Source organism: Tenebrio molitor, chromosome 5, assembly GCF_963966145.1.
Source record: "Tenebrio molitor chromosome 5, icTenMoli1.1, whole genome shotgun sequence".
Lineage (NCBI taxonomy): Eukaryota > Metazoa > Arthropoda > Insecta > Coleoptera > Tenebrionidae > Tenebrio > Tenebrio molitor.
The window spans coordinates 19590187-19659333 of NC_091050.1; the positions used below are offsets into that span (position 1 = coordinate 19590187).

At 34.2% G+C, this 69147-nt stretch overlaps 4 protein-coding genes and 1 long non-coding RNA gene across 10 annotated transcripts; 2 read left to right on the plus strand and 3 right to left on the minus strand.

Moving 5' to 3' along the window:
- Positions 1-3580: 3580 nt before the first annotated feature.
- LOC138131344 (uncharacterized) lies at positions 3581-8349 on the minus strand. The gene is made up of 3 exons (XM_069048310.1): positions 7896-8349; positions 7771-7836; positions 3581-7673 (listed from the first exon to the last, which is right to left on the minus strand). The coding sequence occupies exon 3, from the start codon at positions 5829-5831 to the stop codon at positions 4269-4271; it is 1563 nt and encodes a 520-aa protein (XP_068904411.1). The 5' UTR covers positions 5832-7673; positions 7771-7836; positions 7896-8349; the 3' UTR covers positions 3581-4268.
- A 6951-nt stretch (positions 8350-15300) lies between these two features.
- On the minus strand, positions 15301-16023 carry LOC138132171 (uncharacterized). Its single transcript, XR_011160006.1, has 2 exons — positions 15600-16023; positions 15301-15539 (listed from the first exon to the last, which is right to left on the minus strand). It is a non-coding gene; the product is annotated as an uncharacterized lncRNA (long non-coding RNA).
- Positions 16024-24431: 8408 nt separating this feature from the next.
- On the minus strand, positions 24432-28019 carry LOC138130404 (uncharacterized protein PF3D7_1120000-like). The gene is made up of 2 exons (XM_069046848.1): positions 27044-28019; positions 24432-24571 (listed from the first exon to the last, which is right to left on the minus strand). Exons 1-2 carry the CDS (start codon positions 28017-28019, stop codon positions 24432-24434), a joined length of 1116 nt encoding a protein of 371 aa, XP_068902949.1.
- Positions 28020-31030: 3011 nt separating this feature from the next.
- Positions 31031-41156, plus strand: LOC138131879 (cytochrome P450 4V2-like). Of its 3 annotated transcripts, XM_069049144.1 has the most exons (8): positions 31031-39209; positions 39252-39452; positions 39633-39818; positions 39874-40232; positions 40289-40357; positions 40413-40584; positions 40636-40806; positions 40861-41155. In XM_069049144.1, exons 1-8 carry the CDS (start codon positions 39041-39043, stop codon positions 41025-41027), a joined length of 1494 nt encoding a protein of 497 aa, XP_068905245.1. In that variant the 5' UTR covers positions 31031-39040; the 3' UTR covers positions 41028-41155. The 3 variants fall into 3 exon arrangements, with proteins under 3 accessions (XP_068905245.1, XP_068905244.1, XP_068905246.1); XM_069049143.1 differs by having other exon boundaries at positions 31031-39452; positions 40861-41156; XM_069049145.1 differs by lacking the exon at positions 31031-39209 and having other exon boundaries at positions 39334-39818; positions 40861-41150.
- A 4534-nt stretch (positions 41157-45690) lies between these two features.
- On the plus strand, positions 45691-54388 carry LOC138131880 (cytochrome P450 4d2-like). Of its 4 annotated transcripts, XM_069049146.1 has the most exons (9): positions 45691-46023; positions 52207-52395; positions 52450-52650; positions 52821-53006; positions 53065-53426; positions 53487-53555; positions 53621-53792; positions 53849-54022; positions 54070-54388. In XM_069049146.1, exons 2-9 carry the CDS (start codon positions 52227-52229, stop codon positions 54234-54236), a joined length of 1500 nt encoding a protein of 499 aa, XP_068905247.1. In that variant the 5' UTR covers positions 45691-46023; positions 52207-52226; the 3' UTR covers positions 54237-54388. The 4 variants fall into 4 exon arrangements, 3 of the variants coding, with proteins under 3 accessions (XP_068905247.1, XP_068905249.1, XP_068905248.1); XR_011159933.1 differs by lacking the exon at positions 45691-46023 and having other exon boundaries at positions 51750-52395; positions 53621-53799; positions 54070-54211; XM_069049147.1 differs by lacking the exon at positions 45691-46023 and having other exon boundaries at positions 52221-52395; positions 52434-52650.
- The last annotated feature ends 14759 nt before the right edge of the window (positions 54389-69147 follow it).

Genomic DNA, 69147 nt, shown 5'->3' on the forward strand with positions numbered 1-69147 from the left:
CTGAAAAAAAAAAACATTATTTTTTAATTTCTTCTTTTTGTTTCTATGCATGAGCATGGTTGTTTACATTTTTATATTCAAGATAAAAATCTCTATAAAACTGAGTAAAAAAATTTAATAGTGCAATTTGACAAAAAAAGTTGACTATCATCTGTCAAAAACAGAACTCAAGAACAAATATTGGATCAATTCAAATTGTAGCCCATTTAAAACAATTTTGTTTGACACACATTTATTATTATAAAATCGTATGAAAAATAAGGAAGTTACAACACCAAAGGTTTTTCATAATACACCCGGTATATAAATAGATATCGTCTTTTAAAAATGAAAGTTTCTGTGGCTGGAAAAACCCTTAGTGCCTCCATGGCGGCAGCTTTAGAGACTATGGTGGATTGTAGCCACATACCATCTGAAGCATTAGAAACTGCATATTTTATTAAAGATGTAAACGATTTATTTGATAGCTTTAATTCGACGGGAATCAAAATTAATAAGTGTAATCCACGTTTAAGATGTGCCTTAACTTCAAATTCTACTCATTGGAACTTTTGGGAATAAATTAAATACAAAATTAGAAGTTGGAAATTTTATAGTGAAGAAACAGGGCTAACCAAAGAGGATATACCATTTAAGCATGGTTGGCTTAACAATATTGAAGCCGTAAAATATGTCTGGGAAATTTGTAAAAAAGCGGGTTTCAAATTTTTAAGAACACGAATGTTAAATCAAGACCCAATAGAAAATTTATTTGCTGTTATCAGACAATGTGGGGCTGGCAATATTAAACCAAATTGTTTTCAGTTTATTTTCTGTTTGAAAAAGACCGTCCTAAATAATTTAAGTTCAAACAAAAGTTACAACGAAAATTGCGAAAAGGATGAAGGTAGAATCTTGGACAATCTACGAGACTTTTTGTCACAAAATTTAATGTTACCATTACATAAAGGGTGTTTTTTTAAATTTAGCGTCGAAGTAGGCGTTGGAGAGTCGATTGAGAGCGCACCACTCGTGTAAAAACGTAAGATTTGAACAGCTGATCCGTGATCCATAACCTGTGTAGTGCGTTCACAATCGACAGTTCAATGCCTACTTCGACGCCAAATTAAAAAAAAAAAACACCCGTTACAACTGTTGCTGATAGTCAAAATGAACTGATGAATTTTCAAGTCCCTGTTTTTAATAGAAATAATGCTTTTACGGACAATTTTGATTATCACTATCAGTCATTGACTTATGTGTGTGGTTTTTTGATGAATAAATTAAAAACGAAATTTAATTGTGACTATTGCATAAAAAATTTATCAACTAAAAATTTAGATCAACGGCACATTTTTACGTTATAAGTATAAAGAATATGATAAAAAGTTATGACTAAATTATGCAACTGAAGATTTATGCTTTTGTGTGGCTGGAATTTTTGATGCAGTACAATTTTATATTAATAATTCCGGGACAGTTAATAAATTTACGAAAAAATTTGAAATAAATCCTCTAAAAAAAATTAACTTTAATTGGATAACATGTAACATCCACAATAATGACTTAAAAAATGAAATTTTAACAGTAACTATTAAACTAGTGATTTTTAAAACGTTACAGGATATTCAAAGAAAATTTGACAAAAAAAATAGGGAAAAAAGTATGAGAGACGGCTAAATATTTTTCAACATGTAACTGGTTCAATGTTATAAATACTTCGTGGTTCTATGTTTCGTCTTTCATTTCATTATTAAATAACTATTATAGTTCAATTATTTCGTCAAATTACATATTTAAAGGTTTAGCCTTTAAAACCTTAGACCCTTGGTGCAAAGAACCCATCGATTTTATTAATGCCATCGGAAACCGACTTATTGTGGAATCAGACGATTCAAAATCAAAGAACTTCCTTTTCGAGAGGATTTCCCTTGCCATTCAACCTGGAAACGCTGCAAGCATTCGGGGCACTTTTCCAGATTCCGCATTATTATCGGAAATTTTTGTATTGTAAAACAAAAATGTTATGTAGTACCTACTTATGTTATTAAAATTGTTATTATTTATTACAGTATTGTTAATGTTAAAATGTGGAATAAAATGTTTGGATAATAGTTTGCTTGCTTCTTTGTTTATTTTTACAAATAAAATCATAATATGAAAAATAACTAATAATAACACCTAGTGCGGCCCTACTTTAGCGCGTCGCTATATACGGGGTGATCAAGAAGGACTGTTTAAGTTGGTAACACTGGATCGTATTTTAAATCGTATAACAAGAGTAACTTCCGGTTGTTGGTGGCTTGTCGTTGTTAATGCTATACCTATATCAGATATTTGTCAAATAAACCAACAAAACATATCCAATTGCAGTGTTATAAATAACAGAATTAAAAAAATTTCTTAATTGTACTGCCAACTTAAACAGTCCTTCTTGATCACCCGGTAGTATCGCGCGTCGCTGAAATTTGAATAGATCTAGACAGTCTTACCACAGACCAATAACGAATTAAGACTGTTAAAGTCCATATAAAACTTAGGAGACGTGGACGATGCTAGCGCAACCCTAGCGTAGGGCCGAACTAAATAACCGTATTTAGTCGATGATGAATCGGCTATTTACGTTGACAGTGGGAAAGTTGATTTATTCAAAAAATCAAATTTGTTCGTTTAAAAAATCTTTATTAATCATTGTGAAAAATTTGCTAATCAATTTCGTTATGATAAAAATTATAAAATAATCCAAAACGACTTTCGTACTTGTCCCGAGCCTCTTCTACCTGCGATGTCGAAGTCTGATTAACTTGTTTGAATAGTTTTTGATCAAAAAGTTTGTATTCGGTAAGGAATACTTTCGAAAAAAAAGTTATTACAAAAAATGTTATTTTCAGAATTGAAAAAAGCTGGACAATGGTTTTAGATACTTCTGGAATACTTCCTTCAAAATTACAAAATTCACTCATTTGGCAAGACCACTTTTCAGAAAATTATTTTACAAGTTCTCAAAAAACTAGATTTTGTAGGTGTGCCGTGCGTGCCATTCCCATCAGTTTTTCGTTCCAAATTCACAGTGTCACAAAATAACAGTTCTTCCAGACAATTCGAAGATTTTAATGACTATGTAAATTACAGAAGTTGTGATTCCTGATCTTGAAGTTGTCCCAGAACGTGCACATTCATCAAAATTCTCAGGCAAAGTGTTATAGGTTATTCAACGTACCAAATTTGTGAACTCAATCTCAGAGAAAAGTTAATCTATTACATGGATCGTTATAAGCGAAAAACAATTTCAAAATTAAAAACTTTATAAGAGAACTAAAAATAGTGAAATAAAATGTTTGGATAATTGTTTGTCTTTGTTTTTTTTTTTAATAAATAAAACCATAATATGAAAAATAGGTAAATAAAAACAAAAAAATATGTCCGTATGCAACTAATTATACATTTGATTGCAATTATTGAGGAATATGCAACTTATTATACACCTAGTTCGGCCCTACGTTAGCGCGTCGCTGAAATTTGAATAGATCTAGACAGTCTTACTATGTTTAATTGTCTGTGAGTCTTACTATGTTTAATTGTCTGTGGGTTTCTTCACAGACCATCAACAGAATTAAGACTTTCAAAACCCGTATAAAACATGGGAGACACTGACAACACTAGCGCTGCTCTAGCGTTAGGCCTAAGGTACTAGATCAACACACTACGTATAGAGGTACCGCCATTCCATTCCTCGCGAGAGTGGATTATAAGATAAAGATATCAAATGCAAATTTCATAAGTGAAATAAGTAAGACAATAGTTTTGGGGATTTTTTTAATGAAATAATGGCAATACTACAATGTCAAAAATTTGTTAGGTTATGTCGCCCATTATTAATCAAAAATTTTTAACTGAAATGTTTTACTGGTTGCAGATATTTTTTTAATTAAAATTTACAAAACCACTAATAAAACCCAAACAAGTTACCAAATTTTTAATCGTTTAAAAATACAATATCAAAATATATTTTGAACTGCTCTTCTCATTCCCATACTTTTACTGTCACATTCTGACCACAATTAATATTTCTCAGAAGATTCGTAAAAGGGTAGTTTTGGTTAAAGGGAGTTTCGGGATTAGGGTTTAGTTGGGGAACAAATTCAGTTGCAAGATGATCTACAGCAACTAAAATCAAGGAAAACAGTTTAGGTATTGAAACAGTACATAATTATTGTTAATAAAATATATTAATAATGTAACTAAATAAATAAATTATATTATAACATAATTACATAAACATTTTTGTTTTATAATACAAAAATTTCCGATAATATTGCGGAATCTGGAAAAGTGCCCCGAATGCTTGCAGCGTTTCCACGTTGAATGGCAAGGGAAATCCTCTCGAAAAGGAATTTCTTTGATTTTGAATCGCCTGATTCCGCGATAAGTCGGTTTCCGATGACATTAATGAAATCGATGGCTTCTTTGCACCAAGGGCCTAAGGTTTCAAATGCTAAACCTTTAAACACGTAGTTTGACGAAATGATTGAACTATATTTGCTATGTTTGCGTTTGCAAGCCATTTCAGCGGCAAAACCTGAGACTTCAGATGATTTCAATACGTAACTGTCTGCAAGTGTATCTACAACAGTAACGTCCCAAACCAAAGGTTGACCTTTAATCCACGGTACTAAAGTCATCCCATCTGGGCGTTTTCCGTCATCCCGAGACAGTCCGTTTGGTTCTAAAGTTGAATTCACATGAATTGAAGTTAAAGACCGATTGATAATGGAATTAATTTCAGTGTGTCTTGAAAATCTACCACTGCTTTTGAAACAACTTAGACCGTGGGTGCCAATTTCGTCAACTTTCGCATTGCATTTGCAAATATGAGGTGTACAAAGATTACAACCCAATCTTAAACCAATACAAACTTGGAAGGAAGTGTTATCTAAAAGAGTACCAATATTAGGAGAAGGTATTGCATGTAACCAAGATCCTGATTCTCTGCATTGCAAAGCTTTAAAACGAGCCAAGTCTCTAGGTGAATTAAAGATTAAGTCATTGGCAATTATTCCTTTGATATTAATATTATCCCAATTCTTCTGAAATTGTGGAATTGTTGGTATTTCGTTCTCATTTGCTACACCCCAGGCTGCTAAAGCTTCATCATAATGGTGAATATTAAGCTCATTATCCTTTGAGTTTAGTAATAAAGAAACAAGCTTTTTAACCCCATTAATTGAAGATAGGAAAGCAGGGAGGCAAATATCGGAAATGCGACGAATTCCCAGACCACCAAATCTAATCGGTAAAGTGGACTGACGCCATTGTAAATCAGTTAAACGTAAATTAAGTATTCTCTCTAAACAAGACTTTAAAGAAGAATCAATTGAATTAACATAATTAGAAAATTTCCAAAATGGATTTGTTCTTAATAAAAAATTAAATTTTGGTATGAAAAGACAGTTTTTGATTAAAGTATAAGCCACGTGTCTGTTAAGGAGTTCAGCTTTGTTTAAAAGATTTTCAACTGTAATTATAGTTTTTTCGACGGTGTTTTTGAAACCTTGGTCAAAGATTGGAGAACCTAAAAGAGATAAACTTTCTCGGTCACAGATTTTAATGCCTGGTGCTAAATTTTGAAATTCCTTTATGACTTTTAAATCTGTGTCTCCAGAACAGCAAAAGATCTCGCATTTGTTAAAGTTTAATTCAAGGCCAATTTCCTGAGATAAATTTATAACTTTCTTAAAGTCGGATAAAACTACTTCTGGGTAATCAGCTAAGGTTCCATCATCTAAATACCATATATTCATTTGAGAATCCAAAGATAAAATAATTGGTTGAATGGCAAGACTAAAAATCATGGGACCGCAGGGATCTCCTTGCTGAGCTCCAACAGAAGAAGAAATTAAATGATTACCGAAAAATAAAGTTGAAGGATTTCTATAGCATTGATAAAGATAAGGGTACAGTGGGGTATGACATTGGACTTCTTTCAGAATACAATCTCGTTCGACTGAGTTAAAGGCATTTTTGAAATCTAATTTAAGAAGAACTTTGCCACGGTTTTGATCGTTATTAACAAAGGTTCGTGTGGTATGAATTGCTGCTTCGCGTCCTAGTTTAGTTGCAACTCCAAGTTGGTGTGGAGATAAATACGAATTTACAATATTTCGACTTTGAAAACAGGCTAGCTTTGAGGTCAATCTTCGCAAACAGTTTCCGATAGCGATCGGTCTAATTCCTCCATCTTTTTTGTTAAGGGCACATAAAGACGCACCATACAATAAATGTCAGATTTCTGAAGGAAGTTGCCCAGATAATAAAAAATTGCACAGTTTGGTTAAAGCTCTTAGTGCCTTCTGACCTGCTTCACCCGCTGACAAAGATATGATATCTTTCAAGTATTGTGGTCTCATGCCATCTAAACCTGGTGAAGAACCGACAGGAAATGAATTGATAGCTTCTCGAACGTTTTGCTCATTGACTATTAAACTAATGTCTCCTGGTTTGAAAGGGTCTGGGAAAAAAAGTTCGCGAGATGGTGAAGGATGTTTTTTTTTAAGTTCTTCAGCAACATCTTCGTTGAATGAAGCTAATGAGTCATCCGAGGACAATAATTTAACAGCTCCTCTGATATCAAAATCGGCTACTTTTGCTTCTACTTTCTTAGCTAATGATAAATTTGTACGTTTCTTAGAACCAGTTCGTATTTGAGGTACTTCAAAATTAGAAAGATTTTCTTTTATATGCTTATTCAACGACTTATCAAATTTCTCTGCTACATTGAAAGCTTTATACGAAAAAAGCAAAAGATTCTCAAAGGATGATAATGATTTGGTCGAAAGACAATTATTAATAATGGAACTTAATTTATCTGCAGCTAAATGTCTGCAAGCTTTTGGAATTCTTCTAATAGTTGGTAACTGAAGTTTCAAATTAATTAGCAATTTTGTTATTGAATCGGTTGAAGAAGAAGTAGAAAAAGTTGATAGATTATTATCGACATGATACTTATCTACGTGAATTTTCAATCTGTTGTTATCCTTAAATGATTTTCCAGGACATAGAGTACAACGTAATCGTTGAGATCCATCAGGTTGACTATCTTGTGATCCGGATTGTTTCTCATAGTCCATGGAAGTAGGTAGAGATTGATGGATTGTTTCATTTTTCCTTCTTGTTTTATCAATTTTTGAGGAAAATGATTCACACAAAAAAGATTGTCCCATTAGTCCATGGATTCTTGTTCTATGAATTTTAAGACCCTTTTCATTTTTAAAGTTCCTGTTGCACTCTTCACATTGAAAAACTAATTTATCTTCATAAATTGTATTTTGACATTTCTTGACATTTCCGAATTTTTCGTCAAGATTTATATTAACGTTCGAAGGACCTGCGTCGGTTAAATCTTTATCACTAATTTTCCAGTGGGTAGTTCGTAAACGAAATTTTGAGTCTTGAGGATATTTAAATTCAAAAAAACTATCATTTTCGTCAAGAGAAATATTAGATGATGTTGACATAGGCATGGCATACTTAATGTAATAATGTAATAAAAAAAGTTATAGGTATAGGTAGCTGTTTAAACTATCAGACACAAAAATACCTATGTTCATAGGTTACAGTAACAGATGAGGGAAAACTTCAGGTTTCAATCGCTGCAAATCTTCAGCTCAAAAGAAATCATCTTTACTAAAACGTTTCTGCAAATGAAAATAATATTAAGTATACTGTAGCCACTTACCTATATCACCTAACATAAGAAAAACTAAATCTTTACTTTATTATGTAGATACTTACACAGCAGATTTGTAGTCAGTCTCAATTTTTTTAGCCACTGTTCCCTCCGTACTCTGTTTTTGACTCCTAATATTAAATACTCGTAGCTTGTTACTGTATATAAGTATATGTAACGGGTGTCTTACCGTTTGGAACATAAAACAATTTAAATCCATTTCTTCTAGAACTTGAACAGCCGCTAACACAACACTTGTTACTGACCATGTTAAAGTATTAAAATTAACGCAAGTAACTGAACCAAGTTAAAAGATGTAACGAGCATAAAGAAATAAATGACAATACTTAAACACAAACGAAAACTGTAACGAAATAATAAGTTAGATGAATCGTGAACGAGGATTATTAAATATGCAGCAGAATAATGACACTAGTTTTTGTCAAATTACGTCAAATCATTTTTAGATTGTGTTTTTTTTATCCCCAGTTTGAGTAGATTGTGCGACAAGGACAGACATAAAAAATCACTGATGGCGGTACCTCTATACGTAGTGTGTTGATCTAGTTACCTTAGTTAGGCCAAACTAAATTACCGAATTTACTCGTTAATCCGATCGGGAATTTCCGTTTAAAAAAAGATTGATTTGAATATTAATTAATAATGTCATCAGTAATTTTGAATTTTCTAATTTCTGTCAAGGTTAAGTCAATAAATTTTATAAATTGTTCTACAAAATAAATTACTCCAAACCAGTATCTTGAGGTAATTTTTTGTTATCTTTTTATTTGGTAAGTTATCTTTTTCTTTTTGAAAAAGTACGAAATATGGTTTTTCAGATCGCAATTTTTATTTTATTTATTTGGATATTGGAAAAATTAGACATAAATGCTTTGTAAACAACAAGATCGGCGATTTTAAATTTTTAAAATTAGAAGAACAAAGGAAACGATGGATAGAAGCTTTAGGTAAATGTTGCACCACCCTTCAAAACAGATAATGCCTTTATTTGCGAGAAACATTTTAGCAACAATTTCTTTACTCAAAAAACAAAACTCCATAAATACGCCCTGCCGTCGATTTTTCTTCGTGAAGACAAACAAACTTCCATAAACAATGTTAGATCAGCTGAACAAATTGAAAATTCTACGATTACTGAAAATCCCACTGTAGAGAATCTAATCCTTCCTGTTATGCCCAAGGCCCAAAATAGACACCCAACAAAATCTTCTAGTGTGTTGCAAGTACATACTTGAATGCAAGAAAGTTAGTAGTCTTACTTCAAAGGGTAGAAACATTTGTTATATGGACCGATATCAGCGAAAAACAATTTCAAAATTAATAAATCTTTTGCACGATTCTAAAATTATCTCCAGCAATTTTAAAAGTTAACGTAAAATCAAATTATTGAACTAGATCTACCCTTCAATTCAGTTTCATTCGCCTTTTAAACTAGCCCACTCATGCCCAAAAAATCCCAATTCACACACAAACTCGTTTAATGAACTACTAATTTGTTGTATATGTTAGGAATTAGAATTTGTATTAAAATGTTCAATACTTAATTAGTCGTTTTTATTTTTTTTTAAATAAGTATCAATTTAAATTAAATTGAAAAAAATAGGCAACTAGGTATACAGAAACTAGTCAGATATGCAACTTGTTATACACTAGTTTGGCCTAACGCTCGGGCAGCGCCACTTGAGCGCGTCCCCGAAAATGTAATCCCACTTGACAGTCTTACTATAGTTTAATTGTCTGTGGGTTTCTTTATTATACAGAGATCTGCTAACACATTTACCGACTTTTCCTTAACGTTTTGTAGGAAAAAAAATAGATGGCGCAGAAACTCGATACCTCTGGGACTCAGCGAGTCAGTTATCTATTTTTGTTCTTTATCTATGATATCTAATGAATGACGATTGACGATTCAGACTATTACACTATAATTCTCTGGATTGCACGTGTTTTGTGTTATGGCGTTGCCGTCCACGTGATAAATAACTAAACAGAAATACGAACACTGAATAGTAAATACACACCAACTGTGAATATTCCTTTCCTATTCCGATAAAATTAATGGTAAGTACAATGGCGGACAAAAAGTTTCGTCCACAACCGTTATTATTCCACTTGTATGCTGTAAAGCACCCTTTAGGAAGCCATAACATAACCTCACTTCACATGTTGACATGTGTTGTCTACGTTCTTATGAATGACAGTAATAAATTTCAAATTTTAATTTACAAACGTCAATCATAATGAAAATATAGTAATTAACGTTATAAGTCCGGGAACTCATAGTTTACAGTATGAGTGAGACGTTTAAGGACGAGGCGACGAAGGAGCCGAGTCTTGAAACTCGAAACGAATACTGTAAAAAGAGTTCACGGACGAATGTCGTTATGTATTTTATTTCATCCTGCCTCAAATTTCGTTTGAAAGAAACATTGAAATTAATTTCAAAATAATTTAACAAATGCTCCAAATCTAGTCACATTTTTGGAACATGATTAGCAACGGCTGTTTGGCAATTGTTTATTTTGTTGAAATAATTTGGTGCGTCAAAATGACTTCTAAAGCAAATCCTCCAGAAATTGTAAGAAAATCTGCAGAAGCCTGTGCTGAATTTGTGAACTAACGTTTTTAGTCTGAGAAAGTAAGTGCATCATCTTCTTTGTGGCCGAAATAGTTAAATTGTTAATTTGTATTTAGATCTAGTTTTGAATAAAACATTTCTAAAACCTGAATAATTGTTATTGCGATTTGTACGATTGTTACTTTTGTGTTTCCAATAGCAACACTTAACCGGCGTCCGGCCGTTTTTTGCGTTTTCCCGGATTCAAACTGATGACGTAAAGTATTGAAATTTGACACAGGATGAAATAAAAGGTTAAACTACACGCAATTTTTGTGAAATGACAGAAAAAGTGTGGACGAAATAAGTTCATGCCATGGCAAAAATGTTACTGCTTCACTGGTTGAAGGATATATTTCAACAAATTTTACATTCGCTAGCTAGTCCTTGATCTACGTAGAAGTTAATGACTTTTATGTCGACAAACGACAAACTTTACCACCCCAGTACGATGTGATCAAAAATGACTGAATCTGTTAGTAACAATGCAATTTGGCAAATGACGAGGCGTCAGCCAAGTCAGTGGCGGCCCTGGGGTAGAGCGAGTGGAGCGGCCGCTCTAGGCGCCAAGTGGCACGGGGCGCCAAAATCCAATTTTTGAAAATGTTTTTATTTTATTATCAGAAATTGAATTATAATTCATTTGAAGTTGTCGACCAAAGGGCGCCGAAAGACAATCTCGCTCTTCCCTGATAAAGGGCTAGGGCCGCCGCTGAGCCAAGTGCTGCAAAACAGGCCGAACACCTGAAAAGTGACAGCGCACAAATGCTGAATAACGTTTTTGCAATAGAAGTTTCGTTAGTGTGCATTTTTTATAATCAATTTGTTAAAGTGTTGTCAGATTGGCAGAAAATCGAAACAGTGAATTTTATACTTAAATCACGTTTGGAACATTGACTTTTGATATTGTCACCGATTGTCACATTTGACAATTTAAATTTAAATTAAGCACGTGTCCTCAAACTCTTAAACATATGCAGCATGCAACATAACCTCAATAATAATCTAGGAGGAAACTGAGATAGAACTGGACTAAATGTCAATGATTTTTAATATACAGTTTGGTCTGACAATTCATTTTAAAAAAACGGACTTTATACAGGATGTTTCTGAAATAGGTGCATTAATTTTAACTGGTAATAGACCTCGTCAAAAGGAACAACTTTTCTATCTACTATTTTGCCGAAAAACGATGTTTAATTCCAAAAAAAAAATTGAAGAAATTTTTCACTAAAATAGCCCTACGCCACTAAATACTGCAATGGCTAATTGAGATCAGCGCTAATATGAAAAAAACATCCATTTTCATCCAGAAAACGTGTTTTAACGCCGAAATCGAAATTCAAATAAATCTACCCGTATAGTAAAAAATCCACTTCGTAAGAATCTGGTTGTTTCACGTTTTTAGGTAGCTTAGTTTTGGAGATATGAACGGGATTTAAGGCGTTCCTTTTAACATGTAATAGTATGCGTTGTTGTAAAGAGTTTTAGCCAAAATCACCTTAGTAAAATGTCTACGGCAATGAAGATACAAGTTAATTTTTTTGAAATTTTTGAAACCTGTCCTCAAATTTGCGCTGATTTATTAGAAATTAGAATTGACAAAAAAAAAAAAATCAAATAAGCTTGGACGTTAATCAAAAATACTGTCAGAGTTGTCATCTAATTAGTCGGAATGGCTTTATCATTACGAAAATTATGAGCTCACAGATATGTTGCTAATGTATGAGCAATGTTATCACATTATCAGAATGCAGCTACAGCGTCCAGAGAGTACGCAGAGCGATTTCCAGAAAGACACCATCCTAGGCCACGTCAGTTATTAATCTAGTACAGCGGGAAAATAGACAGGACCGGACTCAAAAATATACAATCAATACAAACATTTTACTAAGAAGATTTAGGCTAAAATTCTTAAGAATAATGTATAGTACCTCGTGTAACAAGGAACGCCTCAACTTCGAAAACACCCTATAGGTACCTATATAATTTGGGGAAGCTCTAAATGTCAAAAATGTGAGGAAAACATTGCCATTCGTAGAACCTTTATTATACAGGGTGTCCCAAAAATGGCGTACTAACGGTGCACTACGGTGTAGAAGAGACTACCGTAAACGTCAGAAAAATTCTATTGAACTTAATTGCTGATTTGACGGTCCTTGAAAGTGGCACTTAACAGGAAAATTATTTTGAAATATATGTATTAAATTGTCATGACAGCTCCCTCTAATCGTACATATTATCACAAAGTACAAGATTACTCACTACCAATATTTAATCCTGCACAATAGTGAATTTAGAAGCTTTGGAAATCGAAATTTTTTTTTTAAATCCACTACGGTAACATTGCAAGGTAATAATGTACGAGCACATCTTTGTTTACATTGTATTACCGTTAATAATAAAAATAATAATAATTTATTTTTTTGTCTGAAAAATTTTTTCCATATTTTTTTCGTGTACATTTAAACATCCTGGATACAGTAGTAAGTAGTTAGTACGCCATTTTTGGGACAGCCTGTATCTGAAGTGGCAAATCTGCAGCATTTTCATTCTGCACAGCTGGCTTGATCATTAACGAACCATTGTGTTGTCTCATTATGAAATTGTAATTTGGAAATTTAACGCGTGGCTAAAATATAGTTTATATCCAAAATATACCGGGTGTAGAATTGGTTTACGAGACATAGGATTTTACATGTAAAAATAAAGAGTTTCAATTATTGGCTCCCCTAATAATTTTACGGTAAAATAGTTAAAATGAAAGTTGGAGAGAATTAAAATTGCTGTCTAATTTTAGTCTTACTTTTTTTATAACATCTTGTGGTACTGAAAGAAAGGCAAGAAAAAAGTTGACACAAAACAGTAAAAAGTACTACTGAGCATGAAATTGTATTTATTTCTTTAAATGTTATTATGGAGGATCGTTTTTAAGCAACTTCCAAGCAACATTTGCTTCAGGTTTCTCAGACCGATCAATTCCTGCCACAGAAACAATTGGAAGAATTGTAGAGAAGTTTGAGAATTTACTGGAAGATACCTTTTCATTCATCCTGTAGTCCTGTACTTCATTTGAAGGGCAAATTAAAAGACAATTAAATAATAGAGAAACCATCCGACAAATACATAGTATTTTAAAAGTCAAATTTCATGGCTAGTGCTACTTTTTAGTATTTTTGTGTTAACTCCTTTCTTGCTTTTCTTTCAGTACCACAAGATGTTAGAAAAAAACAAAGAGTGGAATTAGATAGTATTTTTAATTCACTCTAACTTTCTCTCTAACTATTTTGGCATAAAATTATTAGGGGAGCCAATAATGAAACTCTTTATTTTTACATGTAAAATCCTATGTCTCGTAAACCAATTCTACACCCGGTATGCAGTTACGTCACGCCTGAATCAATAAGACGACATGCCGTTCGTCCGTATTTAACATTTGACAGCAAGGCATAATGAGTTGATTATGTTATCGCCATTGTCAAGAAATTATAGTATTTTGTAGTGTTGGGCATAATCAATATATTTTGATAATCGAATAAATCGAAATAATCGCTTTGAATAATCTAAATATCCATTCGACTTTCCAATTATGGATGATGCACATGCGCAGTTGTGTATTTATTTCGAATTTCGTTCCGATTGCAATAATAATAATAGTTTTGTTTTGGGGACACTTTTGTCATGATTTCCAAAGCTTTGGATAAATCGAATTACATTTTCGTCGTTTCTTCACATTTTAACGTTTGGTAGACATCTTACGCCGGGCCGAAGCCGACGCAGACGCACGTCAATAGTTCTATGTTACTCTAATCGTACGGTTTAGAATGAGATGCTAGAGCGACAATCTTAATAGCGAACGTAGCAGAAGCAAGGAACTTGTTTGACATGTGTTGAAAGGAGAGAAAGGAGCTACATGTACGTAGTTCGTGTTATAAACTGATACAACTGCATATAGTTTGGAAACAAACTATAGTCGACGTTTTCAGTTTTCATTTACCAATTCTTCATTGGTTTATCGCTCCGCCTTCGCGCAGATATTTCCAAGGTCAAAACCCATGAGAGATTGAAAGACCTCTACTGGTATAATGGCAATTTTGATATTACCAGGATACTAGAGCAATCAAATCTAAGTACACAACGTTGCCGGTGGATTTTCTGGGTAGAATGCAGTGTTGGTTATTTGGTTTTGACAAAGACTATACAGGCTGATTCACGTAGCCCGTTCATTAGAAACTTTCTGATTTCCCAAAATCATATTAATATGAATTTAGCTGTTAAATTCAATTTATTAAAGAATACAGAACCACATTATAGTTGTTATACACCAGAAAGTTGTTTGGAAAATGATAATTACAAATTATATTTTGATCGAACAGTTTTAACTGACATTCATATTAAACATAAGAGACCAGACATTATTTTTTTGTTCTAACACTAATATCTTAAACTGTTTTTATAGTGCATTTGAGCTCACTCGTTATGTTACCTATAAAATACGCTTTTCTTTATAAAACACGTCGTCAGTAGTAACGTTTTTTATGAAATTATAAAACACGCCGTCAATAGCAACTTATTTTATAATTATAAGATTGTAAATAGGCAGATGCACATTATTCAAGTAAAATTTTATTCATCATTTTTACAGTAATTATTTCAAAATGAAAAGCACAATTATTGGATTGAAAACTCAGGCCTGTACTTGAGCTAGAACTGCCACATTCCTCCCTATTGCTTAGCTTGGTGCTGTTGTTTATGTATCTGTCACAATAGTGTTAATGTTAATGTTAGTGTTAGCCAGAATGTTAATCTTCAGAACATTGGTGAAACGTTCAACCGTTCACAATAATGGTGATGGTGATGTTAATGTTAGAAACGATGTTAAGAGATCCAGAAAATGTCTGGTTCTTTAACATCTTCGTTAACATCTACCAACCACCATCGAGAATTTCACGCACGCGCAGGCACAGTGACAGTTCACACCACGTTGACAGCTGTAAGAGTAACATTCCGTTAACATTATTGTGAACACTGGACTACTAACATCACCATTGCCATCTCCACTAACATTATAACATTACCACTAACATTAACACTATTGTGACATACCCATAATAACATCTACTTCTTTAACTTCTGCTGTTTCAACCAATGCAAGCGTCCCACCACCGAAGACTTTTCTGGCAATCTTTACTTTCTCTTCAAAGGATTCTTGTCGTAATGTGAATTAACTTTTCAAATAAAGTTCTGCACACTTACCTTCATATCAAGAAAAACCAAAATGACATCTTCGGTTACCTCCTTGATGCCTTTTTTATTCTTCCAGCCTTTCGTACGAAATTCTTTTCCCTTATTCTTATTTCTTCTGGAAGGTTTTGGCACATTTCAACGATGAAAATTGTTTTTTTCAAAATTTGTTGATATTATTACCATAGTGCCCACGGCAATCTTCGCATTTTGTGTATTGTGACGCGCCTCGAATAATTTATGACATTTTAGAATAATTTCTGAATTTATTAAAATTTGTGATAAGATGTTAGTGTTAGAAAAAATGTTGAAGACAACACGTGTTTTACAGTTTAAAAATCTCGGTCTATTAAATCCTCGCTCACTGCGGTCGCTCTGATTTAAACTACGACCTCGATTTTTAAATCGTCTATAAAACACTAGTTATCTTAATAACTATAAATAAACAACAAAAGCAAGCATATCTTTTTTAGATATAGCTGTTCCAAATTCACTTAATATAACACAGACATATAACACAAAAATTAATAAATATTTAGAGCTCTCCGTTGCTATCAGAAATCTTTGGTGTTTAGAAAAAATTTCGATTTTACCACTTATAATTTCAGCAACAGGAATAGTACCGCAATCTCTTTTTAAAAATTTAAAAATTCTGGATTTAGGTAACACAATGGTTCCTTAACATTGACACAGAACATAATAAAACGCAACAAAGTCAAAATGTGGAGGCGAGACGCCGGTAATTATGTTGATAAGCACTGCACTATTACTTGATAGTAATATCCGTAATAGTGTATGTACTCCGGCAAAATTGCCGTGCCGCCGGGTGGTGGAGGGTTCAGATGAAAATTGTTAGTTGACTATAATCGAATACTCCAAGTTCAAATGAAATATTTTCAAAATGGCGGCACTTCCGGAAATTGACGCCATCTTTGTTTTTTTTTTAATAGAAAGGCCCCATTTTGACTTCACATTTCGATTCAAGGTTAAATTTTGAGTTTAGAACGTCTTTTTGTCAATACTTACTTTAGGAATTCAATTAAAAAACATCAATTATTTATTTCCGATGGTTCAAGAGTTATAAATTTTTTAATGAAGTCATGCTACCTCGCTTTTTTGCAAAAAAGATGACGTACATAGGTCAAAAACGATGACAAGTAAATGTTAACAGAACGACGTTCTAAACTCAAAATTTAATGTAGCATCCAAATGTGAAATCAAAATGAGACCTTTGCATTTAAAAAAACAAAGATGGCGTCGAATTCCTGCATTTCCGGACGTGTCGTGTTGACAATTTAATTCATACACTAAAAATTCCATAAGCAGCGTGTTTTTGTCACTATGACAGCGAAAAAAGTTTGCCCTAACTTTTCCAGCGACAAAACGGAACCTAAGTTTTCAAAGCGTCTGATTCTAATAGGTCTGCATCATCGTACTTTTCCGTATTCATTAAATTGTCTTACCGAATTACACTCAACCTTTTTTTTTGGGTCGAAGTAAACTTGACATTTATAATTCGAGTTTTGTTGCCTGCAGTTAAACTCAAAAAACTGGCAGAAAAATTCTCATTGGAATGTCAAGTTTACTTCGACAAAAAATCTGGTGTAATTATAAGTGACAATATAATTCATGTATCACGTGATCATGAATGATCCAATCAAAACGCGTAAAGTCCTTAGTTGCATGGCTATCACAGCGATAATAAAAAACAAAAAAAATATTATCTTGTTTACTTTCGTCGTTACGATTTTTGATTGAAATAAATTTGTCAGTTTGACAAATAAGTGAATAATTTTTTGTATTTCATTCACTATATTGTCTCATCGAATATAACACGTGGTATGATTAATCATCGATGATATTAAATTCGTGGAACTGAAGCAGGAAGCAGCTATTGAACATAATGTCAAAAAAAATATTTTATCGCTGTTTTGTACGGTTGACTTAAAAAAAAAACGGGAACTGTCAGAAAAAGTTCTGTCAGATTTTATTATATTTTTATAGTTTGAAACGGCCTTTTAGAATTTTGGTTAAAAAACTACACTTATGTGTCAGAAATACTACAGTCAAACATACACAAATTGGCAAATTAAATTTCCAATTCACATTAGGTCAAATTTCATTTCCCGTTTTTTTTTGAAGCCAACTGTAACGCATGAAAAACCATATCTTCGTTTTTTTTTGTTCATTGAAATCGGATAATAAATAAAAAAGTTATGGGTTGAGGCGTTTTTTTATCAAACAGCCTGTGTATCGTTAATAAACCTTGCACATTTGTTTTTATATATATTCAAGGTCAAATTTCAGAGACATCATACTTAAATTATGATTCAACTCGAAATACGTTCAAGCTGGCGTGTATCACGATGTATCACTTTCTACCTATTAGGGAATTTATCTGTTCTGTAGCTACTACCAACAATTTAAATTTATAATTAAAGCAGGCAGTGACTTTAAAACCGTTGACATCTTGATTTGGTTTGTCAAAGTGAGGATTCAAAATTCATAATTGAATGAATATCAGTTTCAAAGAAAAATTTCAAAATGTTATCTTGATCTTCTTTCGAAAAACTTTTGGCAGATGTTAAGATTTCCAATTGCACCCAAAGTATTCAGGTATGTTCCTAGGTGTATGCACCCATCCAGGTGCTTTCATATGCACCCGATTCATGGCGTGGCGCATCACTATTTTACCTGAAATGTTAACTGTCAAGTCTTAACCTGTCTTTCACGCTGTGTAAATTGGAGCGTGGAGTTCAAGTAACGACATACGATTTCAGATTCATGAATGACTCGATTACAAATTAATTTGATCATCCGATAGTGCAATAGATTAAGCAAATCAAAATTTACAAGTAGATAAGACAGGAACTTGTGTATTTTGCAAATATTTTGCAAGTATTTTGAGTAGTTTCTTGCATTGAAATGAAATTAAATTTTTCAGATCAAAATGCCAAATTTGGAATATAGCGAGAGTATCCCGAAATGTGGCCACGGAAAGATTCACAATTCCAAGAGATGTGCTTACGTGACCAAATCACGTTTCAACATGGTGAATAACGCGAAACGTCTCCACTTGTCACTCGAATCATCCAGATGCGAAACAAACGATTTGGAAAAGTACTACTGCAAGGACTGCAATTTTGAAACCGATCTTGTTGTAATCTTAAAGCAACATCTCAAAGAATATCATTCTGTGCAAGATCAACCAAAAAAAGACACTGTAGTGAAAAGCTACATTTGTCAAAAGTGCTCGTTTGAAACATATTCTGTTTTACTCTGGATCAAACACTTGGAAAGTTCATGTTTTGATATAGAAGATGCAATCCACTGGTATAACTGTGATAAATGCGAATTTAAAACGAAACGAAACCGCTACCTAAAACAACATAAGATAATTCATCTCTCAGCAGATGAGGTCCAGTGGTATAGTTGTGATGAATGCGAATACAAAACGAAATATAACAGCTACCTTAAACAACATAAGGCAATACATCTCCCACCAGATGCCATCCAGTGGTATAATTGTGATAAGTGCGAATTTAAAACGAAACAAAACCGCTACCTAACAGAGCATAAGAAAAATCATCTGTCAGCAGATGCTGTTAAATGGTACAGTTGTGATAAGTGCGAATTTAAAACGAAACAAAACCGCTACCTGAAACGGCATAAGAAAAATCATCTGTCAGCAGATGTCAAACACTGGTATAATTGTGATAAGTGCGAATTTAAAACGAAACAAAACCACTACCTAAAACAGCATAAGAAAAATCATCTGTCAGCAGATGTCAAACACTGGTATAATTGTGATAAGTGCGAATTTAAAACGAAACAAAACCACTACCTAAAACAGCATAAGAAAAATCATCTGTCAGCAGATGCTGTTCAGTGGTATAGCTGTGATAAGTGCGAATTTAAGACAAAACGAAATTCCCACATAAAACAACATAAGATAATTCATCTCGCAGCAGATGTCATACACTGGTATAATTGTGATAAATGCGAATTTAAAACGAAATGGATCGACTCGATAAGGCGACATAATAATAGAATTCATCTCTCAGTAGATGCTGTGATCGCTGGTATGCAGTATCGCTGTGATAAGTGCGAATTTAAGACGAATGCAAAGGACAACCTAACAAAACATCAGAAAATTCATCTCTCGCCAGATGCTGTCCAGTGGTATAGCTGTGATAAGTGCGAATTTAAGACGAAACGGAACGACCACTTAAAACAACATAAGTTAGTTCATCTCTCAGGAGATGCTGTTCAGTGGTATAGCTGTGATAAGTGCGAATATAAAGCGAAGACAACGAACAACCTAAAACACCATCAGATAACTCATCTGTCAGCAGATACTGTTCGCTGTGATAAGTGCGAATTTAAAACCAAAGCAAACAAGTATCTAAAAGTACATAAGAAAATTCATCTCTCAGCAGTTACGGCCAAGTGGTATAGCTGTGATAAATGCGAATACAAAGCGAAATGTAGGGGAAGCGTTAAAGAACATAAAATGATTAACCATCTCTCAACAGATGCCATCCAGTGGTATACCTGTGATGAGTGCGAATATAAGACGATACGGAGCTACAGCTTAAAACGACATAAGACAGTTGTTCATCCCTCAGCTGATGCTCTTCAATGGTACAGCTGTGGCAAGTGCGAATTTAAGACGAAACGGAAAGTCCACTTAAAACGACATAAATGTTTGGTTTGTCAAGAACCTAGAGGACTACCTAAAAGATCATTAAACAAAGACTCAAATAAGAACTGTTCGTAGTAGGTATTTCCAAACTATATAGATCGGTGTGTCAGGTGTGACGAATGTAATTTTCAAACAAAGTACAGAAGCAATTTAAATAGTAGGTACACAATATCCAACATGTTTCAATTGTGAATATGTATAAATGTCGAGGAAAAAAGATTAGGTATCTAAAACAATACGTGTTGTTCTATTTATTTTATTTTCTACCACCTTCGTAACTAACGATTCCAATTCTCGAAGCAAATATCTAAGAACATCCTTTGCTGAAAACAAACATGTTCTATTATGTGTACATTTCATGTTCCAATTAGGGCATTTTCAACCACAATGTCTCGGATTTTATGAAAGTTGTTCATCTCAGTGCATATGACGGTACACATGAAACGAAACTTTGAAATGCCAAAACTGTAGGTATCTATAGTGGAGTAACTTTAGATTTTTATTTCGGAACCGGAGCAAGAGCTCGGATTTGAACGCGATTTTTTTTATATGTTATAAATAATAGTTATCTATGTATTAAGGATGAACTGGAGTAACAATCTCAGCAAAAAGTTGCGGAATTGTAATGAGTTGCAAGTAAATTTTGTGTTTATTTTCTTGATATTTAGATAATTACTTACATGTGATTTTACAATCTTTTGACTAAGACTGTACGTAAAAGTAAACAGAAGCACACTGAATTTCAATTTTCATTGATTTCTGTTAAAGTTCTTAACGTAACTGTAGTAAAACGTGCGATATGAGTGTAATGTTGCATACCGACGTCAATTATATGCATTTTGTTCACTTTTATTGAAATTAAAACAGATACATAACCTCAAAAACCGTGTTTTTCCACATATAATTAGCGATTACAAGGAAAATCCTCGACCAACTTTTTTTGTAAATTCATTAGAAAATTCTACGATATCGATACTTTATTTGTGAAAAATTTAAGAAAAATTGGCCTTTTTGAAATATTATGTTATTTATCAATTTTTATGCGACCATTGCTCGATTTCTCATAAAAACGCGTGTAAAATATATATTAAAGTTATTAGTTATTACCTTTTAAAGTTTCGGGATATTTTACACGCGTTCTAATGAGAAATCGATCAATGCTCGTATATAAATTGATAAAATAGTAGTTTATTTAACGAGTTCGTGTGTAATTTGGGCTCGTGGACCTTTAAACTCTCGGTTCACTCGAGTTTTTAACTGGCCCACTCATGCCAAAAAAGCCCAAATTACACAAGAACGAGTTGAATACAACGTTTTTTTGTTCGACGAGCCCCCAAAGGCTCCAAATCGCTGAAAATCTTTAAAATTAGCTTGACGTTTCGTTTTGACAAGTTGTCAAATTTATCAAAATCCGTTCACACAGGAGAAAATTCTCAAATTCTGACAGTGTCGAACAAAAACACATATTTCAAAATGGCCAATTTTTCTTAAATTTTTCACACATAAAGTATCTATCGATATCGTAGAATTTTCTAATGAATTTACAAAAAAAGTTGGTCGAGGATTTTCCATGTAATCGCTAATTATATGTGGATAAACACGGTTTTTGAGGTTATGTAGCTGTTTTAATTTCAATAAAAAGTGAACAAAACGCATATGACTGACGTCGGTATGCAATATTACACTCATATCGCACGTTTTACTACAGTTACGTTAAGAACTTTAACAGAAATGCAATGATAATTGAATTCAGTGTGCTTCTGTTTACTTTTACGTACAGTCTTAGTCAAAAGATTGTAAAATCACATGTAAGTAATTATCTAAATATCAAGAAAATAAACACAAAATTTACTTGCAACTGATTACAATTCGTTTCCGAAAATTAAAAACTTTTTTTTCAAATATTGATTCCTCGTAATAAACGTTTCATAGCATTATAAGAATTCCGCAACTTTTTGCTGAGATTGTTACTCCAGTTCATCCTTAAGGGCGTAATGACGGCTTTTGTGGTCCGCGGCGTGACACGTTAAGGGCCACAAACGCTAATTATGCCCGTGGTACTCGTACATACAAAATTTTATGTCCGGTCGAAGTTTTGAATTTTATAATAATTTAGGTAGATTCAATTTTAAAAGAACGACACAAAAAACAAGACGGTGGAATAAGCCAGTTATTGTTATTACCGTAGTAACGGTATAAACAAGGGTAGCCATTGTTATTTTAGTGCGTGTTCAGTTTTTGTAGTGAAATATTTAATGGAAAAACTCTAGAAAAATGGAAATAACAGAGGTATTTTCTCTTGACGACGAAGAAGTGGTCGTTACAGAAGAAATAGTTCAAGCAGCCAAAATAGTTACCGAAAGTCTTCTTCCATCCAAATCGCGTATGAAAAAGAATACAGAAACTTTATGGACTGGTCGCAAACTAAGAAAATCACAGGCAAGTGTTCCGAAGATGTTCTACTTCTCCTTGCCTATTTTTTGGAAAAATCAGAAAAATATTCAGCAGCTTCTCAGTGGACAGCTTCTAGCGGGCGGTAAAAACTTTTACAGCCCTAGAGCTATAATATACTGAATTACGACCTAAAAACTAGTCCATAAGTAGGCAAAAATCGCCCAACCGGACATAAAATATATTAAAACCTTTATACACTGCGCCGCAAAATTAACGCATAATTTAGAAAATTAATGGTATTCTTTTTTCGAAAATTTTCACTGCCCTTTGGAAACCAAAAATGTTCATTCGCATTATCTTAAAGTTTAAATCCGATACTCATTAGAAAACCACTTTTCATAATGAATCATTTAAAATTTAAATTTACAGGTTTTTTTAAAGTTTTTACGCTAATTTTGCGGCGCAGTGTAGGTTAAAAATTGCCGCTCATTGTTTATTTAATTAATGTATTGATTATTTATAATAACTGAAATTTTTCAGTTGGAAATCGTTATTTTCGGAAGAAAAATACTACAGGACAATGTATTATTACTATTTTCTACTTATTATTTATTCTACTCATTGTAGAATGACCTTGGGAAGAGTATCTTCTTATATTGAAATTTGTTTCGAATGAATTGAGGGGTTTTCATCAAAAACAACCAATGTCATTTTTTTTCAAATTTTAGTTATTGGCACTACTTGCTGCAGGAATGACATTTGCATCTGTCTATAAATTTGTGTGGCAAAAACTTTCAAAGTCAGGATAACAGCGGTACAAAGACACAGCGTTTTAGCAAAAACAGCCAATGTCAAAGTGAATAATATCAAAAACAACCAATGTCACGTTATCTTGGCAGTTTCTGTTTGATAATAATACACTCACCGGCACAAAATTTGATCCATGTGCATTATTTGAATTAAATTTTTTAATTAAGTTTTATTTTATTTACCATGTTTTATTTTTGGTTAATTGATGAGTTTAGAAGGATTGTAACTCAATTTTAACGTAATTAAACCAAAACTCACATTTTATTTCTCTAATAACAAAAATAATACAAAACCTCTTAAAAATTTAACACGAAATGTAATAAACTAAAAACTCATTATTGAATATTGCCTCCTCTCGCTTGAATTACAGCTTCCATTCGTCTTGGCATTCCTTCAAAAAGGTCCTGAATGACAGCTCGGTCTATTTCTTGCCATTCTTGAATGACTGCTACACTTAGGTCTCTCAAGTTTGCAGGAACAGGAGTTCGGGACTTTAACTTGTCTTCCGACCATGTCCCAAACATGTTTGATTGGATTAAGATCGGGGCCAAATCATATGGTGGATTTCAACTGTGTCCATTTACGATTTGAGCAATGTGTGGACGGGCATTATCGTGCATTAGAATGGAGTCATCACCAATAAATGGGGCAAAGGGCACAACATGTGGCTCCAGAATGTCCCTAATGTACGGTCGGTGGACAAATAAAACTGGGACACTTAAAATTTAATCTATGTAAATCAGACCATTGAATTGTCAATATATTTGTCGATGTCTATATAATATGTCATACCAAAGTTAACCTATTTGTGATAAAGCCGTAATTAAACGATGCAAATTTGTAAATTTTGACTTATGTGATTGTCATTTTTGTCCCAGTTTTATTTGTCCATCGACTGTACCTGTTTGCTGTCATTGCCCCTCTATTTACCACCACTAATTCGGTGCAAGCTTCCATACTAATGCCACCCCATACCATGATTGAACCACTACCAAAATTGATCCCTGGCACAAAATTGCACTGAGCAACCCTTTCGCAAGTTCCACGCCATACTCTTTGACGGCCATCTGGAGATCTGAGGCAAAATCTTGACTCATCAGTGAAAAGAATTCCACCTCATTCTTCAATTCCCCAGTTTCGGTGTTCGCGAGCAATGAGAAGCCTCGCTACTCGGTGTTCCCTGGTCAACAGTAGGCAATGTGCAAGTGTTCTTGCACTTAAACCGTGTTCCTCTAACCTTCTTCATACGGTTCGTTCACTTACTGCAACATCCCGTACCTCCTGCAGTTCGTTCCGGGCTCTAACTGCAGTAGTGTCCTTGTTTCTCAGGATTGTTAAAGTAAGAAAATGATTATCCCGGGCAGTTGTAGACCTTTTTCTTCCTGACCCAACTCTTCTGGTATAGCCTTTGGTTTCTGGAAATCGTTTAACAGCTTTTTGGATACTACATCCTGAAACATCAAGAACGCGAGCCACGTAATACTTCGACCGTCCATCTTGAATTAAAGCAATAGCTCTGGCAGTATCGCATGGAGTTAAACCCATATTTTAGTTTTACGAATACTAATTTACTTGTTATCAACAGAGTCGCGAACAGTGCTGCACAAAGAGTGGAAAAAAATACGAAAGAACAATTGTAGAAAATCCTCAAAAACTGTTAAAATTCATTCAGACTTGGAATATAAAATTTGTTTGCTTGTCTTCAATGAAAAAGTAGCTTGGCACTGTTTACACTTGATATACGAGTATCAAATATACAACGTACATTTGATATGATGTTCTCATAAATAAAAAAAGATTTGATTAAAATATTAGATGGATTGAATTTTATGCCGGTGAGTGTATTATATTGTTTAACAATAATATTCTGCAAATGTAAATCTGGCTGCGGAGGAAATTGTGGTTGTAGGAAAACAGAACTTTTTTGCACGCAAGCTTGTGGGAACTGTAATGGGGAAACCTGTAGCAATTGCCCACCAACTATTTCTGATGAAAACGAGATAGAAGAGGATGAAACCGGGGAAAACATTTAAATTTACTATACCGTGAGATCATTTAAATTTATAATTAGAGCAGGCTATGACTTGAAAATTATATTGGCAACATCGCTGACATTTTGATTTGGTTTGTCAAAGTGACGCTTCAAAATTCAACAAAAAATATCCAACTGCGAGTTAACAGTTGTATCGAACATCCGGCTTGGATACAACTGCCAGCGTCACTTTGACAATTCAAATCAAAGTGTCAGTGGTGTTACCAATATAATTTTAAAGTCATAGCCTGTTCTAATTATAAATTTAAATGATTTCACTTAATACAACAGGCCAGGACACTGGCTGTGTTGCCAAATTTTTTAGTGGGCCATTGAAAAAATAAACATGGCACACAAATGTTGCGTACCCAATTGCAAGTCAAATTATGCTTCAAGAAAGTCTTCCTGCGTTAGCGTTTTCAAATTCCCATCGAAGAAGATTAGAATGCAAGAATGGATGCGGATTTTGGAACTAGAAAACTGGCGTGTGAGGTCTTTGTTGCTCGTTCCATTAGGTCTAAAATCCATTTTAAATTATAAACCTGTATTGGTGGTAAGGTCCATACACCCGAGTGGGTAGACCACTTTCTGAAGTCAGTGTCACGGCCTGTTAAAATAGAGACCGCCTTGTTAATACTCATAATCTCATCTACTTTTAATAAATTTGTGAATTTTTACTTTCAGCATTTCTTGTATATTTTTACCAATACCCGTCACAATGATCATTTGAAGAGTTCTCATAACAAAGTCAGATATATAATTTCAAAAAGTATTGTCAGAATAGTTTATTTCACCTTTTTAACCACCAAAAAAATGCAAATCAAGTTTTCGGATTTTGTTTTGTTTTCGAGTGTCCCGTTATGAGCGTCAATTTACACAAGAACGAGTTGAATACGATGTTGTTTTTTTGTTCGAAGAACCCTTTAAAGACTCCAAATCGCTTTAAAATTTTTAACATTAGCTTGACGTTTCGTTTTGACAAGTTGTGACATTTATCAAAATCCGTTCACGTAGGAGAAAATTCTCAAATTCTGACAGTGTCGAACAAAAAAAGACTTTTATTAGAAACATTTTTTGTGTGAGTTCTACTCATACTCACCTATTACTGGATATATTTTTTTTGCCAGGTTATATCAGGACCACCTATGTACAGGTGTCCCAAAATTGGCGTACAAACTACTTACTACCTTATCGAGGATGTTAAAATGTACATGAAAAAAATATGGAAAAAATGTTTCCGACAAAAAAATCAATTATTTTTATTACTACTACTTTACTTTATTTTGCCCTACGGGCTTTAAAGGATTCCTATACCTTACACAGTTCTAAATAAACTTACAATTCCAAAAATAATTCTTTTTTTTTTTAAATTAACATACATTTTCTTTTATTCCCCACCCCTCTCCTTCTCTATCCTTTCCCTCCTCTTCCATACCTCTTTCATCCATCCTATCTCTCTTCCGTCTTCGTTCAGTATTTCTCCCCGTTCCTTTTCCTCCCTCTCTCTCATTTCACCGCATCCTCTCCACATGTGCTCGATCGTCTCTCTCTCCTCACGGCACATTCTGCACATTCTTTCCTCCTCCTTCATCCAGTACTTGTTCTCTCTCTCTTCGTTCCCACATCTAAATCTCGCCATAATTTTCCTTTCTTTCGTGCTCTCTCTCCCCAGATACACCGGAACATCTTCTGTCACGCACCTCTCATACTCCCTGTTGTACCTCGATTCTCTGATTCTCTCCCTTCTCTCTTGCTTGTCCGTATCTCTGTCCCTCTCGCTCAGCTCCGCACACATCCATCTTCCTTCCGCTCTCCCTCTTTCCACTTCCTCGCTGGCATACCCGTTCCTCCTACAGTACTTCTCTCTCTCCTTCTCATCCGCGTTCTTTTTCTTTTCTCTATAGCACTCAGTCAGTATCCTGCATTCTTCCCTTCCGCCCATTCTGTCCTCGAACTTTGCCGCTCTCTTTCCCGCTTTTACTCTCAGCTTGCTCCTCTTGCACTCTTCCCTCACTATGTACCCTGGTGTTTCTCTGTCCACTCCTAGCACCCATCTCAAATATTTCTCTTGCACTCTCTCCACCTCCTCCTGTTCCTTCCATCCCCATATCTCTGCTCCGTACATCAGCACGCTCTCCACCATGCTCTCGAACATCATCATTCTCCTCCCGAACTCGCTTCCCCACATTCTCTCTCCTATTCCCCACACACATCCAACTACCTTGTTCGCCTTTCTCACTACCTCTCTCACTTGCGCCCTGACTGTGGCTCTCTCGTTGAAGGTGTAGCCCAGGTACTTAAACTCGCTCACTCTTTCTATCTTGCTTTCTTCCCACTTCCACTCGCTCTCCTCATTCTTCCTCTTTCTCTTGCTGAACACCATCATTTTCGTCTTCTCTACATTCACTTGTAGCTTTTTCTTCCTCACATACTTTTCCAGGTTCCTCATCATTTCTTTCATCTCTCTCTCACTCTTTGGCACAATCACCATGTCGTCCGCAAACGCCAGGCTCCAAACTTTCTCCCTACCCACTACGACCCCCCCCCCCGCCCCCCCGCCTGCGCTTTCCTCAACATTTCGTCCACGTCCGCTACGTATATCGTGAACAGCAGGGGACTGAGCGGGCAGCCCTGTCTCACTCCCTTTGTCGTCTCAAACCATTCGCCCTCTTTCTCTCCCACCTTCACCTTGTTTCTCGTTCTCGCATATATCTCCTCGACCTTCCGCACCAGCCATTCACTTATTCCTCTTTCTCTCATACATTCAAACATTTTCACTCTGTCAACCTTGTCGAACGCCGCCTTGAAGTCTATGAACAATGCGTACATCCTCCCCCCTTTCTCCCTCAATTCGTTCCTTGCTAAATGGTCCAGGATGTACACATTGTCCACAGTACCCCTTCCCTTTCTGAACCCTGCCTGACTATCCGGCAACACTCCCTTTTCCTCGATTTCCCTCTTCATCCTTTCGCTCAAAACAGACGCATACAACTTATACTCCGTGTTCAGGAGAGTTATTCCTCGGTAGTTTTCCGCTCTATTTTTCTCGCCTTTTTTAAAAATTGGGCAGATTACGCCTTCTCTCCAGTCCGCCGGGAATCCCTCTCCTCTCCATACCCCATTCATCAGTTCAACCATTCTTTCAGTCCCATACATCCACGCTTCATTTTGCACCCCGTCCCATCCCGGTGCCTTTCTCTTTTTCAAGTGTCTTATGTGTCTTTCCACCTCTTCCGCTGTGATTTCTGTTTCCTCCATCACCGTCTGCTTCTCTTTCCTTTGTGTTCCCACCTTTCCTTCTTCTTTCCTCCCTTCCAGCAGTTTCACGAAGTACTCTTCCCATTCTTGTATTGTTATTTTCTCGCTCACAGGTTCCTTTTTCTTCCTCTCTCTGTTTATGTATTTCCACACCTCCCTCTCTGTTCTTATTTCTTTTATCTCTTTCTCCTCCCTTTCCCTCTTCTGCTTCTTCTTCTCTCTACATCTCTCTCTGTATCTTCTTTTCGCTTCTAGGAATCTGCTTCTGTCAATTTTGTTCCTCCTCCATCCTCTCAACGCCTTTACTACTTCCCTCTTTGATTGCTCACATTCTCTGTCCCACCATCCATTTTTCTTTCCTGCCCCTTTTGATCCCCTTACTATCACCTCATTTTTCTTCGTCGCTTTCTCGATCACTTCCTTTAGCTCCGTCACCATCTTCTCTATTTCCTGCTCCTTGAATGTTGCTTCCTCCAGTCTCCTCCTGTACTCTTTCACTCCATGTTCACTCCACACTTTTACTATCACCTTCTTCTCCTCCTCTCTCATTCCTCCCTTTTCCTTTTCTTCTTGGTTCGTTCCCTCTATGGTAATTTCTAGAGGGAGATGGTCGGAGTCCACTCTTTCTCCCACTTTGAACTCTTTCACTCTCTCCCATGCTGCCTCATTTACTATTGCGTAGTCTATGACTGTTTCCCCCCTGCTGCCTACGTATGTCACTTCCCCTCCCTCATCCCCTCGTTTATTCCCGTTCACCACTTCCCATCCATTTTCTTCTATCCACTCTATCAGCCTCTTCCCCTCTGCATTTTTCGCTTTGTCTCTCTCTCTCCAATTCTCCCTCAATTATTTTTATTATTATTATTAACGATAATACAATGCAAACAAAGATATATTCGTACATCATTACCTTGCAATGTTACCATAGAGGATTTAAAATAATTTTTTCGATTTCCAAGGCTTCTAAATTCTCTATTGTGCAGGATTAGATATTGGTAGTGAGTGATCTTGTACGATTAGACGTAGCTGTCATGACAATTTCATACATATATTTCAAAATAATTGACCCGTTAAGTGCCACTTTCAAAGACCGCCAAATCAGCAAATAAGTCCAATAGAATTTTTTTTACATTTTTCTGACGTTTACGGGAATGTCTTCTACACCGTAGTGCACCGTTAGTATGCCATTTTTGGGACACCCTGTATATGTTTTAAAAATGTTATCATTGTAGAATGAATTATAAGCCATCAATGTGCTACATACTATCTTCTCATACTCGTAGTCTGTAAAAGTAACGTAAATATTACGTTAGGTCCTTCTCGCTTATTCCGTCACAACGGAGTCACTCATCAGTTCTTCATTCCCACTAAAGAGCTCTTGATACAACCTTTTCCCTCGTCATTAATTATCTTCTTTTCAAACAATGATTACAAATCATTTTTGTGAGACATGTAATCTATCTATATATACCGGGACATTTTTTTAACTCTGAACATAGTCCATACTTATTCCCTATGTTCAATTTTAAAAAACACAGATCAATGCATTGTGAGTTGCTATGTAACCAACTATGCCGAACACCAGAGATTTTGAAATAATGTTAAAAATTGTTCCGATTGATGGAATAGGTCTATCACGTGTTGCATTGGAAATGTCACGCACATTTCTAATGCTCTGATTGGCATAGAATAACTGCATTATGTGTATTTCTTCTTCAAACAATTTGACCATTTTGTTAAACTGTCAAGTACTTATTTTCGTTACCTTGGTTACGTGATTACATACATGCATTGACCTGTATTTTTTAAAACTAAACATAGGGAATAAGTATGGGCTATGTTCAATACAGTGTTTGCGCAATGGGATTTTCCCTTACATTATAAAAATAAACGTTATGTTCCTCCAATAAAATTTGTATAAAATCAAAATAACCTAGGAAACACTAGTGTAACGCACGGTATGACTTTATACCGTAAGGGAAAATGCCTTGGCGCAAACTCACTAATGTTAAAAAAATGTCCCGGTATAAAACAAAGTCGGGTTAGTTACGCTATTTATAACTCAAGAACGGCTGGACAGATTTTTATGATTTTTATATTGTTGGATTTGTCTCCGCCCCGATTAGCAGAATAACTATTAAAACATCGAATAACTAACGAAAAAATTATTATGAAGAAAATTCATTTTGAAAGGTTATGCCATCTGTCACAATCTGTCATTGTGCGCGCATCGACAATTTGAACTTAATTGAGATTTAACGTCAGCTGAGTTTTAACACCAAGTGTGATCAATGATGTTCAACAACACCTACTTTTGCATTGTGCAGGGTGCGACAACATAACTTCCTTTTTTGAAATGCGCGCTATTCAGGCTGTAGGGGTCGTAATGGGACGGGAGTGGTCTCATTCGGAAGCCGTGGTTTTCAAGATTTGTTCCCTATCCCTGTCAGCTGCCATCATGCGTTGGAAGAGTGGAAAGCCTGCGTTTGCCGTCGAGGTCTACTTTTCAAACTGATTTTCTGTGATCGCAACCCTTCCGAAATTGCTTCAATGTTGGGTCGTGTCCCGAACCAGAAATCAATTGTTACATGGGTCACTACGTCCAGACCATGATTTCAGACAAACCGGGAGTGCGACAAGACGAAGAACTGGAGTCACCTCAATAAGGGGCAATTTGTAGTCCAGAGCCCGCTCGCCGGATTTGTCCCCTTGCAATTTTGTTTGTGTTTTTTTTTTTGAAATCTCGCATTTATATCAACCATCAAAGGACCCTACAAGGCCAACATCCGTGCAGAAACATACCCGCTGCTATGTCATGGCTAACGCTAGAAATGGGCTTATTCACTTATTCAGTGTATCGCACCTGTATTTAACTAATTATGCATTTAAGTACGTCAACTGTCTGTAATTATTTAAATGCTACCCCAAGTAATGCTACGTCGCGGGGGAAGCTGTTTTAGGGTTGAACATTTATTGCTGTGCGGCATACCTAACCTCGAAACTATCAAACAAAAACAAGTGAAGTCCAAATCATCAAACCAACAAACCAGTGTACAAAATCTTCATCTACAAAATGTTTCCAACAAACACGCATATGCTTAGTAATTCTCTTTCCAATTTTTAATTTAATTTTCCATATTTTCTTCCCGTCAGATGTTGACTGCATCCCAACCAAACTCATCAAAATATTCAATCCATATTCTATTTATGGTGATTGTTAATTCCGGATTATTTTTATACAGTGAATTTTTTTATCAATGAACCATAGAGATTTACATGGTATAAAGTATAAAATTTATTTCGCGTCAATGGTGTTTCTATTGCTAATTTCAAAATTATTTTTCGGATATGAAATAAAGAATACACCATGTCAATCCCTATGGTTCATTGATAAAAAATTCACTGCATAGTTAGTTACAACTCGGGACACAGCAATTTGCTCTACTACTCATTATACTCTCACTTCTTGCAAATGAATTTACCGAAAAAACTTAATTTTTCAGTACTCATCAATGAATTGGCGTAAATTCATGGGAGTTAATCACATTTGCACATCACGTGACGTGAATACCAATAATCTCCGTCAGAGGGCGTAGTGCTTAGCATTAAATTTAAATATGTGTAAGCATTAAATTTGTGTATGTATTAAATCATTAAATTTCAATTCATTTTGGTTATTCATTTTATCTTAATAAAAAAACTTCATTCAATTCAGCTAACAAGTTAACACAACATTTATTGATTCTGAGGCGATACTATGGCGGACAATAAATTTAGGCCGGCAAATTTCTGACATTTCAAAAAAGTCAATGCAAGCGACCATTTATTGTCATTATGACTGATGTGTCAGTTTGTCAAACTGAAGGTTTTCAAGCTGTTTGGCGTTTCCTTCGCCTTTTTCGTAACTTACAGATCATGACGCACTAGCATAACTGATTTGTAGTAGCACTTCTCTCTGATGCACGCTTCTTTTCCCAATTTTAATTTTGATTATCGCTGTCACGATGACAAGAGTGACAAAAATCGAAAATGGGGTTAGTTGAACATAATGACAGCTTTACATTTTGATGTCAACTCAATGACAGGCCGGCCTAAATTTATTGTCCGCCATAGTACGAAGTTCGCCGGGTCAGCTAGTAATTAAATATTTTATCTGCTGCTTGGATAAGTCGTTATTACCACACTCATTTACAGTCATTTGAGTTGCGTAATGTAGTTCATTACCGCACTGGTTTCATTACGTAACGCATTTTTATTTAGAAGCAAAAAGACGAAATTTATTGAAATACAACAATACAAAAGCAAAGCTAGGTACTTATTGTAAATACATAACACAGTCGTTGCATTTTGTTCGTCCAGTAGCCGGCATCGACTTCGTTTCGGTCTTCAATCTCTGGGCTCACTTCCACTTTTAATGATATCATCTACTACTCTCTTTTGGGTTACTCGCACAAGAGACCACTTTGTAATACACGTCATACTGGAAAAACGACGCAAACTGCAGTGACACCTCCAGAGACGCTCGTCTCTTGCACTCCATGTCGTCCTCGAAACAGGATCACACACGTTTCCATTCCTGGTTCTGGTACTTTTCTCACTTGACGTCGGGGTAACCCCAATGTACATTTTTCGAAGTCACTTCACTTCCGAGAGCCGCGATAAGACGTAAACGACCCGGTTCTCAATTATGAAAAATTTAAAACAACGCGTTGTTTACAAACAGAATTAGCTGGTTGTCCTGGTATTGAGCAAATTGTTTCAATCTTGTTGCTTTGATTTTGAATTAAAACGATTGAAACTGACATTTAACAACTATCAAAATATATTTTTGTAAATGTCAAATTTGACGTTTTTGCCAAAAATTGATTTTTCTATTATTGATTCAAAAAATTGAAATTCACGCATAGTTATCGGTGCCTGAAGTGGGTCATTTTCTAACGTGTATTTCTTTTTGCATTGTTAGTAAGATCGAAACCATAGAAACCATACAAAACAGTGTGTGAAATGCGATTTCACGCACACGACTATTTCTGTGTTTCACTTCACGCACTGTATTTTATTAGTTACCTAGCAACGTGGTCACTGCATTGAAACTTCAGAGTTCCTTCAAAAATTTGAATTTTTAATTTCAATTTTTTGAATCAATTATAGAAAAAATATTGTTTATATTTCGTGCGTGAAGATGTTTTTGTGCATTCAAAGGCTTATACTGCCTCGACCTTCGTCTCGGCGTAAAAGACCTTTTCATGCACAAAAAACACTCTCTTCACGCACTTAATATAAAAATAACTATTTTTTAATTAATAATTCGCAGCCGTAGATAAAATGTTGTACATAACACGTGGGCTAAAGCATATTACAGGAAACTCGTGTGTTACAGATGAACTCGGGCTAACGCCCTCGTCATCTGCAATCTTCACACTCGAGTCCTGTAATATTGCTTTTATCCCACTAATTATGTAAATAACTATTATAGATCGTTGGTAAGCAAGTAATTGATTTATATTTGGAAGGGTCTTTCATATTGGAATATCGGAAATTACACTCACCGGCACAAAATTCGATCCATGCGCATTATTTGAATTAACTTTTTTAATTAAGTTTTATTTTATTTACCATGTTTTATTTTTGGTTAATTGATGAGTTTAGAAGGATTGTAACTCAATTTTAACGTAATTAAACCAAAACTCACATTTTATTTCTCTAATAACAAAAATAATACAAAACCTCTTAAAAATTTAACACGAAATGTAATAAACTAAAAACTCATTATTGAATATTGTCTCCTCTCGCCTGAATTACAGCTTCCATTCGTCTTGGCATTCCTTCAAAAAGGTCCTGAATGACAGCTCGGTCTATTTCTTGCCATTCTTGAATGACTGCTACACTTAGGTCTCTCAAGTTTGCAGGAACAGGAGTTCCTGCATGTCCCAAACATGTTCGATTGGATTAAGATCGGGACTTCTTGCAGGCCAAATCATATGGTGGATTTCAACTGTGTTCAAGTACTCATTTACGATTTGAGCAATGTGTAATAGATGGTTCTCGTCTTCTTGATCGAGGCTCTTCTTAGGGATATGCAATAATGGATCATGGACGGTTCTTTTTCACTTACGTTTATTAAGGTGATACACTACATATCTGCGGCAGTTGAACCGGAGGTCCCAGCCCGACTTTGACACTGACACTTATCGACTTGGTGTTGATGACATGAATTTTACGTCTAAGTGTGTTTTACAATAGGGGTTACTACTTATATAGGTGCCAAACTGCACACGACAATCATAATCTTGCAGACGTACCTAATATTGCACCACTAGGTACGACATACTTAATATTGCAGACATACATAGTATTGCACCACTACATTACGGGCATTATCATGCATTAGAATGGAGTCCTTACCAATAAATGCGGCAAAGGGCACAACATGTGGTTCCAGGATGTCCCTAGTGTACCTGTTTGCTGTCATTGCCCCTTCATTTACCACCACTAATTCGGTGCGAGCTTCCGTACTAATGCCACCCCATATCATGATTGAACCACTACCAAAACTGATCCCTGGCACAAAATTGCACTGAGCAACTCTTTCGTCAGTCCTACGCGATACCCTTTGACGACCATCTGGAGATCTGAGGCAAAATCTTGACTCGTCAGTGAAAAGAATTCGACCCCATTCTTCAATTCCCCAGTTTCGATGTTCGTGAGCATAAGAAGCCTCGCTACTCGGTGTTCCCTGGTCAACAGCAGGCAATGTGCGAGTGTTCTTGCACTTAAACCGTGTTCCTCTAACCTTCTTCTTACGGTTCGTTCACTTACTGCAACACCCCGTACCTCCTACAGTTCGTTCCATGCTCTAACTGCAGTAGTGTCCCTGTTTCTCAGGGTTGTTAAAGTAAGAAAGTGATCATCCCGGGCAGTTGTAGACCTTTTTCTTCCTGAAACAACTCTTCTGGTATAGCCTTTGGTTTCTGGAAATCGTTTAACAGCTCTTTGGATACTACATCTTGAAACACCAAGAACACGAGCCACGTAATCCTTCGACGGTCCATTTTGAATTAAAGCAATAGCTCTGGCAGTATCGGATGCAGTTAAACCCATATTTTAGTTTTACGAATACTAATTTACTTGTTTTCAACACAGTCACAAACAGTGCTGCACAAAGAGTGGAAACAATACGAAAGAACAACATGTAGAAAATCCTCAAAAACTGTTAAAATTCATACAGACTTGGAATATACGAATTTTTTGTTTGTCTTCAATGAAAAAAGTGGCTTAGCATTGTTCATAGTTGATAAATCAAATATACAAAGTACATTTGATATGATGTTCTCATAAAAAAAAAGATTTGATAAAAATATTAGATGGATCGAATTTTATGCCGGTTAGTGTATTTATGAGTACACCTAAATTATTTATTTAATTCAAAATATGGATTTTATCATTCCCAAGAATGTTCCAATTATGTGTTTTATTATTTACATTTAAGAATATTTCAGGACATCTTTACGAGTGTGTTATTCATTAGTTCTCTGTAATTTGTTTCTAGCACCTTTGATTCGTAAGCTTTTTTCAAAATCACTAAGGGTCAGTTTACAAAAGCGAAATTAAGTTAATGGTAATCAAATGCGAGATTAACCGAACACGTGATCAGATTGAATCAATCCAAGTTTCGGATTAATGGGTTAATCGCGCATTAAAATTTAATTCGAATTAAATATTTAATTCCCTTTCTATGTATATAAATTCGCCCTAAATGTTTGACCAATGAATTTCAGTTTTAATTTTTTCTGAAATACCATTATGATTTGTTTTAACTTGATTAAAATTTTTGGAAAAAATCTTAATTGTTCTGAAATTAATTGTTTTTAAATGTTATCAGGTTTGACTCCTTGTGGTTTTTTAGCCTCGCACAGTAAACTGTTTTTAATTTTAACAAATGAACTGTTGTATTCATTACGCGATTTACAATGTATTTTGTTTTTATTTAAGATAAGATTTACAGTTTCTTAAATGGTTATAGGTACAGGTGTCCCAGAGTTGCGAAAAAGCTCTATAACTTGTTTATTATTAAAGATATCAATTTTTTCTTTTTTTAGATGATAACTGCGTTTCTACTGCATATTCGGAAAATATTGCGGTATATATACAGTGTTCCAATATTTAAAAAAAAACACTAAAGTTATGTTTTTTTTTTAATGGAACCTACCCAATTTGATTTCACTTTTGGATTCTATGCTAAATTATGAATCAAATCTATAGAGGTCGTTTTTACTTATCTGCCATCGTTTTTGATCTGTGGGGCTTTTTTACCAGAATTTCGAATTGCAGGGGTACTTTCGAAAATTCGTACCTTCCAAATAGTTGCACATAAGTTAAAATTATTGACGCTGTTTGATTCCTGAATGTTTGCCGCATCTGTTGAGTGTTTACTCAACAACCTGCTCACTTGGTCAGCGCATTGGCTACTGCGATTTTTTAAACACAACAAACTAAAAATTTCAAAAACTAATTTTTTTCAAATGGCACTCCGTATTTATTATTACACTGGTCGAAAGCTTTTTTTGACAAGGTTTCCAACGGTATAAGGTTTCTATAATCGTATGTGAAAATTCATTAAATTGGGAGCAACTTTTCCGCTAAAATCAAATAAAATTTTTCAAACCTTGGCTAGGAAATAAATTTCTTGTAGCAAATGGTATTTTTTATATTATTCGTGGTGTAGGCAGAGTTCTTTCGTTATTTTTTCAGTTGAAATTTTTTACCACAGAGTACCTATTAAGGCGTACACTTCTATTGATAAAAAAAGCGTACACGTATTGAGGGCTACTGTAAATAGGGATAAAATTAATTAATCGTTTCCAAGAAAATGTATTACTGACATTTTGTATGTATGTCAAATGTGTGAAAATTGCTTTTTATAAATTTTTAAATTGTTAGATTGTTCAGAGTTGCCTTTTTCTATAAATTTATGAATAAAAGTTTGAGTTGTGTTTGTAATAATTGGTAATAATAACGTACGATCAATTAAAAAAAAATCGAGTTACCTGGATTGTGCTATTCTGATGCTTTGATTGGTTCAAACCACCATTTTCGCCTACTCTGATTTTTTTTTAATTTGATCGCACGGTACTTGCCTAATGGGTGAATAAGGCAAAACATTTACACACATTAAAATCTCTGAAAAATACATGGATAAAATCCAGCTATCAGCACGGGTTTTGTTATAGGTTTCTAAGTAACAACAATTAAAAGATAGGTTTACAATATGACAATCTAGCTAAAACTGTGCTCACTACTTGTACGCTTTTTTTTAATAGAAGTGTACACTTGCTTTCAAAACTTTCGCGTACACATTCAAAATCAAGTAACAACGATTTTGCAAAATTTAAGCATATAGCTGAGAATTGGTATCAAGGAGCCCTAAGGAAAGAAAATTTTGTTTGTTTACTGAATTAACACAATTGATTTTAAGTATTATGCATTCACAATCTTTTTGGGACCGAGTTGGCTATGATGTTTTCTTTTCATGTTGGACTAACTGACACAGTGATGCAACGGATACATTTTTTTTTCTGTCAGTGTCTGTTCGATATTTTCTTGCCACCGGATTGCCAGATTTATTATTTTAATATTCGTAAGAAACTAAATGATTTATTAAGCATGTAAAAATAATTTAAATTTCCGTCAAAGGAACAGTCAAAATTGCCAAAATAATTTGATACGATAAAAAATTTCTATTAAACGATTTAATTTAATTTAAAAATAACAGATCAGATTCAAGAGATTCGGCAACAATGTACCTATTCAGAAAATATAACCCTAAACTAAAAACAACCTAACCTAATACAAAAAGTGTCAATTTCCTTTAGGGAATTTAGTTATCACCGAGGTACTGCCAACAAAATCACTAGATGGCCATGGCCAACTCGGTCTCAAAAAGATCGTGAATGCCTTATAGGTATGGTTATTTAAAAAGCATGTTCAAGCAGTTTGTGATAACGTATTAAAGATAAAGCAAACACTATGGTTTTTACGTTTACCGATAACAGAAAATTATGTTATTTGGTTAAAGAAATAAAAATGTATACGCTGTTGTGTTACGTGTAATTTAGTTTTAATAATAAAATTATAGTAAATACACATTTTTAAATTAACTGCATGATAATAATTAACTAAACACAAATTCTATCTTCAACGAGTGTTATTACTCCATTACTCCCTGTCGATTTTTTTCTAGCGAGAAATTTAAAAATGAATTATGTTAGGGAATCCATAATCATTCTGATGATTATTTTTATAGTTTACATTTGTTTTCATCAGTTACGAAAATTATATAATTTAAATAAATTTTTCAAGAATTTTCCTACTCCACCAGCAGGACTCATTTTAGGAAATGCTCGAGAACTTTCATCAACTTTAAGTAAGTATGGCACTCACGTCGGCATCTACATAATTATTTTAGCTTTGTTGGCAACGCTCCACAAATACACAAAAGAACATGGAAGCATGGTACATATAAAGCTTGGTCCTGTCGGTCACATGTTATTATGTTCTGATTATGATTTTCTGGAATTTTTATTTAGTAACAATCAATTACTGAAAAGACCAGAAGATTTAAAATTACTGAAACCTTGGCTGGGAAATGGACTTGTTCTGGTAAACGGTAATTTGAGAATTTTCATTTGTACTGTTGTTTATCCAGTTAACCTAAAGAGGAAATGAAACAAGAGAACTATTTAATAGAAATTTTACAAATTTTATTATTTACGTACAATATTATTGGGAATATAAATATTTTGGCAAATTCACACCTCTAAATGAGATTATAGTAATTTATCAACAGGTGAAATGTGGAAAGCACACCGAAGACTCTTGAACCCTTTCTTTTCTTATAAGTTATTAGAAAGATTCGTTTATATTTTTGAATCAGCAAATAACATTTTGGTCAAAATATTATCAAAAATGGTTGACAGTGATAATTTTGATATTTACCCTTACATAAGACGCTGTATTTTCGACATCGTGTGTGGTAATAATTTTCACATTCTTAAAAGTTTCCAAATAAACCATTTGTATATTTTTAGAATCAATAATGGGAATTGAATTGGATCTCCAAAACACAGAGACTTCTCATTATTTTCAAAGTGTTAAAAATATTTGTAAAATATTTATGACTCGAGTAACGTCGATGGTGAAATGTTATAGTTTTATCCACCGTTTCACCAAAGATTATGCTATAGAACAACATTCGTTAAAATGCTTGAATGATTTTACTGAGAGTGTGATCAATAAAAGACGAGAACAACTAAAAAAGAGCAGGAAGGCTTCTACTAGCACCGGTGGAATCAGGGAAAAGAAAGTGTTTTTAGACTTAATTCTTGAATCCGCCGATACTTTGTCTTACAATGAAATAAAAGATGAAGTCAACACTTTATTATTTGGGGTATTGTACTTCATAATGGTATGAGAACTAGTCGTGTTTGCAAACATTCCTTTCAGGGCCATGATACAACATCTGCAGCTACAAGCTTTATTTTATTTTGCTTATCCAACAATAAAGAAGCACAAGTAAATTTTCGTCTTTGATTAAGTCATCAATAATATCAAGTTGCTTAAATTTCAGAATAAAATACTAGAAGAACAAAGAGAAATTTTTGGTAATGTTCAAGATCCAGACGTTACATTTGCTAGTGTACAAAAAATGAAGTATTTGGACAATGTAATTAAAGAGGGTTTGCGGCTATATTCTCCAGTACCAATATTTGCAAGAGAATTCGATCAAGAAATTCAGTACAGTATGTTGTGTAATTGCCACAAGGTATTTTAACTTTACAAGATTTTTCCAGATGGCATGACAATACCGAAAGGAGTGAGACTGATTGTATTTGCTCACGGATTGCACATGAATCCCAAATTTTATCCTGATCCGGAAAAATTTGATCCAAGCAGATTTGAAAATTTGGAGAAGAGACCATTTGCTTTTATTCCGTTTGGTGCAGGACTCAGAAATTGCATTGGTAAGAATTACCTTAAACAAGAAATGGAAATTGTTTTGTTATGCTTCGCTTTAGGTCAGAAATTCGCCATGTTGTTAATTAAAAGTGTGGTTAGCAAAATTTTGAGAAATTTTGAGTTAAGTTCAGCCTTTCCTAGTCACCGTATGGAGCTGGTTCTCGAAACCGTTTTAAAATCAGCGAGTGGCGTGAAGATCGGTTTAAAATTAAGACAGAATATTTAGTTCTGTGTGACAATTCACCTATTTCCGGTACCTTAGTTCGTAATGAGTAAAAATAATAATTGTTCGGGTAAGCTTTATGTATCTAATAAAATTTGGTTTCTGTCTATTTTTATTTTCATTTTTTGATGTCGGCCGTATTCACTTTATAGCAATAGTTGCATATAAGTGTAAGTAAGAAATCATGACGAATTATTATTATAATTTCATCTACAAATCCATCCTTTAATAGTATATTGTATATCAAGAGTTGAAAATGAAAGATTTCACACGAGTTTGCAGAATTGAGCCACAAGCCGTAGGCGCGTGGCTTAAGCAAACGAGTGTGAAATCGAATTTTCAACACGTGGTATACACGATATTTTTCCGACGACCACAAAAAAAAACGCTAATATTCGGCATTCCTTCAAACTTCAAATATTATTCGACAGAGCTGCGGACAAAACATACATTGGTGGCCATGGTTACTACAACTGTGTGCAATCATTTCATTGCGCACAGGCTAGAAGGTATCTGATTGGCTAACCAGTTTCATTGCACACGGGTTCGCTATTTGCTTGCACTAGCCAACTTTCAATAATAGTTATTTGTGCGAATTTACGCATTTTTCATAGTGGTCGTCGGAAAAATAATAAACGCATAGGTTTTACATACAGTGCGTTCGTAAAGTTCGGAATAAATTCGATAAAATTGTAAGTACCTATTAATTTCTGAGAAAAATCCTCGAAGAAGTCAACTTTGTTTTTAAAAACTGCATGTTGTACAGTACGTATTTATGTTGACAGCTTGTCATATCCTATCTAATAATGACGTCATCAATATATTTTTTTAAATGACAACTCCCACTTGTTTTATCTTTTTTTGGTAAACCTTCCTACTACTTAAACGGCTAGTGAAAAAAATTGATACCTTACATAACATTTTTTTTGAGAAAATGACAAATTTTACCTAAAAAAATTTAACTTAATTTTTAATGTAAAAATTGTAATTGACCTCAAACAAAAACAAACAAACATCTAAGGTTAACAATAAAATTTAACGCAAATGTTGAAATTGCCTCCCGCTAACTATTTGGCACTCACCGACATTTTGTGCACTGCGCTTTCCTCTACGACTGCGCTCAATAATGTCAGAGCTTATTTGTCCTATTTCAGCGCGAATTCTCTGTCGCAAATTTTCTACATTGTTTGGTCTATTCAAATAAACCTTCGATTGTAACTAAACCCATTGAAAATAGTAATTAACGTTATAAGTCCGGGAACTCATAGTTTACAGTATGAGTGAGACGTTTAAGGACGAGGCGACGAAGGAGCCGAGTCTTGAAACTCGAAACGAATACTGTAAAAAGAGTTCACGGACGAATGTCGTTATGTATTTTATTTCATCCTGCCTCAAATTTCGTTTGAAAGAAACATTGAAATTAATTTCAAAATAGTTTAACAAATGCTCCAAATCTAGTCACATTTTTGGAACATGATTAGCAACGGCTGTTTGGCAATTGTTTATTTTGTTGAAATAATTTGGTGCGTCAAAATGACTTCTAAAGCAAATCCTCCAGAAATTGTAAGAAAATCTGCAGAAGCCTGTCCTGAATTAATACCTAGCAAGAGTAGCAAGTCTGGTGAAAGGTATCAAAAACAATGCAGCCATTTTTGTAAATGGAAATCAGAAAATAATGTGAAGAAAATTACCTACGGAAGAGGTTATGCTGACTGGCCTATTTTTTAGATTTGGTTTAAATGGTTGTATTATTTTATTTGTGAACTAACGTTTTTAGTCTGAGAAAGTAAGTAAATCATCTTCTTTGTGGCCGAAATAGTTAAATTGTTAATTTGTATTTAGATCTAGTTTTGAACAAAAACATTTCTTAAACCTGAATAATTGTTATTGCGATTTGTACGATTGTTACTTTTGTGTTTCCAATAGTAACACTTAACCGGCGTCCGGCCGTTTTTTGCGTTTTCCCGGATTCAAACTTATGACGTAAAGTATTGAAATTTGACACAGGATGAAATAAAAAAAATTACGTTAAAAATTAAATCAAATTTTTTGAAGTAACATTTGTCATTTTCTCAAAAAAATTGTTATGTAAGGTATCAATTTTTTTCATTGATCGTTTACCTAGTATGAAGGCGTACCAGAAAAATAAGAAAAAATGGGCGTTGTCATTTAAAAAAGTGATTGATGACGTCATTATTAGGAGATGACAAGCTGTCAACATAAGTAAAGTACTGAACCATATACACTTTTTAAAAACAAAGTTGACCGGTTCGAGGATTTTTCTCAGAAATTAATGCTTACTGTTTTATCGAATTTATTCCGAACTTTACGAACGCACTGTATAACTTATAATTTCGTCTATACTTTGTTCATTTAAGCTGCATAATATGTAATAATATATGATTTTCACCTGCTTACTCTATTTTGGACAACACTAGACAAAAATGCAACCATGGAAGTACAAAGGATGTGTTTATTTCATTTTTGTAATATCTAGTTGTTAAAGGTGGCTTTCTGGACTGTTTGTCACCATGTAAACAACCTCATAACGGCCGGAGTCCGTTATAGGTGTCCGTTATGAGCGGGAGCGGCCGTTATAAATGACTAAATAACTATAGCAACGTAGATCTAAACTTTATTTTTCAACTTTTTTACAATTGGTACAATAATTAATGTTTAATGTTATGGGACACACCTTGAATTAATCGAAATCCGTATGCCACGGAAAGTTAAGTGTTGAACAAATCTGACAAACAGCAGCAAATGGAGACAAGATCGAAGATGCTACTTCACTAACACAAGCGCGATTTTGCAGGCAATGACGATGACCTCACTTCCGGACATCGGGAATATCTTGATTGCGATTTTTTATTGATTTCATTCACTTATTTCCAACGGAAAGTTAAGCGTTGAACAAATCTGACAAACAACATTGAAACAATTTTTTTTCACAAACAACGGTTTACATGACGACGTCCTCCGCACACTTATTAATCATTCGGTTTTTTCGATGGCGTTGAAAAAAATGTGTTTCAAAAAGATAATTTTGAACGAATCGTAGAGATATTACAAAAACTATTGTACAATACACGTCCGTTAGGGCCTTTACAGCCTCGCCAGTATTATTCGACTCGCTCTGCGAGCTCGTCTCACAAAACCTCTGGCTCGGCAGTAAAGGCTATCCTAACGGACTTCTACTGTAAAATACTATTAGAACATGCAGTGCCCGTGTATTACTAACTCAGAAGCGAATACACAATGAAGGAAAAGTAGCTAATTTCAAATTAATTTTATAATTGTCAAAATCATTGTTTCCAAATATTATTTAATTAAGAATTTAAGATGTACTCGTATGTATGTTATGCTAATCGAGCGTATGTCTCAAACGACTTATAACAAGAGGCGGAGCCTCTTTGGCAGCCGATCACGCAGTGTCCACGTAATTACTATGTTGCTTAAATGAACGGGGTATAGAAGGCATAATTTCTTCTGTAAATCTTTCATAACTAACCGATGTTGCTTCAGCTATCAATATGATAAAAATGCTCAACAATCGGAAAAAGAAAGAACAAACTCTTTTTGCAATAATTTAGAACAGAATAAAGCTGTGACATCTATTGCAGTGCATTATTTGTTCATACATCTTTGATGCTTTGTCATTTATGTTATTCACATAAAACAAATTAGTAAATACTGATACTGATATCTTATATCATTCTGGAACTGTGTAATATGTTTGTATATTTAATTATATATACTCGGCGAGTTCAAATTCATTTTCCAGGACCACAAGAAGTTCACACCAATGAAATGCGTCTTTTCAGTTTTACCTTGTTGTCCATTTTTGAGACTCAAGGCTAACTTGTTTTTTTTTAATAGGAGTTAAATGCAGCGTTTTTAAAAAGAATATTTTTTCTGAATTCAGAAACCACCATGGGTAAACTTATTCTTTAATAAAAGTCGGAAAACAATTGGCAAATAAATTAAACTTCAAAAAAAAAGTTGTTTTGAAAATTTGTCATTACTCTGTGCTTTGTGTCACTCTCAACGAACTGGCTCGTGAATTGAAAATTATTTAGTAAATAAACTAGCAGAGTAAATTAATGAATTTGTAAACCATGAAACAAATTTTAAACTAAATTTTGAAGTACGAACCGCTTGTTCCTGTATAGTAAATTCATTTTTGTAATAAAGAACTAGCTGGAACTTTTTTTTGTTAGATTTTTTTACAAATTGGACAGTTGGCAAAGATTTAAATTGTCATATTATTGTGGCTGCCATAATGACTGAATTCCCAAAACGGAGTAGAACATCAATAAGCAAGCAGACGAAGCAGCACATTTAAAAGCTTTCAACAAAATAAAAGAAATTATTCATGGAGAGAATGGAAAGGTAATGAAAAAGTACAAAATTGTAGAAGCAAATGACGTGACCCATAACCTAACTTTTTAAAAGCCCAAATTCGCGGTAAAAAGTTCTGTTCACAAGACAAAAGTTACTAAATTTAGTAACTCTAGTTCATCATAACAAAAATGAATTTACTATATATATTTGAATTGTCTCTCCTCTCAAATTTCCTCTCTCGCGAGCGTCTGTAATGTGTCCCAAAACTGATACCTATACTGGTAAGAGCGACATCAACCTGCCCTGCAGGTACCAAATAACCTTGTCTCTGAGGACCTTCACCTCACCGTGGACCCTCTGGTGATAGATAGGCCTCCCCACCAAACTTCCACACCTCCCCCGCGTTGGAAACTGTCAGCTGAAAATTCCACACCGAAAACTTTCCTCTTCGCCCACTTTATAAACGACATTTTATTTATCAAAGAAAATGGGCAGTCCCCACTCCATCAGACACCACCACCGTCTTAAAACTCAATGTTGTTGTTTGCTTGAGTACCAATAGTTTACTGTCGTTAGAAGAATTTACAAGAATTCACACCAACGCGCTTCTGCAGTCAAGCGAATTCGTCAATTTTTTTTATTTTAAAATACCTAGGTAAGGATATTTAATATTAATATTAATTAGATATTAACAACAAGTATATACTCGTATTTCCTCGTCAGATGATAATGTTTTCTTGTACAAAGTGTCTATAAAAGAACGTATATCACCTTACAACAGTATATTCAAAACCTGTCATTAATGGACTTACATAACCTCTGTCTTTGTATTTGATACCACAATATGTTATGGAGAGGCAAAAATCAAATATATTCCAATTCCACAGGACTCTTGATATACCTACGTTGTTTTATAGACACTTTGTATTATTAGATATTAATAATTTTATTAGATATCATACCCTATTTTTTCTACTTTGCACCTAATAAGCCACTTTTAAGTGAAAATGAACAATTTTCAAATTGGGGAATTTTATCGTGTTTGTCATATTCTTTAGAAGATTCAAATTTCCATTGTTATTAACAAATGAAGACAATTTTATATATACCACGTCAGAAATACGAGATTAGAATTAGTTGAACTGCCCAAGACGTCTAATGTGACGATTAATGTATATTTCACAGGAACAACTTAAATTAAAATTTGTTTTGGTTTGGCGTTTATTTTGACATTTCATTTTCGTCACTCAAATTGCATTAGTTTGTTTCAAAACGCGAATTTATATTAGGTACAGCACCCAAAATGAGTTTTGTAATAGCTTCCATACCTACGTTTCATACAGACGCAAAGTAGAAAAATTTAATTGTTGAAAATGTTTTTTAAGTCACAATTTTGCTTTAATAGAAATCGTTTTATTGGATCAAGCAGGAAACGTTTCTCAAATTAACGTATAAAAATTTTCAACAGTAATTACATAAGTGATGGTAATTTTTTGGTAATTTTAACTAGATGCACGAATCCTTGTTGCTATAGAAGATTTCCTAATACTCGTAGCAACAAAGATGAGTGCTAATCTAGTATAAATTATCAAAAAAAAATTACCATCACGAATGTAATTCGGCGTGATTATTTTTTAAACTACGTGAAATCTCAAAAGCGAAATCTGATCTGAATGGTAGGTACTATCGCGGCCAAAATACTTTGGTCGTCAATGTGACATAAATGACATTCAATTGTAAAGCAAACTTTAGGATCTTTAACCTTATTTTTTACTACTGTCAAAATTATTTTAATCTATCAGTGTCATACGGGTGGGGTAAATCCCAGCTGCGGAGGCAGGGTTCAAAGCAAAAGATCAACATGGTCACGGTTTAGACAACCTTCAGAAGCAAGTAAGACGATTCTATATTTATCAAAAACTGAAGGTGCCATATTTTTGACAAGAATACTTTGAAATTGTCATGTATATTGACATTAATACTTGATTTACATTTGAAGTGTCAAAAAGTGACGACCAAAGTATTTTGGCCGCGATAGTACTCCATAATGGCGATGGTGCTGAATTTTTAATGTTTATATTGAAACAAATGGCTGCGCTACCTTAACAACGAAAAAATTATCGCGGTAATTAGCTACTAGCAAATAGTCAGTGTAATTTTGATGCTATTGGTCCATTTGAATTTTTTCCTGATTACGATTGGCTGACAGGACTGTTTAAAAAATAATCCAAAATATTTTTTCAGTAACTGCACTACAATAAGGTTAAATGAGTTATTCTACTAGAGTTTGGAAAACTAACATAAGTATTTGAATACTAATATGAGTTAGGAAAAGTGGAATATTTCCTAACAAGGGCGGAAATAATATTTCAACACTAAAAATTCAGTTGTGATCGTTTCCTGAGATACGTAACTATGTAGAAATCTGTTAAAGATAACCTCAAAATTTACAACTAATTAATGTTTTTTAAGCCTTTGCTTAAACTAACACGCAAAATATTGTTCAATATTCCTGCGCTGTTACTTTTCAGGTATTCAGCCTGTTTTGCATATTCGTTAATAACAAACGATTCGCTTGTATCAGACATTTTAATTTACTCTAGCGAACAATTTCAACGCCTTCACAATTTTTCATGATTATTTCCATCACTATAGCAACACAGATAATGGTCCAATGAGAATTTGACTTTTGGACCAATCATTTTTGTTTATCTCGGATAAAAATTCCCTTCCTCTTGTCAGTGATTAAAATTTTTCTTTCATCTTGTCACATTTGACAGTTCATTTTATGATTTAATGAAAATGACTTCTTCGTCGATAAATAATAAGATATTGTCGTTGTTTGTTGTTTTTTTTTTTGTTCTGGAAATAATCTCAACAAATACATATAACTCGACCTTGTTTTTTTCGATCGGATAAATTTTCTAATTTATCTACTCAAACTGTTTGTGTTTGATAAATTTACTCATTGAATTGGACATTTTTCTTCAAAGATTAAAGCCCTCCAGCTACGCTGTCGAACTCTAATCAGAAGAAAAATGTCCAATTCAAATTCGTAAATTTATCACCAAAAAGTTTTTGTGAAATATGTAATAGTAGTTTATTTGACGAGTTCTTGTGTAAATTGAGGTTTTTTGGTACGAGTGGGCCAGTTTAAAACGCGAGTGAAACGAGCCCCTTAAAGGCTCCAAATCGCTTAAAATCTTTAAAATTAGCTTGACGTTTCGTTTTGACAAGTGGTGACATTTATCAAAATCCGTTCACATAGGAGAAAATTCTCAAATTCTGACAGCGTCGCACAAAAATTATCCGATTAAAAAAGAAGGTTTTGTTATATTGTTATCGAACAAAATTGTTTCTCTATGCTAGCCAAAGCAGAAAAATCATAATTCCGCTTTTTAACTTAGATAGGAATATGTAAATAATAGAATATTTAAAATATCCAAATTTAATTTATTTTTCCGGAAATAGTCTTGGAAACAATATTTTCCTGCTTATTTACGCGCAGGAAAATTGAATTTTCCGGACTAGTACTGCAAAGACTTTACAAGACGCAAAATAAATTTTTTCGATTTTGTAAAATTTTGACTTTTATGTAAATAACTATTCCAAACTCCAGTAAAAAAAATCATGTGTGCAATACGTAGGAAAACTATTTTTTCCGTACACGGCATGTTTGATCTCGGCTATCGCCACGATAAAAAATCCCATGCCTAATACGGAAAAAAATTACATTTCCTAATTTATTACACAAATAGCTAGGTATTTCGACATTTCTTTCAATACTAATTAAATTAGTAATTAATTACGTACAAAACACAACATTGCGATTACATAAAAGAGATAAAACACAGTACCCTAATTTCGTACTAAAAAGTGGCACGTTCTAAATATAAATTTTAAATCTAGCAATAAACTCAAAAAATCACAGTAAATATCCATCGAAGCCTGATATATGGAGTTAGTCTGGAGAAAATGTGTACAATTTAGGCAGTGGACCTTGAATTTTTTTTGTTGATAATAAGAAAAAAATTTTCTGTGTCTACATAGACACGAAGGTCACACTGATAACTTCTATTGGGAAATAAAAATAAATTGGTGTACATTAAATTCTTGATTACCTATTTAAATATTTATGGAGTCTTTTAAATTTCATTGTAGGTACGGTGCGATCAATTAAAAAATAAATCGAGTCGGCGTGTTACCTATGGCAACCCATGCTATAGCATAGGCTCCAAAGCAAACTCGATTTATTTTTTAAATGATCGCTCGGTATATTTTACACATAATATCGGGTGTTTTTTTATTTCACCTCATAGCAGGCGTTGAAGAGACGATTGTGAACGCACTATACAGGTTACGGATCACGAATCAGTTGTTTAATAGTTATTTTCATATGAGTAGCACTGTCAGATCACTTTTCAGGTATGAGGCCGAAATTTGAAGCACGCGGCGTCAGCCAAGTGCTACTAAACAGGCCGAATACCTTAAAACTGACAGCGCACGAATATTGAATAACATTTTTCGTGTTCTTTTAGGCAGTCTTAAAAAACATTAATTTATTGTAAATTTTGAGGTTATCTTTGACAGATGTCAAGTTAGGTATATAACCGGGAAAGTTTATATATTTAGTTATATACCACTTTCCAGGAAACGAACACGAAAATCTTTTTTAAATCTTACGTTTTACACGAGTGGTGCGTTCACAATCGACTCTTCAACGCCCACTACGAGGTGAAATTTTAAAAAACACCGATATATGTATTGCATTACATACAGTGCATTTTTTTAACTGTTGCCATAGGGAATTGCATGGTAAAACTTATACCCCCTGTTAACTTTTGTTCTGATAAAAATATTCAAACCATTTTTGGAACAAAGTTGAAAGATTTTTTAAATTATCGTATAGATTACAATTCAATATCCTAAACTGTCGAAAAAGTTGTGAAAAAAATATTTGTACCACGCCGGAATAATAGTCCGTCGAGCGGCCGCCAGAATAGCGTCCTTGTCGGCTCAACCAGCAACTGCCTATCCCCACTTTTGATTTTTGTCAGTTTCATTTAAAAAATAAATAGCGAGATCTTCTGGTGGCTATGATTAAATTTCTTTATAAAAAAAACAAAACGTAAAAACGTTAACGCACAAATAATTCAACACATTAACACAAATTATCAAAGGAATTGTTCGAAATGTTTTTCTTCGACTATTTTGTAAATGTCGCACTGGAATGGAATTTGGTCAGGTTGAGCCGAAGGGACGCTATTCTGGCGGCCGCTCGACGTACTATTATTCCGGCGCGCTTTAAAATATTTTTTCACAACTTTTTCGACAGTTTAGGATATTGAATTGTAAACTATCCGGTAGTTTAAAAAATCTTCCAACTTTGTTCCAAAAATGGTTTGAATATTTTCATCAGAACAAAAGTTAACAGGGGGTATAAGTTTTACCATGCAATTCCCTATGGCAACAGTTAAAAAAAATGCACTGTATACATAGATGTACACTTCTATTCAATAAAAAGTGATACGGCTAATTAAATTTTAACTTTAAAAATAATCATAAAAAATAAGAATACTGTTATAAAAATTAAGCGACACTGGGAACTTGACGAAACGTTTTCTTTTAGCGTTATGTAACATTTTAACGTTAAAAAGAACTTAAATTAGCAAAATATTGCTAAAATTGAGTGCAGCACTTGTACCACTTTTTATTGAATAGAAGTGTACAGTCGATGGACAAATAAATCTGGGAAAAAAATGACAATCACATAAGTTAAAATTTACAAATTTGCATGATTTAATTACGGCTTTATCACAAATAGGTTAACATATTACATATATAGACACTGACAAATATATTGACAATTAAATGGTCTGATTTACATAGATGAAATTTTAAGTGTCCCAGTTTTATTTGTCCACCGACCGTACATACAGTCTGATTCACGTAGCCCGTTCATTAGAAACTTTCTGATTTCCTCAAATCATATTAATATGAAAATTGGTACTTAACTATAATCGACTACTCCAAGTTCAAATGAAATATTTTCAAAATGGTGGCAGTTCCGGAAATACCGGAAATTGACGCCATCTTAATTTTTTTAAATGGAAAGGCCTCATTTTAACTTCACATTTCGATTCTACGTTAAATTTTGAGTTTAGAACATCTTTTTGTCAACACTTGTCTGTCATCGTTTTTGACCTGTCATCTTTTTTGAAAAAAAGCGAGGTTGCAGGGAAGTGTCGCCATTTTGAAAATATTTCATTTGAACTTGGAGTAGTCGATTATAGTCAACTACCAATTTTCATATTAATATGATTTTGGGAAATCAAAAAGTTTCTAATGAACGGGCTACGTGAATCAGCCTGTATACTCGTACATATTAAAAAAAAAACACCCGATAATACCGGGATATCAAAAATCATCTTGGTCAAAGGTGGTCATGGATTTTCAAATAATTGTCGAAGCTTTGTGTCAAATCATTTTTTTAATGTCAAAATCAATTTTCGAGAGGACTTCCCACACTTTACAGTAATGCCGAAGGATTTTTGTGCATGCCTTACAATTGTGTTGGTGTGTTTTACGAAACTGGCTCTGTGACTCATAAAAAAGGTCACATTAAATAAGTTGAGACGAACGTTTTCCAATCCATGACCACCTTTGACCAAGATAATTTTTAATATCCCGATATTTACTATAGTCCGTAATCTTTTTAATACATACTTAAACTTGTGCAACATTCATACAATATTATTTTTACATATGACCACATCAAGCAAACAATAAAAAATGTATTCAGCGACGATTGAGTTTATTTAGTTTTTGTGATTTTTAGTTTAAAAAGAATCCCTGAGCATGGATTATCTTACTGTGAACATAATTATTTCCATAACTGGTTTCATAGTGTGGATTTATTTCCTGTATCTACAAAAATTATACAAGTTAAAGAAATTTTTCAAAAATTTTCCTACTCCTCCTACGCAACCGATCCTGGGCAATGCAGGAGATTTTTCAACAACTTCAGGTAATATTTGACCCATGCTTAATAATTAATAATTGTAGCTTGATCAAATTTCAGATATATTAAAAACATTTCACAAATACACCAATGAATACGGAACTATGGTACATTTCAGATTGGGTCCTGTTGGCCACATGTTGCTATCCTCGGATTATGACTTTTTTGAATTTTTATTAAGCAGCAAAAAATTATTATCAAGACCGAATAATATGAAATATTTGGAATCCTGGCTAGGAAAGGGAATTGCAACAGCAAATGGTCTTTTAAATTAATTATTTTAATAATTGTTCTTAGGATGTGTATAATTTTTTCGTTATTCTTAATTTGAAAAAGTTCTTAATAGCGTAAAAAAATTATAAAGCGAACGTCCAAGAAACTGATTGTACTAAAAGTACAAGATTAGCTTATTGATTTTATTTCACTTCTAGGTGAAAAATGGAAAAGTCGTCGTAGACTTTTGAATCCTATCTTTCATTATAAAATATTGGAGAAATTTGTTGAAATTTTTGAATCTGGAGGCTCCGTATTAGTTGAAAAATTATCAAAAATGGACAACACCAAAAGTATGGATATTCATCCGCATATCACTCGCTGTACCCTCGATATAGTGTGTGGTAATGAGTAATGTTTTCTCTTTTGAAATTATAGTTAAAGAAATTTGATTTTTATTAGAATCTGTTACGGGTACCAAGATGAATGTGCAAAATAGAGAAAATTCGTTATACTTTCAAAGCGTAAAAAATATGAGCAAAATATTTATGAACCGTACAATGTCGATCACAAAATGTTATGATTGTATTTACCGCTTTACTAGAGATTACGCTGTAGAGCAAGAATCTTTAAAACATTTGCATGGTTTCACTGACAGCGTAATAAGTAAAAAACTAGAACAATTAAGAAACAAGCCGACGAAGAGTTCTACAGAACCAGATGAAGATAACGGAAGAAAAGCATTTTTAGACACGATTCTTGAAGCTGATGAAACTCTGTCTCACAAGGAAATAAGAGAAGAATTAAACACTTTAATATTTGCGGTACTGTCATTTACTCAAATTGTCAAATTGGGAGATCATCTTGATTGCAGTTTGTTTTAGGGTTATGAGACGACAGCTGCGGCAACAAGTTTTATTTTGTTTTGTTTAGCCAAGCACAAGGAAGTTCAAGTAAGTCTCCTCTCATTTTCTGGTCTAAAACCAAAACAAAAATCCTAATTTATTTTAAATTTAAGGACAAAATACTGGAAGAACAAGAACGGATATTTGGAAATGGACAAGAGGCAAAAGTTACCTATGCCAACTTACAAGAAATGAAATATTTAGAAAATGTCGTAAAAGAGGGTTTGCGATTGTATTCTCCTTTACCGCTTCAAGGGAGAGAAATTGATCAAGACGTGGAATTTAGTATATTGTGAAAACTAGGTACCGTAAAATGATTTTATTTCGTGATGTTCTTTTAGATGGGATTACCATACCCAAAGGAGTAACTGTGTTTCTGTTTGCTCACGGAATACACATGAATCCTAGGTTTTATCCTGATCCGGATAAATTCGATCCGAGCAGATTTGACGATGACAAAGAGAAGAAACCATTTGCTTTCATACCGTTCAGCGCAGGACTCAGAAGCTGCATTGGTTAGTTTTACTTTTGAAGAAACAAACGTGTACTAGTTTGGTTACAGGTCAAAAATTCGCCATGTTAGTTATCAAGAGTTTGGTTGCCAAGATCGTGAGAAACTTTGAGTTTTTTCCAGCTTTTCCAGAACACAAATTGGAGCTAGCTGCAGAATCCGTGTTGAAGTCATTGAACGGTGTGAAAATCGGTTTAAAATTAAGACAAGATATTTGAGATGGTTAAAAACTTTATTGTAATGTTATTAGTTATCAAGACATTTTTATCAAAGTACAAAGCTTGGAAGTACGGGTATTACACTTGTAGATTTATATGTATAGTGGTGGTAAATAATTTTGAATTTAATAACACATATATTTATATTTAAATAGTTATTTTTCTATAAAAACTAGTAAAAAGTCAATTCCTTAACACGGCGTACATGCATTAAAAATTAAGTTTTTTTCCACTAGTGTTAAAAGTAATGACAAGTCGTTTGTCACAATGACGTTTTGACAGAGCAGCACAGAAAGACACGAGAGGCTAAATGACCCAGGCCATTCCATACTTGTGCGCAAGTCCTATAATTTTGCGCGTTATTTAAATTTGACGTTCACGGAAATATCGCAAATTTATTGTTTAAAAATTAGAACAACACTTGCGTATCTAATAAGAAACAATACAATAAAAGACCTTCTTTATGTAGTAAACTCATTTATACAGGATGTCCCAGAACTCGCACGTCAGCTGTTAACTGTGAATTTTAATATTTAATCCAATAAGGATTCTACAACAACAAACGTAAAAAGTATATTAGTTTTGGAATGAAAACGATTTTAAGATAAATTAATTTATATTAATAACATAATTACATAAACATTTTTGTTTTATAATACAAAAATTTCCGATAATATTGCGGAATCTGGAAAAGTGCCCCGAATGCTTGCAGCGTTTCCACGCCTTCCTGAAGGTAACTCTACTAAATGTATGCGTTTCCGAGGAAACGATTTTAGATGTTGGACAACGAGTTTTATAAGGGTTGATTTGGCGCAGCTCCAGAAAACGACCCGTAGGCGAGCTTTTTATGTTATTTTTTAGATTTTTTTTTATTTTTAAATAAAAAAGTTAAATTTTCAAATTCTAGGGAATTTTGTATTATGTAATTGGTAATTCAAGGTTACGAATGCAACTACATCTGCAACATATGTTAAAAAGTAGAGTTTGAACATTAATATTGGAAGTTTTTTGGTGTAAATGACAATAAACACGACAAACGCTCGACACAAAAAGTCTTGTAGGGAAAGTAAGAGAAGAACTATCTCAACAGTTCTTATCGTTCAAAAAAGAGGTACAAATACAAATTGATCAAAAGTTTAACACACTCTCAAACGGACAATTAAGGATCACGGAAAATGTTAAAAACGTCCTCCATCAAGATAAGCAACTATACAGTGAAGCCCTCAAACCTAGTAAAGATGTTGTTATTTTAAAACCAAAATCTTCCCAGAATGCCAATGTAACTTTTGAAACCCTACAGGATAAAATTAATCCCGAAGAAGTTCAAGTGGGCATCACAAAAGTTAAACGTCTGCGAAATGGGAGCGTCGCAATTGCTTGTTGCAACCAAGAAGAGGCCAATAAATTGGAAGAAGAAGTGAAGACAAAAATGGGCAAAGAGTATGAAGTTAAAAAGTTCAAGCCGCATAATCCGAAAATTAAAATCGTGGGCTTTAACAATGAAATGACGGAAGAGGAATTGAAACAGTGTCTTATAAATCAAAATTCTTCTTTAAAAAATATGAAAGGTTTATTCCGTATGATCGTCTGTAAAAAAATGAAGAATAATTACTTCGCGATTATAGAAGTCGATCCTCTAACTTACTCTACATTCATAAATCTAAAATCAGTATTTGTTAAATGGAAGGCATGCTCAGTGTTTGAACATGTTAATATCATAAGGTGCTACAAATGTGGAGGTTTCAATCACATGAGTAATAATTGTCAAATAAAAGAAATCCTGTGTCTGAACTGCGGCAAAGCGGGTCATACTGAAAGTGAATGTCAAAATAATACAGTCTGCATTAATTGTTCCAAACTTAACAATATCAACAATATAAATATTAAAGTAAATCATTCTCGCTTCGACTATGAATGTGAAGCCTACAGAAGACAAGTGGCAGTCGTAAGAAGTCAAACTGTATACGAAGTCTAGCAATCAGAGAACTGGAACCAGTGTATAAACATTTTGTTTTTAAATATCCAGTGTTTACGAAACAAAATTGGTGCAATCGAAATGGTAATGGAATCACAACCTTTAGATGCTCTATGTTTTGGAGAACACTGGCTCAAGCCAGCGGAAAGTGACATTGTGCGAATAGAATCATTCACGACAGCGGAAAGCTTCACAGGTCAAATCATACCCATGGAGGTGTCATCCAGTTTATTCTCAGTTGCCATCAGTTCAAATCCCTTCAATTTGTCAAGAGCCTGTCATCCGAAATTGACTGCGAAATAATTGGCACTTATCTACCAGAATTCAACTTGTATTTGATTGTCGTCTACAGATCACCATTGGGTAAATTCGAAGTTCTATGCGAAAACATTTGTAAAGTATTGGATGTAATTGATTATAAAGATAAGAATGTGGTTTTTGGCGGGGATTTTAATATTCATTTTAACTTGAAAAACGAAAATGTTCAACAACTAACAGATTTATTCAGTAGTTTTGGGTTATATGCCCTTGTAGATTTTCCCACTAGAAACAATTCCCATATTGATAATGTTTTCACAAATATACCGTGTGATTTTGTGCGCACATCTCCACTGGAAACGGATTTTTCCGATCATACAGGAGTTTTAGTGCAGGTAAAAAATTGTTTCTTCAATCGTAAGTGTAAAATGGAAACAAAACGTGTTAGACCCATTACACAATATGGAAAATTCATTTTTTACCACTGCTTAGACAATATTGACTGGGACTTTTTAACTTATGACTTCGATATAAACCATAAATTTGATATGTTTTTAAATAACATTTTGTCTATATTTAATACTGCTTTTCCTGAGCAAATGGTTACATTTAAACGTAATTCTAAAGTCTCTTGTAGTAATAATTGGTTTAATTCTAATTTACAGAAAATGCGGGAAACTCTTGGTTTACTAAATGACGCTTATAAACTTCATGAGACTATAGAAACTAAACAACTTTTGTCTAGTTTAAAAAAAAGATATCTTGGCGCCATAAAGGAGGCAAAAATGAAAGCAAATGAATGTTTCGTAAGACATAACAAAGGTAATCCCAAAGCCCTTTGGAGCATCATAAATCAACATAAACCTAAAAAAGACCTTCAGTGTACCATAACAGCAAACGAGTTTAATGATTATTTCTCATCTATAGCCGATAAAATTATCTCCAGTTTACCGACAGCCACAGATAGTCCCATAAATATAATGAGGTCCACGAATGTTACTGATGCCAAGTGCAGTGGTTTTTTTTATTTTCACGAAGTTTCGGAAGTAGAAGTCAGAGATGTAATTAAACAATTAAAAAATAATAACACCAAAGACATTTTTGGATTTTCGACGTCTCTTGTAAAAACGGTGCAGAACTGTTTGATCTCGCCTATAACTAAATTATTCAACTGTGCTGTTAAACAAGGGTTATTTCCCGACCAGCTTAAAAAAGCAGCAGTGGCACCGATTTTTAAGAAAGGCGACGCTGAGGATGTAAATAATTATAGACCCATTTCAGTATTGCCCATCTTTTCTAAAATTTTTGAAAGACTTATGTTATCTCAAATCATCAAGTTCTTGGATAATAATAAACTACTTACACTCTACCAGTTTGGTTTCAGAAAGAACTACTCAACGACTTCAGCAATTCTCCATCTTACGTGCAACATTTTAAACAGCTTCGAACAAAATGAATTTTATCACACATATTTTCTTGATTTAACCAAAGCGTTTGATTGTGTATCGCATGAACTATTAATCAAAAAACTTTTATTATATAATTTCCACCCTGCAAGTACAAAATTTATTTTGTCATTTTTAAGTGATCGTACACAAATTGTTCGTACAAATGGGTCTTACTCAGTTGAAAAGAAGATTATCCACGGTGTACCTCAGGGATCTATACTTGGTCCCATTCTCTTTTTAATTTTTATTAATGACCTCCCAGGATATTTATCAAATAAAAATGTCACAATGTATGCCGACGATACGACTGTCAGTAATAAGGCCAAATCTTTAACTGAACTGTTGATTGATCAAAAGAATCTTCTTACACTTACTGAAAATTGGTTCATATCCAACAAATTAACTCTAAATAAAGAAAAAACGATCTCTATAATTTTCACATTAAAAAACTATGCCACTGCAGAAACGTTTTCTAATGTTACAAAATACTTGGGGGTATTTATAGATAAACAGCTAAATTGGAATAAGCATGGTGATGAGGTGGCCACAAAGATATCCAAAAATTTGTATCTCTTACGTAACTTGAGCGATGTCTTGTCCCAACAGTATTTAAAAATTGCTTATTACGCTTTAATTCAGAGTCATCTACAGTATGCCATTTTGGCATGGGGTCATTCACCTTCGCGGCATAGACTGTTTAGGTTGCAGAGAAGAGCCATTAGAATAATTGCAAAATTAGGGTACAAGGATCACTGCCACGAATATTTTCAGAAACTCAATATTCTCACTCTACCCTGTCTATACATCTACAAGTGTCTAGAACATATTATAAAAAATCTTGATTCCTACCCTACTCTTGGTGCATTTCATGACTACCACACCCGAGCCGAAGCCATTAGCTTTAAAACAATAAGATTATCTAAATCCAAGGATGGTATAAATTATTTTTGCATAAATTTTTTTAACAAACTTCCGGTGAAAATAACAAAAACCATTAACGAAAAGATGCTGTTGAGTAAAATCAAATCATATCTTATAGAAAAACAATTTTATTCGTTTGAAGAGTTTTTAGAGAATAAATTCACTGATTTTACATGATATGGGTGCACAAAGTCTTGTAGTTGATCAATAATTTTTCTTTGCTTTCATTTTTGCTCTTTTACTTCTTATTAATTATAATTTGATGTACATATATTATTATGCTTAGTTGAATTTTTTAGCTGCATTCTCTTATAGGTAGTTAAATCTAGTTGGTTGACGTGTGCAAATACGCTGTATCTTGGCATGAATAAACTTATTATTATTATTATTATTATTAAAAAAAATAATACACTGAAATATTGATAAAAATTTTCTTAGAGATCTATTAAACTACGAGTGCTTTAATAGATAGCCATAAACGACTCCAAATTGAATACAATAATAGACCTATTAAAAGATTCTAAAAACATAATTATATCTTTAGTTTGTGTTCTACTCATCTAATGTTCTTTGCCTTACGTGCAGCACGCGGTACAGTACCATGCGGTACATGTAAAAAAAGCACCCAAGTTACTAACGCATGCGTATTGGTAAGGAAGGATCGTCCTGGGTTATTTAGCCTCTCGTCAGAAAGACCCATGAATACCAAAATAATAAGCTCTACCTACCTACAATCGAGGGACGGTGTTGAAAATAGGCAATACTCCATGACTCCATGCTCTTCTGCGTCCTGCTTTCAATTATATTTTTAACATAACCTCATTTTTTAATTGTTTTAAATGGTGTTTGTACTGTTTGTAGAAAAAGTTATTTGTACAACTAGTTATGAAAGTTATACTTTTTTTCATGAATTTGCAGTTTGATTATGATTAACGAGGACGTACAGCTTCAAAAAAACGGGAATTGAAATCTGACCTAATGTGAATTGGAAATTTAATTTGTCAATTTATGTCAATTTGTGTCCGTTTGACAGTAGTATTTCTGACACATAAGTGCAGTTTTTTAACCTAAACTCTAAAAGGCCGTTTCAAACTATAAAAATTTAATAAAATCTGACAGAACTTTTTCTTTTTTTTTTAAGCCAACCGTACCCCGAGTTATTCAAGCAAATAAGTGAAAAAAAGAGACTTTCATAATGTGTTGTACACAGTATTTTTTGCATAAGGATTTATGAAAAATAAAAAAAAAATAAAAAAATTGGTACCTATGCTTTGACAATCATCTCCAAGGAGAAAGAATAAAATGATGCAAAAAATTACTAGGTTCTTTCACTACGATTATTCGTTTAAAAATATGCTACTTTCATTACGATATGCAAAAAATATTTTTCATTTTATTTACATTTATCTAGCTAGATACAATGAAGATTACCTACAGAGAAGTAAATCTTATTACATATTTAATTCATAATTTTAATAGCATTAGTAGCAACCAGCAATCATGAGGTAAATTAATAATGCATTTGAAATAATTTAATATACATACAGGGTTAGTTACATAAAGGTTATTTTTGAATTTATTTTGTACGCAATAAAAAATACTAATAACGCTGACCACTTGGTATCGTTTAATTATAAATCAATTACAATCAATCAATCTCATTAGTGATTGAATTTCGTAATCAGCGTATAGTGACATTTTTTTAATAAATAATTGTCAATATCAAAATTAAGTAAAAAACCACACTGCACCACCCTAAAATGTGCGCATATGGACCAGCTGTATAACAATTTTACACCAAATCATAGTTGAGGTTATGTTCACTTCATTTCACTTCAATTTGTTTTGCGTGCTGGCAGGGAATTCTCTGATGTCGCGACCCTGAAGCTTCTGTACATCACCTATGTGAGATCCCGGCTCGAGTATGCTTCCCTTGTGTGGTCACCGATATATGATGTTCACTCTTCTCTTTTGGAGCGAGTGCAACGCAGATTCCTGAAGAATGTAGTCTTCATGTTGAATGGTGCATATCCGCCTCGTGGGTGTCCACAAGGTCTTCTGCTCGGTGAGGTTGGTCTGCAGTCTCTGCTTGATAGACGCATGGAGCATTCGGTGATCTTTTTGTTCAAATTGTTCAGAGGGCTGCAGGAATGTCCTCACGTTCTGGAGAGGATCAGCTTGAGGGTTAGCCGGTCAGGATCTAGGGTAAGGAATGTTTTCTACATCGGTCAGCGCCACACGGACATCGGGCTCAAGTCACCCGTCACTCGAATGCTGCGAAATTACCAGAGTGTCGAGGCCCACATCGATATTTTTTGTTGCAGCATTTCGCAAATCAAAAAATTCTTCTCCATCTCCTCGTGAATCAGGGCGATCCTACTCAGATGAGTGCTCGGTAGTTGTAGCCTGGGTGTTGGGATGCTCTCTGTGTAATGGTTGTTGTGTTGTGATTGTGTTTTGTGTATCATTTTCTTTTTGGCAGGGCTTCTAATTGGGCGTCAAGCCTGTTAGCCGTCAACAATAATAATAATAATAATAATAATAATAAATAATTTCCCGTATCTTTCTTCCGTGAGTTCTGAGTTCATTTTCAAAACAAATTTAATGAGAAATCAGGAGAAATAAACTTTCGTTCGTCAGGGCGCAGGCTCAGTTACAATAAGAAAAATGTTGACACTTAGTGTGACTAATCGTACTATCATGAAAATCACTGTTTGGCTCATATACTCCGTACTCTGATAGATTGTACGTTTTTTGACAGAAGACAGACCCAGAGAGTAGTGTGGCGGGAATTAATCTGCAGGGATACAAGATACAACGGTTTTCTACATAACGTGAAACAATTGAGATGGAGAGTTTAGTATTTTTCACTGCTTTATGTTTTGGAACTAGAATTTAAAAACATACAATCGATCACCGTACGGAGTATACCAACATGACAACGTTTTGACCATAGACAAATGAACACACTTCGTTTAGTTTTAAAACGGTTTTAAATGAAGTGTGTTCATTTGTCTATGGGTTTACCCAATCTTTTACGCCAATAGTGACATTTTTTTTTATGTTTTATGTGCCTATTGTAATTTGTCAAAGTTGATAATCAAAAAAATGTCGAAAATTTAATTTTTTTAAATGGTAACACTTTTATTATCATTATGTATGCATATTTCCAGCCGTTTTGGCGTAATTTCTATTTTTTTCTTTTTTTTATCAAGCATTTGTTTTATTTGAATTTTTATTCAAAAATCGCATTTGTAGGAGGTTTTCTCAAGGTTTATTTTACAGAATGGTAAATACAAAATGTGCGTAGAGTGAAAACAAGAGGACCGGACTCGATGCCTCTGATTTGCTTGAAGAGGAGAAGTTGTGTCACAAAAGCAAGCGCAACTTCTTGTCGTTCCTCGGGGTTGCAATCCTTTTTATAGGGGTAGCCTGGTAGTCCGTTGCGGGTGGGGTGCGTGGGGTTGCTCGAGAGGGGGTGGTGTCCAATGGGCTGCGAGTACGGCCGCGGGTGAGGGTAGTACGAAGCAGCGCCACCAAGAGCCTAGTAGCGGAGCGTAACGGTACTAACATGCCTATTTTTGCTACAAATTGCAATAAATAGTAAATATATAACAACAAAATAATAAAAAATTAGCAAAATAACAAAAAAACACATTGAGTATTTTCATTAAAATATATTTTTAATTTGCTTATTTTTTATTATTTTGTTGTTACTTATCTACTATTTATTGCAATGCGATTTTTGAACAAAAATTAATCAACTTAGGCCCGGTTTCTGGAAACATTCTATTTGGTCAGTTAGTTAACTCTCCGATAAATACAAAAATCATGTAATGTGATTGGTCACTTTCTAGCGTTTCTATAGCAACGCTTGATTTAACCGGCCGTTAAGTTATCGAACCGTTCCAGAAACCGGGCCTTAAGTACATAATAGTATATTATGATACAAGTTTGTAAGGAAGCCTTTAAAGCCACGCGCGACGAGTTTAAGAGCACGACCCGTAGCGGAGTGCTTTTAACGTCACAAGTGCTTTAAAGGCCCTTATAAACGTGTATCATACGCTATTTTTTATTATACCTGCACTACAATCTGAAAATTATAACAAAAAGAGTAAATTGAAATACCTTTTCCGAAGTAATCTGTGTCATTAATCGTTGATATAGAAATGGTCAATTGTTGTTGTTTCGTTGCTATTATAAATTGTGTATAAATGTCTATTTACCATTGTGAAAAATATAGGTGAATTTGTTTTACCTAAGCGACTTTAAAGATTTAGTATTTTAAGGGACCGATTTTGCACGCATTTTAGTGTCAAAAAAAGAGACTATGATTCAGGTTCTTATAATAAAAAAAAAATGTTTTACAATACAAAAATTTCCGATAATAATGCGGAATCTGGAAAAGTGCCCCGAATGCTTGCAGCGTTTCCACGTTGAATGGCAAAGGAAATCCTGTCAAAAAGGAATTTCTTTGATTTTGAATCGCCTGATTCCGCAATAAGTCGGTTTCCGATGGCTTCTTTGCACCAAGGGCCTAAGGTTTCAAAGGCTAAACCTTTAAACACGTAATTTGACGAAATAATTGAACTGTATTTGCTATGTTTGAGTGGCAAAACCTGAAACAGAAGTTTTCAAAACGTAACTGTCTGCAAGTGTACTCGTATCTACTTACAATAGTAACGTCCCAAACTAAAGGTTAACCTTTAATCCATGGTACTAAAACAATTGCTTGATGAAAAAAAGAATATTTTATTCAAAAAATAGAAATTACGCCAAAACGGCTGGAAATAGGCATACATAATGTTAACAAAAGTGGCCTTCGAATTGAATTTTACATTTATATCTATAGTGTGTTTTTTTTTAAGAACGAAGTAGGTGGCATCAGCATCGGCCGCCCTTTACACAATACAATTCTTAGAATTGTGTAAAATTGGTTGCCTATAGTAGAGGGGTAATTTTAAAAACGAAGAAAATTTCAATGTTATTTGTTTTTTGGCATTTCTTATAAATTATTGTCTACAAATTCAATTAAGAACAAGAACAACATTCGATGAATCTTACGTTTACTTGAAAATAAAACAAGAACATAAAAAAAGACTTAAATTTTCTTTTGGAATGCATAATAAACTAAACAACAACCTAATCCTTTGTTACAAATGCAGTGAAAACTTGCATTCATTAGAAGTGGTCGAAGATAATAATCCACAACTTATTCAGTGGAAAAATACATCATCAAGTTGAATTACCTACGTAATCAGTAAGGACATCGTTCTCGGTCGAAACATCTCCTGTTTCTAATTCCCACTCAAGATCATCTGATTCGTCACTCGAGCCTGTGTTGACGGTGAATTCCAATTCCATTTCGTCTGCAATATATCTAATTATTCTAATTGATACATGTCCTCTTCTTGACGAAGTATCTACATGACCTATCATGACCTATGCAATTTTGCCACTTTTGGGCTATTACCTACCTCTGCCAGACCTTCATCAAAAAGTATTTTGCGATTCCTTTTCCTTGGTGGCGATTTCACTGCATGAGTTTCTTCCATTTCCTTAATGGTTTGCCAAACTAATGTCAGACCAATTCCCGCTGCTTCAGATACCCTTTTTACCATTTCTGTTTTGGAGAGCACTTCATTCTGCTCTCTAAATTTCGCGTAGATATTATGTATCATTATTTTCTGACCACTACTAACTGGCTTTCCCCTCGATTTTTTTTACAACAGAACCAGGTTGTTGTTCTGCCATTATGCTACACCAAAATACTGAAATCATGCACCAACAAACGACACTTTAACTTTGTGCACGAGAATTTAACGGTGAAATAATGTCAAAGATTAGATATTTTAAAAAATAATTTGGTAATTATAGTTCAATGTAAATAAGGCTTGTCACGTGGTGCAAAATAGAGTAATCTGATTTGTCAATTTTAGTCCCTATCTCCCGCAACGCTTCGTTCTTAAAAAAAATAAACTATAGTGTCAGAAATAATAGCTGCCATTTAAAAAAATGAAGTTTTCGACATTTTTTGATTATCGATTTTGAAAAATTGCACTAGACGTATGAAATATGAAAAAAATGTCACTAACGGTGCAAAAGATTGGCCAAGTCTTTAGGAACTCAATATAAAAAAATCTATTAGGTACTTATTTCCAATGGTTCAGGAGTTATACATTTTTTAATAAAGCCCTGCAACCCCGTTTTTTTTGCGAAAACAATGACATAAGTCAAAAACGAAGACAGATAACTAGATAAGTGTTGACAAAAGGATGTTCTAAACTCCGAATTTAACGTAGAATCGAAATTTGAAATCAAAATGGAGCCTCTCTATTAAAAAAAAAGATGGCGTCGATTTCCGGTATTTCTGGAAGTGTCATCATTTTGAAAATATTTTATTTGAACTTGGAGCAGTAGATTATAGTTGGCTACGAATTTTCATATTAATACGATTTTGGAAAATCAGAAAGCTTCTAACGAACGGGCTACGTGAATCACCCTGTATAATCGTGTCAAAAATAAATTATTCCCTAGGATTTAGGAATATTCGTTATTAGGTTGCCATAAATTTGGTTAGGTTGAAGCGTTTGGAGGCTATGTGGTTTCTGGTGACAAACAAAAGATATCGTAACCGAATCAAAAATGTAAGGCACCGAATTCTTTGTTGCAAATGGCTAAGTGATCGATATTTTTTCGTATCACAATCAATTTTGGTTTCTGGCGGCATATTTAGTTGGACTTAATCTCTCAATTCATAGTAATCAACCTTAGACATTCAAAATTACTTTTGAAAATTCTAGTTAAAAATACACGCAACATGAACAACGTTATTTCCCTTAAAAGTTCGAATTCTAGGGAGTAATTTATTTTTTTGTTCGATACTGTCAGAATTTGAATATTTTCCCCTGTGTGAACGAATTTTAATAAATGTCACAAGTTGTCAAAACAAAACGTCCAGCTAATTTAAAATATTTTAAGCGATTTGGAGCCTTAAGGGGCTCGTCGAACAAAAAAACGTTGTGTATTTAACTCGTTCGTGTGTAAATTGGGCCTTTTTTGGCACTCGTAGGCCTTTAAAACGCGAGTGAAACGACCCACTCATGCCAAAAAAGCCCAATGTACACATGAACTCATTAAATAACCTACTGTTTGACACGATTATAATATATCGTGCGTTCATTTAAATTTATCCTCAAAGTAGGCGTTGAAGACTCGATTGTGAACGTACTATACGGATAAAAGATCATAGATCAGCCGTTTAAATGTACGCTTTTACACGAGTGGTGCGTTCTCAATCGACTCTTCAACGCCAACTTTGAGGATAAATTTAAATGAACGCACGATACTATACAGGGTGTTAGGGAATGGTCTCCCAAGAATTTCAGGGTGACTTTATGAGGGAAAACGTCGTCGAAAACCGTTATACCGTTTTTGGATAAATTAAACGATTTTCTGAAAATAAAATTGTTCGCTGCTGTTTTGGGACTGCGGAAATATTGCTTTGTGCACGAAAAAATCTTACATGTTTCGACTTAAAAATGATTCGAAATTTACTACTGTCAAAGTTTACATTTTAATTTGATCTATCTTTTATCCGTCGCCTGCGAAGATTACTCGTTTAGAATGCCCGAATCATGGAGGTAGTATTAATACTACCTCCATGGCCCGAATATTCTATTGAGGAGTACAGTCCACGCGATTTTGGATGGCGAGAGCCGGCGCACCACGATTGGTGCTTCGGAACGGTTCGGTAAATAAGAGTCGTTGCAGTGGCATAACAACAAAGAATTAGATCGAATACTAACATGTGCACAGCCGGCAGAGAATCATTCCTATCATAGATAAGAGACAATTTAAATCGGCAACTCCAATAGCGAATTTGACGAGCGTCTAGCTGCAGGGATAAACCCTCCAATAGAAACGTGGGATGGTTGGAGCATTTAAAATTTGCCGCGAATTGACTGCGATAGGGTGCGTTTGCAGCAGTGTGGTACAGATACAGAGTGCATGAAGAATTGAAAAGTGGTGTAGGGTGCAGGTTGCATGCATTTCGATAGCTGGTGGTAGGCCGCTTTCCCTCTTCCGTTGAGTTTGTGATATTTATTGCGTCTGTGAATATAGTGCGGTACTGTTTAATCATTCTTAGCTCTGCTGGCTAAACGTAACAATACCAGCAGAGCAATACGTACAGGGTTATTATTATAAACGATTGTAGTCCAAGTAGGCTTAAAAACTGGATAAAATTTATGGTTGCTGCTCCATATGTATAAAAAACATCAAAATGATGTAAATATTTAATTGAGTACGCACCGTTCATACTCAGGAGTTAAATTAGGTAAAAACAACTCAATATTTTTGGATTCAATCGGTAATTAAAAAAATTAATAAAGTACTCATCACCGTACTTTTCACCTAAAAATGACACTGACAGCGACAAAAATTGGCAGTTCACATGAAAGCGGCAAAAATTTCATAACATGGGCATGGCCTGCTTCGACTACAATCATTTATAATAATTACTCACCCTGTAGAAACGTTGCTAAAACTTTGTTCACTGAAGTTATCGCGTAAAATTTGTACTCGCGCATGCGCATTTTGTTCTAGATTTTCATTGGAGGGTTTATCCCTGTAGCTAGACGCTCGTGCGAATCAAGGAGTATAAAATAATAGGGAGGGGACATACGGCCGGTCGAGTGAAGCCGCCTTAATGCGCATGTCTGCTATTAGTACGCCCCAAGAAAGTGAATAAAATCAGTTGCGTTGTGATATTTAATGTGGTTTTCTAGTTTCTCATACTCTGAATACATTTGTGATGCAAAAAAAAATTATAGTGTTTTATTTTCCTGCAGTTTTATTGTTAATTCCCACATCTCGAGTAGTGTTAACTGGGGCGTACCTCACGGGTTGCATAAAATTGCGCCCGTTTCCTTGTCCCTCACCGCTTCAATTTACCGCGCCCATAAGCTAGCTTATGTCCCCTCCCTATTATTCTATACTCCTTGGTGCGAATTTGAAGCCAAATCAGCGCTATGGTGAAATGTTCTCGAACTAAAAATAAAAGCGGTAAATTTAAACAGTTCATATTGTGGTCTTGTGCTCAAATGCTTTCTTTTGCATTTGCAGTCAGTTAACGGTATCGGATAGATAATGTAAACTGCTGCAAATAGCCCAGAAACCCTGTCTTATAGAATACCTACTTAAAAATTAACACCTATAGTAAAAAAAAGATAATGTAAATGCATCTAATATATAAAATTCTCGTGTCACAGTTTTAGTTATCATACTCCTCTGAAACGGCTTGACCGATTTTGATGAAATTTCATATGTATATTCAGTAGGTCTGAGAATAGGTTGTTATCTATTTTTTATACCCCTAAGTGATAAGGGTGGTCCACCCCAAATTTTTATTTTTTATTTTTTGGACAAAATTGTTTATTTTTATTTTTTTATGATGTGGCATTATATATAAAAAATACATACAATCCTAAATTTACACCCTTCTACCATCAACCCCTATTTTTTAATAGCGATATTAGTAATTCATTAATTTTAACCCCCGGTCGATAACTTGATCGTTCAGTTAATTCAGTGATTTCATATAACCTCAAAAGTACTCGACATGTGTCACGAGCTCACACCAATGATTTTTATTGTGTTACACATTGTTGGATTTGTCTCCGCCCCGATTAGCAGAATAACTATTAAAACATCGAATAACTAACGAAAAAAAAATTTATGAGGAAAATTCATTTTGAAAGGTTATGTCATCTGTCATTGTGCGCGCATTGACAATTTGAACTTAATTGAGATTTAACGTCAGCTGAGTTTTGACACCAAGTGTGATCAACACGTATTACTCTTACCTACTTTTGCATTGTAGAGGGTGCGACAACATAACTTCCTTTTTTGAAATGCGCGCCATTCAGACTGTAATGGGGCGGGAGTGGTCTCATTCGGAAGCCGTGGTCCCGTGGTTTTAAAGATTTGTTCCCTATCTCTGTCAGCTGCCATCATGCGTTGGAAGCATGGAGGTAGTATTAACAGGAGGGAGCACTATTTGAAAAAAGCGGAAATGCCGCGTAAATGCGCACTGCCATAAAGTGGTACTAAATGCAGAGCGCACCATGTGGAAAGATCCCAGCAGAGGGCCAGCCCCAGCAGTGTCACTTAAAGTCCCTAGATATATATCTAGGGACTTTAGTGTCACTAACGATTGCACGTAGTTTGAGAAGAGTCATAAAGTGGTACCAGAGAGTGGCCGACTGATACCGCATCTAAAGCATTGACGGTATAGGGCTATGCTATA

What these genes read in the sequence shown, in the direction of transcription:
- LOC138131344 (XM_069048310.1), bottom strand. Translation starts at nt 5,831, where the DNA reads ATGATTTTTAGTCTTGCCATTCAACCAATTATTTTATCTTTGGATTCT.
- LOC138130404 (XM_069046848.1), bottom strand. Translation starts at nt 28,019, where the DNA reads ATGGTGATTGTGCCAAAGAGTGAGAGAGAGATGAAAGAAATGATGAGG. An exon ending in GCACATGTGGAGAGGATGCG is followed by an intron (nt 24,572 to 27,043) that starts GTGAAATGAGAG and finishes ATTTTGCCTCAG; the next exon opens with ATCTCCAGATGGCCGTCAAA.
- LOC138131879 (XM_069049143.1), top strand. Translation starts at nt 39,041, where the DNA reads ATGAATTATGTTAGGGAATCCATAATCATTCTGATGATTATTTTTATA. An exon ending in CCAACAATAAAGAAGCACAA is followed by an intron (nt 40,358 to 40,412) that starts GTAAATTTTCGT and finishes CTTAAATTTCAG; the next exon opens with AATAAAATACTAGAAGAACA. An exon ending in CGATCAAGAAATTCAGTACA is followed by an intron (nt 40,585 to 40,635) that starts GTATGTTGTGTA and finishes AGATTTTTCCAG; the next exon opens with ATGGCATGACAATACCGAAA.
- LOC138131880 (XM_069049146.1), top strand. Translation starts at nt 52,227, where the DNA reads ATGGATTATCTTACTGTGAACATAATTATTTCCATAACTGGTTTCATA. An exon ending in AGATTTTTCAACAACTTCAG is followed by an intron (nt 52,396 to 52,449) that starts GTAATATTTGAC and finishes ATCAAATTTCAG; the next exon opens with ATATATTAAAAACATTTCAC. An exon ending in TAAACACTTTAATATTTGCG is followed by an intron (nt 53,427 to 53,486) that starts GTACTGTCATTT and finishes AGTTTGTTTTAG; the next exon opens with GGTTATGAGACGACAGCTGC.